General features: G+C 30.8%; 7 protein-coding genes across 13 annotated transcripts in view; 4 read left to right on the top strand and 3 right to left on the bottom strand.

Annotated features, from left to right (window-relative positions):
* Positions 1 to 10,096: 10,096 nt before the first annotated feature.
* Positions 10,097 to 13,672, top strand: LOC107008500 (fatty acyl-CoA reductase 3-like). 2 transcript variants are annotated; one of them, XM_027918165.1, is made up of 11 exons: positions 10,097 to 10,318; positions 10,479 to 10,573; positions 10,671 to 10,774; positions 10,937 to 11,136; positions 11,220 to 11,302; positions 11,403 to 11,595; positions 12,202 to 12,363; positions 12,457 to 12,538; positions 12,667 to 12,936; positions 13,087 to 13,214; positions 13,361 to 13,672. In XM_027918165.1, exons 2-11 carry the CDS (start codon positions 10,495 to 10,497, stop codon positions 13,506 to 13,508), a joined length of 1,449 nt encoding a protein of 482 aa, XP_027773966.1. In that variant the 5' UTR covers positions 10,097 to 10,318; positions 10,479 to 10,494; the 3' UTR covers positions 13,509 to 13,672. The 2 variants fall into 2 exon arrangements, with proteins under 2 accessions (XP_027773966.1, XP_015063052.1); XM_015207566.2 differs by having other exon boundaries at positions 10,102 to 10,318; positions 11,202 to 11,302.
* Positions 13,626 to 14,355, bottom strand: LOC107008507. The gene has a single exon (XM_015207577.2). The coding sequence runs from the start codon at positions 14,260 to 14,262 to the stop codon at positions 13,810 to 13,812; it is 453 nt and encodes a 150-aa protein (XP_015063063.1). The 5' UTR covers positions 14,263 to 14,355; the 3' UTR covers positions 13,626 to 13,809.
* A 5,785-nt stretch (positions 14,356 to 20,140) lies between these two features.
* Positions 20,141 to 24,801, top strand: LOC107005068 (ankyrin repeat domain-containing protein 2B-like). Its single transcript, XM_015203556.2, has 9 exons — positions 20,141 to 20,247; positions 20,484 to 20,514; positions 21,389 to 21,537; positions 21,901 to 22,113; positions 22,215 to 22,363; positions 22,793 to 22,958; positions 23,370 to 23,462; positions 24,175 to 24,314; positions 24,468 to 24,801. Exons 1-9 carry the CDS (start codon positions 20,239 to 20,241, stop codon positions 24,565 to 24,567), a joined length of 1,050 nt encoding a protein of 349 aa, XP_015059042.1. The 5' UTR covers positions 20,141 to 20,238; the 3' UTR covers positions 24,568 to 24,801.
* A 460-nt stretch (positions 24,802 to 25,261) lies between these two features.
* On the top strand, positions 25,262 to 30,445 carry LOC107003780 (uncharacterized protein At1g10890). 4 transcript variants are annotated; one of them, XM_015202060.2, is made up of 5 exons: positions 25,307 to 25,592; positions 25,860 to 27,068; positions 27,188 to 27,400; positions 29,304 to 29,523; positions 29,925 to 30,445. In XM_015202060.2, the coding sequence occupies exons 2-5, from the start codon at positions 27,025 to 27,027 to the stop codon at positions 30,189 to 30,191; spliced, it is 744 nt and encodes a 247-aa protein (XP_015057546.1). In that variant the 5' UTR covers positions 25,307 to 25,592; positions 25,860 to 27,024; the 3' UTR covers positions 30,192 to 30,445. The 4 variants fall into 4 exon arrangements, 3 of the variants coding, with proteins under 3 accessions (XP_015057546.1, XP_015057543.1, XP_015057551.1); XM_015202057.2 differs by having other exon boundaries at positions 25,308 to 25,592; positions 25,860 to 26,052; XM_015202065.2 differs by lacking the exon at positions 25,307 to 25,592 and having other exon boundaries at positions 25,912 to 26,052; positions 26,211 to 27,068.
* A 9,613-nt stretch (positions 30,446 to 40,058) lies between these two features.
* LOC107007845 (phosphatidylinositol 4-phosphate 5-kinase 8) lies at positions 40,059 to 48,601 on the bottom strand. The gene is made up of 11 exons (XM_015206654.2): positions 48,482 to 48,601; positions 48,289 to 48,342; positions 47,468 to 47,556; positions 46,289 to 47,356; positions 46,025 to 46,192; positions 45,672 to 45,837; positions 44,404 to 44,514; positions 44,125 to 44,312; positions 43,234 to 43,391; positions 40,836 to 41,004; positions 40,059 to 40,559 (listed from the first exon to the last, which is right to left on the bottom strand). Exons 3-11 carry the CDS (start codon positions 47,482 to 47,484, stop codon positions 40,280 to 40,282), a joined length of 2,325 nt encoding a protein of 774 aa, XP_015062140.1. The 5' UTR covers positions 47,485 to 47,556; positions 48,289 to 48,342; positions 48,482 to 48,601; the 3' UTR covers positions 40,059 to 40,279.
* Positions 48,602 to 55,943: 7,342 nt separating this feature from the next.
* Positions 55,944 to 59,346, bottom strand: LOC107009217 (RNA demethylase ALKBH9B-like). 2 transcript variants are annotated; one of them, XM_015208517.2, is made up of 6 exons: positions 58,825 to 59,156; positions 57,604 to 58,077; positions 57,357 to 57,442; positions 56,970 to 57,280; positions 56,804 to 56,875; positions 55,944 to 56,396 (listed from the first exon to the last, which is right to left on the bottom strand). In XM_015208517.2, the coding sequence occupies exons 1-6, from the start codon at positions 58,985 to 58,987 to the stop codon at positions 56,159 to 56,161; spliced, it is 1,344 nt and encodes a 447-aa protein (XP_015064003.1). In that variant the 5' UTR covers positions 58,988 to 59,156; the 3' UTR covers positions 55,944 to 56,158. The 2 variants fall into 2 exon arrangements, with proteins under 2 accessions (XP_015064003.1, XP_015064012.1); XM_015208526.2 differs by having other exon boundaries at positions 56,000 to 56,396; positions 57,604 to 58,035; positions 58,825 to 59,346.
* Positions 59,347 to 64,803: 5,457 nt separating this feature from the next.
* LOC107027773 (12S seed storage protein CRD-like) overlaps positions 64,804 to 67,123 on the top strand; it is a 28,008-nt gene continuing 25,688 nt past the window's right edge. Inside the window, exons 1-3 of one of the 2 annotated variants that reach the window (XM_015205192.2) lie at positions 64,813 to 65,077; positions 65,165 to 65,891; positions 65,969 to 66,461. In XM_015205192.2, coding sequence (XP_015060678.1) covers positions 64,876 to 65,077; positions 65,165 to 65,891; positions 65,969 to 66,119 — 1,080 coding nt within the window. In that variant the 5' untranslated portion in view covers positions 64,813 to 64,875 and the 3' untranslated portion in view covers positions 66,120 to 66,461. Of the gene's footprint in view, positions 65,078 to 65,164; positions 65,892 to 65,968; positions 66,462 to 67,123 lie in introns of those variants that run through there. The other variant, XM_027918141.1, reaches the window with a different exon arrangement.

The raw sequence follows: 67,123 nt of genomic DNA, 5'->3' as shown, positions 1-67,123 counted from the left end.
ATAAAAGTGTTAGGATGAAGGAGAACCCGTAGGTGTTCATTTTAAACAAGATAAATACCACTATATGTTTTGCTTCAATATGTTATTCCAATTATGTACATAGAGAATAATTGGCGCCAGACCTTGTTACTGTTGCTCATTTAATTAAAATCGTCTAATTACAATGTATCGTTATTAATTATGTCGTTTAGTTTGAATTTAAGTTATGACAGAATTATTTATTGTAGGATAAGTTATGATGGAATTATAAGTTATGTTGAGAATATTTTTTATTGAATGTTTGGTTTGTTGTATTCAAAATAATTAGCTTTATATAAGTTTTAAGAACAAGTTATTTGTTTACAAAAAGTAGCTTTCATGAATGTGAAAAGTGATGTATAAAAAAGGTTTAAAGGATATTTTTGTCATTTACTTATTTTATTCGGAAATTACTATATCATCCAAGTGGAGGGATAACTCCTCCCGGTACTAGTTATTAATCCCGAGATAAGTTATCCCGGACAGCCAATCAAACAACAAACTAAGTGACACTATAATTTAATCCCATGGCTTTTTTTTATATAATCCTTCACACAAAACGATCCTGGGTTTTAAGTTAATTAATTTAAACCACTATTTCTTGTGTGTTTGTATGTTTTACAATTTTCTCATGTTTTGGTTGGGTCAAATGTTTTGGAAAATTTTTTCAAATCAACTCATTTTCCTCAAATTTAAGGAAAATGATTTCCTTTCAAAACTTAAGGAAAATATTTTTCAAAACTCTCTTCCAACCTACTCCACCCCCACCCCCACCCTACTAGCCCCCCTTATCCCTACAAAAATTTAAGTATATTTCAAAAAATATTTTCAACTTCAAAATTTCATTTATTCACCCTTACCCTCGATTCCCCCCAATCCCTTACCATCCCCCATCAAAAAAAAAAAACAATTTAAGTTTGTTTTTTAAAAATATTTTCAACTTTAAAAATTCATTTTTTCACCCATACCCTCGACCCTCCCCCCCCCAAAAAAAAAGAAATTAATATTGTTTTTTTTTTAAAAAAAAATTCAATTTCAAATTTCGATTTTTTTACTCCTATCCTCGAAACCCCCACCACCATCACCACCACGACGACGAAAAAAAGTTTGTTTTTATTAAAAAAAATTAACTTCAAATTTATTTTTTCTCTAGTAAAAAAATAAAAGATATTTCTTAAAAACATTTTTCACTCAAAACATAACACTAAAATATTTTTTTGAAAAATATTTTCTACTCACCAACCAAATACGAGAAATAAATTAAATATATATTTTTTCTTTACAAAAACATTTTCTAGGAAAATATGTATTTTTCATAGAAAACATTTTCCTTCGCGCCAAACACACCCTTAAAGTAGGTGTTTACTGCACCAAACCGTACGTGATTTAAGTTCAACACTTATTAATTGCATTGGATATTGGACGGTGCTCTAAAGTGGGAAATTAGGAGAAACGATCATATGTTATATTTTTGTTATTCATATTAAGTGAATTTGTTATATTTTATCAGAGGAATCACAGCCTATAGGTCTCCCAAAAATTATGAAAAGCAACCTATTTTCTGCCACCAACATGACCCTAAAGAAAGAAGTTAGCTAGCGTTTTAATATAAGTATTCAAATATTTTTGAAAATTTTGATTTGGGTGCAAAGTTTTAATATGCATTTGATCATAACTTTTGAAAATATATTTTAATTATAAAACATAATTTATACTATCATAAATTTCAAAAATTATCAAAAAAATACTAATAATATAAGTTTAGAACAAAATTATTATTTTTATAATAATTAGGTAATATATTATTCAAAAATTATAATATGATATCTTAATAAAAACGATCAATAACACACAGTTTCCAGTTAGCACATATCTTTTAATTGTATTTTTCCAGAATTTTTACAAACAATTCCTTCACATCAAGCATGCATTTTTTTAAGATTTGGAGTGTTTTACCGATAGAAACGGGTAGATATAAGGATGACAATAGGGCTGGGTGGATGTGTGAGCACCATTGGTATAAGGTTATGTAGGGTGGGAGGGAGCAGGGCGGGTTGAAGTGGATTTTTCATATACTAATGCGGGGCGGAGCGAGTTGCGGCCTACAGATTCATGTGATTATGTTTTATATGGGTTCAAACTTAATTTTAATTTTTTACATCATAAGAGTAACATAACATTATAATCAAGATGATTTCTTTAAAGCTACTATAATAGCAAGATAGTAAATGAAAATGGGTCAGCAGAAAATAATCAATTTCTTAGAGAAAATGGTCAAAAGCCCTCCTAATCAATAGTCGGATTCTCAACTGCACACTTATACTTTAGGGGGGTCCTATTACCCCCTAAATTTTGTAAAACTGAAATTATTACCTCCCTAAATGCTTAGCTGACAAAGTGAGTGTATTTCACTCTCTTTTGAGAGAGTGAGCAACCAAAACAATATTAAAAATTCATTTAAATATCTCTTTTTAGTAAATATATTTATTTTAAATTATTTCTTGCTTTTATTTGTTTTCTTTCTTCTCTATAGCAATATAAATCAAATATCTTCATCTTTCACCATCTCTAAGTCATTGTTGTCATTACCATCTCCACCGAATTTATCATTTGATTTCAAACAAATTTTCAAACTCATGTAAAACTCTTGCAAAACCAATCAACCTAAATCAATTGTAGATAAATTTACATATTCATAACACCTCAAAATACTTTAGATCTGATTTGAGAAAAATCAACCTGAATTTACTTTATATTAAAAATAAAATAACATATTAATATAATATATTAATTTTCTTGATAAATTCTTTGGGTAAGTGCACATTTTCTTACGGATAATTTTCAATGTATATAAAAGTGGACATTTAACAGATAAACACATTGTGACTCCAACCATTTTACGTTCGTATCTTCACCTCATTTGGGAGGCAACACTAGAAATTGCGAAATGGGGCACATCAATTTTTTTCTTTCTTGCCTTTTAAAAACTAGCATCTTGGGGATCTGGTTTTAATTCAAATTCAATTTTTTTTTACTAATAGATCCTTCAATTATCAATCTCAAATCTCAGTCAATCAACTACACCTCAAAAATTGTCACTATCAATCTCGTTAATTCATCATTCGTCGTGAATCGAACTTTTCCTCTTCAAAATTATCGATGATGATGTGGAAGACATCGTAGACTCCTCCTCCTCATCTTTCTCGAGAGCTTCGGTGACCTCTATTAATGACAATAATCTGCCTTGTTTGTCCTCTCTCCCCTATTCGTTCACTTTTTAAAATTTGTTTTTTAGATTTTTATAGCAATGTTCCAATATTCCGATATCATCATTCACCTATCTTCCTCAAAGACTCATTTCATTATTCACCTATCTTCGTCAAAGACCCAATTTTGATGAACTTATGGTGTTCTAGTAATGTTGAAAATGGTGAAAGTGCTTTGGTGATGGAATGTATGGGTGTGAATATAAAATAAAAGGGAAATGGAATATAAATAATGAGAAAAATATATATTTAATGACTCTTCCACGTGTCAAATGTGTGAAACTCACATGCCACCATAGATCTGGTTATGACTTTTTAATGGTTTAATTATTTCATTTTTGAACAGTTCAGGTGGGCGAAAGGACTCCCGAGAAGTTTAAGTGTGTAGTTAAAAATCCGGATATACATTTAGGGGCATTTGACCATTTTCTCCAATTTCTTACATGTTTTACAATGGACCTTTAAAAAATAATGTTTTAATTCATTAACAATTAAATTAATACAACTTAATGAAAAAATAAATTTATTTTTATGAATTTTATTTTTAATATCAAACTTAACCAGAAAAATAAAATATTAAATTTTTTTTTGCAATAAACGAATGCGGGGCGGGCACCGCCCAATTACCGTCCCTAAGTAGATAGAATTAGTCGAGCTACAATGCACAAGCTATACTAATATGATACGCTAGTAATTAATTTTAAAAAATAATAATTGATTTAAATATTTTTATCATAATATTTATATTAATTGATATTTAGTAGTATTAGGTCTTAGGAGATAAATTATTAATGATAGGATAAAATATGAAAAAAAGTAATTATTTTTTCGATAGTTAATAAAAATGAAAACCTATTTTTAAAGGAAAAATTATATATAATAGCAAACTAATAACCTAAAATAAATGGAGTAGCTAGGGTTTGATTTAATTGTGCTCTATAGCAAATGTTTGCAAAAAATTATATGGCGCCTCTCTCTCAAATATCTCGCTCGCCACTCTCCTCCAATCTCTCGCTCGCTTCTTCACTTTTTATACAAACAGAAGTGTATAAAAATTGTTTCTAATTGTATAAAGCAGAGAAAATTGTATAAATACATATATTTTTGTTCCCATCTCTCCCCTCTTCTAGATCTCGCTCGCCACTTTCCCAAATCTCGCTCGCCACCCTCGCCTTTCTCACTTATACAAACAGAAGCGAAATGTATAAATTGTGTTTCTGTTTGTATAAAGCGTGAGAAAATTGTATATACACATGCAAGTACATATATTATCGTCCTATACACTTATAATTATATAATAAAAATACTTTCCTGCCCAGTTTCTTTTGCCTTTCTCTCTTTCTCGTTTTATACAATTTTCAAATTGTATCTAATTTCTCTCTTTCTCGTTTTATACAATTCGATTCAATTGTATATTCCTTGTCAAGTCTCTTTTGTCTTTCTCTCTTTCTCATTTTATACAAATTCAAATTGTATATAATCATTCTGTACACTTATAATAATACAATTCGTTTTATACACTTTGTTTTTATACAGTTCTCTGCCCAAATGTCTTTCTCTTTCTTGTTTTATACACTTCGTTTTATACAATTTGCTTCAACTGTATATGTAAAGCGAATTATACGTTTCTATGTTTGCTATCGAGCGCAATTATGCAAACTTTGCTATAGCATACAAATATGAATTTTTTATTTGCTATATGTAAAAGTTGCCCATTTTTAAATTAGTGAAAAAATAGAAATGAACGGAAAGTGAAAGAGCATGGATAGTAAGTCTAAATATTAATGATGGAAAGATATAATCCAAATCATTTGGGTAATTAGCAGTACTTTTTTTTCCCCCTTATAATATTAGATAAATTGTTGTGTTTTAAATCTTTCAAAATGTATTTCTTTAAGTTCCAGATTATATGAGAAAAAGGACATGTAAAAAATGAATATTATATGAACCCCATAAATAAATAAAGTTATAAAATATATTTATTAATATATCCCACCCACAGAAATACTTTGCATTAATAATAAATATGTACATTATTTAGTATTTCTTTTAAGACATGCAAAGTCAATTGTTAACAAATTATAAATGAACGAGGGAGAAACAATTGTTACGATACAATGATATATATATATATATACACTAGATATTATGTGTCTGCGCTAGCGCAGACCCAACGTATTTTAATTTTTTTTTCTTTCAATTTATGTGACATAAACGAAAATTGAAAAAGTGAACTAAATTTTTTATGTGTTTTCTAAGATATATTTTAAATTGTTAATTTATGTACCTTTTATGTTTTTTTCGAATAATATATGTTACTCCATCTGTTTTATTTTATGTGATACAAGTGATTTTAGGAAAAAGTAAACGAAATTTTTTATATGATTCTCACATATTTTTAGTTGTCATTTTACTATGATTCGTAGTACTTTTTAGTTCTTACTTTATTTTCAAACAATATATGCAACTTTTTTTTTGTTTCGATAAAATTAAGGGAGTCAACCAAATTTCATTATGTTTTTTAATTATGTTTTTCTAAAAATATCTTAAATTGTTATATTGCGTTTTAAGCTTCTTCTTTTTCTTTTTTTTTATGTAATTTTCAAATATGTAACAAATTAGAAATTAAAACGAAGAATTAAAGTTTTCAAATCATTATATTTCTATATTAAAATGTCGAAATCTTTTAAACTCCACATATATGCACAAATTAATAGAAGGAAGCCAAACAATTTTTAAAAAAAATAATTATATATGAAAGCTCATTTCGATAATAACACATATATATTTCATTTTTAATATATGACTCCCTCCTTTTCGATTTATATGAACTTATTTTTTTATTTTATTTCAAAAAGAAAATAACTTCTGAATTTTAATTTTTTTTATACAGCATATTTAAGATCACAAAATTTAAAAATATTTCAATACACAAATTTTAATATACATATAAATTTTAATTTTAATTTTGTTTGGTTCCACCTAATATTATACTTGATATATAATTATTAAGAGCTAAGCGTAATCATTATTTATTTACTTTCATATAACAAATAGATATATATCACAATAACTCATAAAAAATGAAGAAATAACAAAAATAAGGTAATACAAATAATAATAACTAAAGATGTTTCTAGAACTATTCAAGTTTCTTGTTATCATTTTTGATAGATTTTTGCTTGCATTAAGTTAAATTTTTACCTTTGATCATCATTCACTTCATAGATAGAAAGATGTTTCTAGAATTATTTATTCTTGATAGATTTTTATTAGAATGAAATTACATTTTAATTCTTGGTCATCTTTAATACAAATATATCATCCTATTCATTTTTATTTGTAAAGTTATTTTTTAACATCTTTTTCTTTAATTTCAATCTAATATATTATTAATTTTATGACACTAATTTAATTTCAATTATATTAATTAGAGCCAGAATAAAGATTGAAATAATTAATTCATGATAGTTTTATATAAAAAGTAGACTTTTTTTATAAGCATAATGAATATCACAATAACTCACAAAAGAAAAGAAAAAGAAAGTGAAGTAATAACAAAATAAGTTAATGGTAATAACAATGACTTAAGATGTTTCTAGAATTATTTAATTTTTTTGTTATCATTCTTGGTAGATTTTTATTAGCGTTACATTTTTGCCCTTGATCATAATTCACTTCATATATAGAAAGATAATTCTAGAATTATTTATTATCTTTCTTCATAGATTTTTGTTAGCGTGAAATTACGTTTTTGCCCTTGGTCGTCCTCCCACTTCACTCTTCTATATAATAGAATAGAAATTCATAGATTTTTGTTAGCGTGNTATATATTAATATAATTATTCAGATAATAAGACTTTAGACTCTTCTCTAAACACTTATGTGGCTTATAAAAGAGATAAGTGTCAAAAACATACCTAAACTATACATTTTTTTTGAGTTTCATACTAAACTATTGAAAGTTTGAGTTTCATACCTAAACTATCACTTTTTAGTTTGAGAAACGCACCTCTCTCTTTTATACCACTCTCATCATAGTATGTGTAATACACTCTCTCTCTTTTATTTTAAAAAATTTCCACATCACACTCTACATGGACAAAATATTCAACATTGACAAAAAATAAATAAATTATTAGTATTTGTTAAAATTAAAAATTAAAAAACTATTGTAAAAAATAATATTTTCTTTATAAAATAAAATGTAAAATATTTTTCTTTCCCCACATCATTTTTAAAGTTTTTTATTTTGTTTAAATTTCTTTTATAAAAGTATTTCATTTTTTACTTTATCTACTCCCCTCATCAAATACTAATTTAGATATTATTATATTTTCTTAAAAATATAATTCTACCCATCCCACTTAACCCTTCGCTTTTAATTTTCCCCCCCGGTGTTTATGTATACATATCGAAAATATTTTTTACTTAACGCCACAAGACTTTTTATATCTTTTAGTTGTTTATGTTATATTTGGTACAATAGTAGAATTTTTTTTCTAAAAATATATGTAAGTGTATATCTTACACAAAATAAGAAAAATGTAAAAAATAAAATAAAAATTAGGAGCGGAAAATTAAATAGGATGGGGTAGATTTTTTTAAAATAAAATAATATCAATTTCTATCGAGGGGGAGGGGGAGGATCAAATATGAAACTTTTAAAAATATTTTATAAATGATTTTTTTTAAAAAAAGGATGGGGTTGTCGCGGGGGAAGAGGGATACGTGGAGGAGGTGGTGGAGTGAGATAAGAAAAATAATTTAATTTTTTATAGTGATAGATTATGTATGAAACTCACACTTTCAATAGTTTAGGTATGAAACTCAAAAAAAGTGAATAGTTTAGTTGTGTTTTTAACATTAATCTCCTTATAATATGGTAATATTAATAGATCTCGTAACAACTTATTTGAGATGATCAGTAATCAATTGGAAAATTTTTTAGTAGAATTATATATAGAAAGAGATTTACAGTAACTAGAATAACTACTTAAACAATTACACTTAAAAAAAGTTTTAATATACAATTAGTTGGCCATATGATCAAAAAGTTTATTAATAAACATAGAAGTGAAGTTTTACTAGGTAAGTTAAGGTGATTTATTAAGTTAGGCCACTAGCTATGCTAGGAGTGCCCCTGCATTAAGGTTTTAAGTAGCTTATCCAAGAAAGCGCGAATGTAAGTAAGCGCACAATTTCATTATTGAGCTGCTTGGTGGGGATCAACAATTATCGATGCCAAACTTAAACTAGTACTGCCACCCCTAAGGTTTGGTCGAGTTATAAATACTCCTCCATCCAGGAGCGGATCCATCTTTAGTCAAAAGGTGTAAAGTAATATGTCTTCTTTGAAAAATAACATTGTATATAGAGGTAAAATTTAATTTAATAAATATATCTATAAAAGTATTGGACCCAAAGCTGGATGAGGAGGGTATTTTGGAGCCAATAGGTGGATGAGTGGTAGCGTGTACCATTTTCAATACTTCGAGGTATTTTATGCCCTTTTTCGAAATTTAAATTCTACACCAAACTTTTAATTTTTATAAAGCACCCGCTGTAGTAATTGTTTGCGTTGTATTACATAATTTTTTACGTAAATACCAAAATAGTGATAGAATTTTTAGTGAATTTGAAAGTAGTGATACAGTTATTGCTGAAAATAATGAACAATCGGCTTAGAGTAACAAAGCTATGTGCTTAGTCTATTTCATGATGTATGGAGTGATGCTTGTTGCTCTAGTGTCATGGACATTACTTCTTATTTGTTGCATCTTATTTGTTGCAACAAATATCCAATTGACTTGTAATACAAACCTATGGTTAATTTTGATAGTTTTTAAAATTAATAGGTATAAATATCATATTTTTTTAAAAAATGAAATATGTTTTCCAAATATTATGACCAAACACATGGTGAAATTTTATACAAATAATATTTGCAAAAAAAAATTTGAAAATGTATGATGAAACACTAGCGAAATGACTTGCCAAAGTTTTGGTAGAATCTGCCTAAACTAATAATTTTGCATTAATCATAAAAGTGCACTTTATTCATTATTCTGAAAAGGCATGCAAAGTCTCGTGTGGACAGATAAAAATAATGAAGCGTTCTTTTTTTTCTTTCATGATAGCGAGGGAAGCTTATAGTTGCTATTTTTTAGGTGCATATAAAGTAAAATTATTGTTCCTATGAAATAAAAAAGTAATCCACATTATGAAACTCCCAATATGATGAGCTTGACCAAAAAGACAAGCTCCTTATTTTCACCGAATAGAGAATTCAAACATGGATCAGAATTTAGGAGTAACAATCTCTGTCATTGACTTATTACTTATAAGTAACTAAGTAAGGCAACATACATATTTAGTACGAATACTTTAATTAGTATACTCGATAATAAGATTTGACTCGTCCCTAAATAATATTAACTGTTTTTGTAACAATAACCTCAAATTAAAAAAATCTTTTCAAGGTTAAGAAAATGATAAGATCTTTACCTGAGAGGATCAACAATGTCTCAATTAAAAAAAAATTAAATTGATTGGCTATATATGATCAATTGGAAGGAATTTGGTACAGAAGAGATTGCATATAACTTTAAAAAATGGAGTAATTAATTTTGCATCTCTAGAAGACTGAAGAATAAGGTGAAATTTTACTAGATATATTTCACATGTTTTATTAAGATTTAGATTTAGGCCATTAGGGATTAGCTAGCTCCAATATTGAACTGCACCTAACTAAAACTAGTACTGTCACCCCTAAGATTAAAACTAGCACTGTCACTCTAAGATTGTGGTGGAGTGATAAGTATTACGCATTTTTACTCAACTATCTCGGATTTGAGCCTTGTGTATGGCGCGAACCCGGAATAGCCGGCACCAGTACCGGACACCAATGAGTAACAGGGGAAAAAACTAGTACTATCTTAAGATAAGACTTTGGCAATTCATTATAAATAGTTGGACAGGACTACAATTGCTACTGCACAGATAGCCTACATTACTTTCTTGTTGAATATTTGGTATGTAACTTAAAATCCAGGTGATTTTGTGTATGTGCAAATGTAATACTCAGTTTTCCAGTACAATTTCCCTGAAATACATACTTTTCCAGTACAGTACTTGCAACACGATAATATCTAATGTATAAATATTTACATTATTAATTTCCTTCATCTCTAGCTCACATTCTCCATCAATGGAATCGTGCTGCATTGAGCAATTTCTCGAGGGAAAGACCATTTTCATCACTGGTGTAACAGGCTACCTAGCAAAGAGTAATTTCTCTATCTCTATCTCCCCCTTTAGGTTGAACTAATCGTGCTTTGTGAATAATATTAGTATTGCTACTGCTCCCATTGTAAATTCTTACAGTTCTCACTGAGAAGATACTCAGAGTCCAACCAAATGTGAATAAGCTTTACTTGCTAATAAGAGCTCCAGATTCAAATTTAGCGAAACAACGCTTTAACAACGAGGTATATACATACTACTAAACTACTACTCCTATATGATTGTATGCAGCAGCAGTAGAAATAATAGCAGCTAGCACATTAAACTACACGACCGTAGTCATGCATTACCACATGAGAATTCAAGATTATCAGAGTTCACTGCTCCATATGATGTTTTAAGTGCAGGTTATAAAAACTGATCTGTTCGGAGTTCTGAGGGAGAAGTTGGGCACCAACCTACATGGCTTTATCGAAGACAAAGTTTTCCCAGTTGTAGGGGATATAGATTGTGATAGTTTGGGGATAAATTCTGAGCTGAAAGATGAGATGTTCAGAGAAATAGACATAATTGTAAACTCAGCTGCAACAACTAGATTTGATGAAAGGTACATAAAGAATGAAATTATTTTTCTTAAATTAGAACGAAAAACTTTATTCCATATTTTTGCAGATATGATACTGCAATTAGGACCAATGTATTGGGTGCCCTGCATGTTCTCAATTTTTCCAAGCAGTGTTCAAAACTTATGATGCTTCTCCATGTAAGCACAGGTCAGCTCCATCATTTATTATGTGTGTTCTCAACCAAATTTCATTATCATGTGATTTCTTTGGGCGTATTAACTTTAGCATAAGAACTGATTCTTTTCAGCCTATGTTTGTGGGGAAAAGGAAGGATTGATACTAGAGAAGCCATTAAACTACGGTGAGACGCTTAATGGAAGCTCTCACTTAGACATAGACGTGGAGCAAAAGTTGGTAGAGGAGGCTCTAAAGGACCTTCAAGATAGAAATGCCACTGAAAAAGAAGTTAGGCTAGCTATGAGAATTCTAGGTATTGAGAGGTAAAACTATTCATAAAATCTGTTAAAGAATGACAAAAGTCTCACATCGGTGGTTAATGAGATGGGTGAACTCCTTATAAAATTTGCACAATCCTCCTCCCTTTGAGCTAGCTTTTGGGGTGTGAGTTAGATCTAAGACCTAATTTCACATGGTATCAGAGCAGGGCCCGTCTCACACGATGTTGGGATCCCCAAAATCAAAATTGCCCACGTACCAGATGCTAAGCACTGGGCGTGAGGTGGGGTGTTAAAGAATGACAAAAGTCCCACATCGCTGGTTAATGAGATGGGTGGACTCCTTATAAGGCTTGGGCAATCCTCCTCCCTTTGAGTTAGCTTTTGGGGTGTGAGTTAGGCCTAAGACCTAATTTCACATGGTATCAGAGCACGGCCCGTCTCACATTGGTGGTTAATGAGATGGGTGGACTCCTTAGGCTTGGACAATCCTCCTCCCTTTGAGCTAGCTTTTGGGGTGTGAGTTAGGCCTAAGACCTAATTTCACATGGTATCAGAGCAGGGCCCGTCTCACACGATGTTGGGTCTCATCAATCAATATGTCCTATTCATTCAAGACAAGTGTATATATATATATATATGATTCTTCAGGGCAAGGCTACATGGATGGCCAAACACATACTCATTCACAAAATCAATGGGAGAGATGCTTTTGGGACACCTCAAGGAGGATCTCCAACTCATTATTCTCCGGCCAACGATTATATTGAGCACCTACAAGGAGCCATTCCCTGGATGGATTGAAGGAATGAGGTAATAATTATATACCATTTCAGCACAGAAGGGAATTAGAGAAGCGTAATTCTTGCTAGTAAGCCAATATAATCTGTTTCTTCCTTCCCACAGAACCACGGACACGTTCATTGTTGGCTATGGTAAAGGAAAACAGAAAGTTGCAATGGGTGGCAGAGACACCATAACAGATGTGGTATGTGAGTCAGTCATATATATATATAGTGTACCTTATGTCAGCTGGTATAAATCAGTTCATCCACGTACATTTTGAGTTACCAAGTATTTACTAATTCCTAAATGCTATCTTACAATTTTGCCTAGATTCCAGCAGATATGGTTGTGAACTCAGTCATTGCAGCTATGGTAGCCCATCGAAATCCATCGTCCCGAACAACTGTTTACCATATTAGCTCGTCTAGGAGGAATCAAATCAAAATTGATGATTTTATACAAAATGGCGTTGATTACTTCAAGAAGAATCCATGGATAAATGAAAGAGGAAAGCCAGTCAAAGTGAAGCAATTTCACTTACTAGATAGCATGGATAGTCTTCACAAATACATAGCAATCCACTACATGCCATCATTAAAGGTTAGATTTGCATAGTAAAAGAGGGAAAGATCCCGATATGTAGGAGCGATGTATTATAAAAGAATACCGAGGGTGTTTATGAATGCTGACACGCACTTCAGCATTGATGGCCTACCACTAAGCTAAGTTTATAGTTTTAACATGTTTCAGATATTAAAGTGGGCAAACTTTATACTTTGCCGACATTTGCAAGTCCAGCAGACAAACTTACAAAGAAGGATCAATCATGCCATTCGACTAGCTGAACTCTACAAGCCTTACGTGTTCTTCAAAGGAATGTGAGTTTATAATTTGTTCTATGTTAATATTGATTTGGACACCTCGATATAACGTCTGATATACTATACTAGTGGAAACTGATTGATCAAACTTAAATTTGTTCCTAATTGATACTCTAACAACATTCATACTTGATTTATCCCAGTTTCGATGATACGAATGCTGAAATGTTGCGAATGGCAACAAGAGAAAGCAATGCAGATGATACATTCAATTTTGATCCGACAACCATTCAGTGGGATAAATACTTGAAGGAAACTCACATACCCGGATTAGTAAAGTACATTTTCTAAGAAAACAGATTTTTTTTTAATAAAGCAAGTTCTCTAAATCCAAATAAAAAGTTGTGTTGCTGCTTAAATTCCATTATGTTGTTTTCTAATCCGTTCAATAAACTATTCACATTATTATAATTTATACTATGTAATAATATTGAATCAGAAGAATATATAGCTAATTAGAATACAAGAACAACATACCGATTAAAATCCCAGTAGAATGTAGCTAGAGAGGCTGTTTAAATACTTATTATGCATTTTTAATTTAACACAATTCAGCAAGTCAAGTCCAAATTGATAATTAGGGAGAGATCTGTTAAGAAGGATGAACCTTTTTAGAGTGAGAAGAAATTGCTTTAAAAGCAGATTTCATTGAAGCACCAGCAGAGTTAACAGCAGTTTCAATATACTTTTTGGCAGCAATTGTAGCCACTTTCTCCATAACTTTCCCCATATTTCTAGCTCTTTCGGCAACACTCACTAGGCTATCATACTCAGATTTAGCCATCTCATTCATCTCCTCTTCGAATCGGCGAAATTCATCCATGGCTTCTTCCATAGCAGTGTTAAGATGATCCTCTGCTTCTTTCATGAAATTTTCAGCTTCTTCAAGTTCTTTTTCTTGATCCAATTCCATGGCTGCCCAAGCCTTGTAAGCCTCCACTTCAAAGAGCTTCATCAGATCATCTTCTATAGTGTAAGGATCGAAGTTCTTGTCACAAAGAGCTTGCTCCGAAAGAATGGCGAATTGAGCAAAAAGAGACTCCATTATTTTTTTTTTCTTCTAGAATTTGGGGATGGAGAAAAATGATTGAAAAAGTATATTTAAACAGCAACACCTATTTGGTAAAGGAATGTCAGATGAGGGTCACACCAACGGTTAAGTTGAATTTTATATCAGTAGTAACTTTTTCCTCCACGCGAATTCAAATTAATCGGCAATAAACTTAGTAGTACACAACAAAAACGATAGAGTAAGTAGATGTTTGGATATATAATTTTACTCACAAAGTAAAATTAATATTTAAATATTTAATTTTATTTCATAATTTCATATTGTATAATTAAAAAATTTCATTTTACAATTCTAGATTATAATTTCATATTAAATGTTGAAATGATTCTAAATCATAATTTTAAATTGCACAATCAAATTGATCCTAAATATATATATATATATATATGTTAATAACAGGGAGTGGGCCAGAAATTTTGCGTTTTTGTCAAAGCCATCAATCCTCATCCTACAGAGGGGCAATTTTGTGGGTAGTGTGATTTATAATTAATGCTTATTGGAGGTGGCCAATTACATCAAAAAGTTATTGTTTACGTATAAAAAATTGAGATGTAATAAATACTAGTGGCCCTAATCTCTTGTCAGCATTGGGTCACTACTATAATCACACCCTGAATTCAAGTTTCATCGAAATTCATTGACAAAATAATTTCAAAGTAATTGGTACAAGAAAATAAATTAGATCATAATCGAGAGATGTGTTGAAATAAATGAAGAAAATGTGTGAGATAAAGATAAGAAGATTAACTTCATAATGCAAATATTTGTACATTAGATATTCTCAGGTTGCAAGTACTGGAAAATTGAGTATTGCATTTTCACATATACAAAATCACCTGGATTTTTATTTAGGTATCAATATTCAATCCGAAAGTAATGTAGCCTATATGTGCAGTAGCAATTGTTGTCTCGTTAAAATATTTATAGTGAATTCTTTTGATTTTCTATTCGGTGCTTGATATTTATTTTGAAGTCTAAATTTCAAAGGTGATTTCATATTGATCACCACTCAAATTCAAAACCTTTAATTTGATTAACATAAAGAAGTACTTATAAACCATTACTTTACCATAACTTTTTGAGATGACAATAACAGCTAAGGGAAAAGGAAAAATATATTTCTGAGTTATCGTAAATGGTATATAGATAACCTTCGTCATATTTTTGGACATTGATATTTTTGTAGTCCAAAAACTAAAACATATTTGTCTCTCACTCTGACAATAAACCAAATTAATAGGCATAATTAGGTATGAAACTCGCTCTCTCAATAGTTTAGGTATGTAACTAAAAAAAAAAATTTAATATGTTTTTAACACTTGTCTATTTTTTTTTAACCAAAAGGAATAATTGGAAGCTAGATATGTTTGTGATTTTAACCACCGTTAATAGCGTAAAATTTAAGACAATCTCGCTGCACAATCATGTGAGATATAACTAAGAGTTAGTGTTTCAATCAATTTTGAAATAAATTCATCCGTTTTGAAATAACAAATACATGAATGTAAGTTGTAACATTCATTTATTTTAATTCTATGTTATAAACATTTGCAAGAAGTTTTTTTTTTTTTTTATAATTCTACATTATGGATTTTTGAAAGATAATTTTTTTTGTTTCCAATTCATGAACCTAATAAATTCTATTAACTAAAAAAAAAATTCTTGCAAAACTTTTTATTCTATAAATTGAGTTTCTTTTGGTTGAAAAAGATAAACATTCAAACAAAAGTACTTTTCCTTGAAAACACTTGTGAGACATTGATCAAAAGGTGAAATCACCAATTCAAGAATAGAAGAGCAACATTGTTGAATGCTACTTGTTTTGTGGCTTAGTTGAATCTCAAAGATAGAGTTGTTATTTATTCTTCCGATTGCTCGTGGGAGAGACTCCAACTATCTTCAAGAAACGTATTAACGTGCCTCTAAGCCAAGCAAATTTTATTTTGTATTCCTTGTAATTTTATCATTCTTGTTCATTTGTTCTAACAATATATATCCATTTTTCTTTGTTTCTCGCTACCCGGCCAATGGGTTTTTTCTTTTTCTTTTATTTTTTTGGGTAAATTTATTGCTCAGTCTGCTAGAAATGTTTTAAAAAATATTTTTTAAAAAATAAAATAAAAATAATTGCTTATGCAGCGAGTTTGTTATTTTTTTTTTTTAAATCGTTGCACAAACAAATGTTATTGTTATTGTTATAAAATCATTAATATTATCTTATAAGCAATATAAGAGAGAAGAATCAAATCTAATTATGTGTTTGATTATATTATATTATTAATTATAAGTTGTTTGTTAGAGGGTATATTGTATAAAATATATATTATAATAACATTGAGATAAGTAATGCTAAAATTAGTTATGATGAAACTATTTTTTATTTATTATTTAATTTGATACATTACGAATTGTTATGTCTTTAACATCCATGTTTATTCATGCATTAATAATTCATATATTTATTGCAAAGATCATAATTTGCTAGTATATATTAGTTATCCACCTTAAAACACTAAATATATGATGTATAAGGCTCAATATTCTACCAAACAAAAAATAAAACGATACCACATTTACTAATATATATATATTAAACAATGCTAAAGTATATATTACTATGTCTTACTTATAACAATGGCAAAGAAATTATTACTCCATTTTTATTTGTCAATTATAAACTCTGTGATCTTCAAAAATAATAAATAAATTCATACTTATTATTAATGCAAACTAATTAAAATATGACCACATTTAGGGAAAACTATGACTAACAGTTTATTGCAGCAGATTCTACCGAAAGTTTGGCAATTCATTAATTCCATCTCCCACCATATAAGGAAATTTTATCCTAATTAATATTATGTGCAATATTGAAAGAGAAATATACACATGACCAAATCTTTCAATGCAATTAGAGTATATTAATTTAAATTATATACAGTAATAAGTAGTGTAAGCACCTACTAAATAGTTGTCTACATTAATTTTAAATCCATCGGAGAGTCTAGATAAAGATTCGAGCAAGTATAATTAGGTCAAGTAATGTTTAATAGCTTTATAGATTTATGCCATGTGTACTATATAACAATTTATAGTTGAGATCCATTTATATTATATACTCATTATAATAATAAAATAACAAAATTGTCAACTCTTTTTATTTTTGAAAACTATCAAATAAAGCAATTAAGTGTACCCAAGCTATATTTTAAAGAAAAAAATTTTAAGATTGACAATATGCGTACTTCCTGACTTTTTACCCGCCAAACTTCTTCTTGAGTAATTTCACACATGTTTTTCTCCAAATTCTGAAATAATCTCCAAAAATAGATCAAACTTAAAATTATCATTGAGTTCTTAATGATAATTCAACTAAAGAACATGATAATACATTTTTTAAAAAAAACTTATTTGGAGGTTTTCAAATAATTATAAAAATATATTTATTCAGATTCTTCAAAAGTGTCGGATTCTTTAAAATTAATATGATTTAAAAAATCCAATACAAGTACGAGGTTTGACAGGTAAAAAAGTCGAAAAGTCCGCATATTTCCGCTAATCTTATTTTTTTCTTGAAAATATTAGCTATAGTACACTTAGTATTTTATTTGATAGTTTAAATCAATAAAATTAATTAACGATTTTATTTTTATTATTAAAATGAGTATATAATTTAAATGAATCTCAACCATAAATTATTAAATAGTACGCATGACATAAATCTATAAAATTATTAGACATTACTTAACCTAATTATACTTGACCGAATTTTTATTATCTGTATAATGGCAGGTACAATGTAATTAGGCAACTTTAAACAATAGTAAAATGGTTGGCGCCAATTTCTAGCTGTTTGTTATACTCTTATCCAAACACCTATATATTTTCCTTCTCCATATTATATAACTACAACGTCCATCTCTTCATTATTATATCATAAAAAAATAATGAAAGATCTTGACACTAATATAGTCCACTATTGGCTAGTTGGCCACCCAATTATTAGTCAATTTGAGTTTAAGCATGGACAAACTTTTGGTGCCACTTTGTTATTTTCAATATTTTCGATCTTAATTTATTTGTCTTTTACTCTATTATCTCTTCGTTTTCCATCACTCCTTCCCATCGTTTCCACCACCATCCTCCGTTGTATCACCGCCACTCACAGCTTCATCCTTTGTATCCTCTCGCTTATCATGGTCCTTGGATGCGGCGTCTCAGTCATCCACGAGATGGCCGCCAATATCCATGATTGGAATTGGATCATCTGTCATAATAGGTTAAATTACGAAAATGCCCTTCTTCAAGGACCCATTGTTTTTTGGAGCTACGTATTTTATATTTCCAAAATTTTTGAATTTTTAGACACTCTTTTAATCCTACTAAGTAGGTCGAGATCTCGACGACTCTCGTTCCTCCACGTGTACCACCATGCATTGGTGCCACTCTTTTGTTATTTTGGTGTTGCAAGTGGGCAATCCATGTGGCATGTTGGGGTGATCACTAATTCTTCGGTTCATGTACTAATGTATGCTTATTATTTCTTATTTGCTATTGGAAAAAGGCCAAAGTGGAAGAAATTGGTGACTAATGTACAAATTGGTCAGTTCATGTTTTGTTTTGTGTGTTTTGGGGCAGTGATGTATTATCACTTGACAAGTGAGTTTGGGTGCTCTGGAATTGATATTTGGTTCTACACTATCTGTTTCAATGTTTCACTTTTAGCACTTTTTCTCAACTTTTACTTCAAGACCTATGCCAAGAATAATTCCAAGAAAACATCATGAAGAAACTCACCAAATAAAAGTATATATAATTACATATATTGTAACTTGTGAGCTATATAGTGTGGTTGGTTATAAATTAACCAGTGAGTATATTTGTATTGTTTTACTTCTATAAGGATTGGAAATAAATTATTAGTGAAATCTCACATAATATATATATATACATATACAAAGTTGGTTGTATTGACTATTGAGAGTGGAACTTAAAGAAGTGTTATTTGAAAGTCTGAAGTTCAATAAACAAAGATTATAACATATATATATATATATGTGTGAATATGACTATAACAGATTGTATGTCATAAGGAGATTTAATTTCATAAATTATGCAAATTTGGCCCTTGGAATTAACAAATTATTAGATAAGTATCGAATGTTTAATTATTTTTTTAAAAAATTTTACTCTTTAACATTTTCTCTTAAAGTTTTTCATTTTGCTTAGAAGAGATATTCGATTATAGTCTAATAGATTCACAAATTGCGAGAAGAGAAAAAAAAGGACCACCTATGAATATACTAATTAGACACAAATATATCCGTTGGGTATTTGTGATTTAAAGAGTTGAATTGCCGGGTATTTAACTTTAAAAAAGATTATATAAATTGGATCTATTAGGTAAAGTATTTATTCAAATTAGATTAAATCTAATATTTCCTTTATATCGTGATTAGATTCCCAATCCAAACTATTTTACCTGAATACCCCGTTGTTCTAATTTCTAAACCGCTGCTATTTTCTAATGATATCTATATTCTTAAATACTATCGACGAGTAATTGAATAATCTTTTCACTGAAACAGAGTCTGTTTCCTCTATGATTCATCAAAATATACCCAATTTTTTTTGTCAAAGTTAGGGCCTTATATTTTAGGCCCAATATATGAATGTATAGTCTCTGAGGAAAGCCCAAAAATGGAGAATCTAAAGAAAGCATATGGGTGCCATTCATTTTGAAGATTGATGTGGCCCACTCATTATATCACAAAAACAAAAATATAGTATAAGGTTTTCTTGATAATTGAACAAGTCCATCTGTCAATTTTATCATTATCTGTGTCACACACAAAAACCCTTTTGATTTTTCTCTAACCCCAAATCTCCCCATTTACTCAAATACTCTCACCTTTTTTTTTTCTTTCACTTCTCTATCTCTTTGTAGCCATGTCTGAGGTATGTCATCACACTTCAATTTCATTTTGTTTTAATTCAAATCAAATCTTGTTTTCCCTTCTTGATTTAAGATTGGATTTTTTGAATTGGGGGTTTTGAGATTTTTGAGGGTTTCTGGGGATTGCTTTTGTTTTCGTCAAAGAATCTTGTTTCTTGATATTTGTATGTTTTTACCTTTCTGGGTTTTTGTTTTTTCTTGGTTTTTGATTCATATAGCTTTAATTTCATTATTTCAGGGAGAGAAGGTTTTGCCGACTGCATCCAAAGGTATAAGTCATCGCCCTTTTGATTGATTGATTTAATAGTGAATGTTTAACGTGCATAGTAGTTGTATGTGGATTTTAGTATATGAATGAACTTAATACCAAAAAGCTATTCTTGAATGTGAGGAGAGTTGACCTCAGGGATAAGTGTGTGGATGAAAGTGGGGATGATTACATTGACATTAGCTATTTGAGTTATTTAATCGAATTGATTTGAAGTAATTTTCGTCTTGATATATTTAGTAGAATATGCTGAATGAAGAAGCAATCATGTGAAAATTTAGATTTGTTTTGATGCTGTGGAATCAAGCAAAAAGTGTGCAACTTATATTTGATTAAAAGTCACTTAGACAAACAGAGTTGACAGTGCTACAAACTTGGTTGGAAGGCATGTCTCAACCTCTAATAATACTACTCTCTTAATTGGTGCATATTATGTTTTTTTTATCAGTTCATTGGTTGATACATATGACTTAAACAAAAAATGTGAGTATGACCAAATATGATTACGCCTCAGTCCAAACTGATTGAGGTTGACTATAATAGGCATGTGTGCACTTTCGTATATCTATGGGTCAGGATCAGGATGCCAGAATGAATACTTGTAGTTGTCTGAATGTTGGTTGCCTGCTGTCTATCGTTGTTTTGGAACATCGTTTTTTGTAGATTTTATTTATTTTATATTTTCTCATGACTTGGAATTATCACATTGCTAGTATTTTGAGCTTTACAACTTCTTGTACCTCCTACCAATGATGACACTTTTATAGCATCATGAGTGCTCTAGAAAGTTGTCTTGATATGAGTTCTTTCTGCTAGAAAAAGTAATTGCTATGTGGAACACACTTTGAAGAAAGTTCAATTTTTCTTTTTTTCAGATGAGAAGTCTGGGGCAGCTGAGAGTAAAAAATCTCCTGAGTCTTCTACCGTGGAAGCACCATCAGGAGAGGGGAGAACAGCATCTGCTGCGGCTGGAGCTGGAGTCCAAAATCCCTTTGATTTCTCAGCCATGTCTGGACTTCTCAATGTACATACACGTTTCTATGCAGAATAAAAGTTCTGTTATGTTCAAATATTTTAAATAGTAAATATAATTACATATTTAATTTCATTTTGGTCGAATACATGGTATTTGAGATGTGAAAGTACAAGTGGGTTACAAACTACTTAGATGCAAAAACAAAGCTCCCGCACTTGGTGATAACCTATTAAAATTATATCTTAGTAATGCAAAAAAAAAGTTCTATTACCATCAACTTGCAATCAATTATACTTTTAATTTTGCTGCCTTTCTTGTCATTTTATTTTTATTGATTAACAAACTTTGAATTATTTATATAGTGTCTTTTGGTTTATTCTGCACATTTCTTTTATGTTGTGGCTGATGTAGGACCCTAGTATCAAAGAACTAGCGGAGCAGATTGCAAAAGACCCTGCATTTAATCAGATGGCAGAGCAGCTGCAGAAGACCTTTCAAGGTGCAGCAGTGGAAGAAAGTGTTCCCAACTTTGATAGCCAACAATACTACTCTACAATGCAACAGGTTATGCAAAATCCTCAGTTTATGACCATGGCTGAGCGGCTTGGTAATGCATTGATGCAGGTATCTTTTTGCCTCATGTTGTACGAGCCACTGGATTTCTTAATGAGAAATGTTTCTTCTTGAGTGATTGGCACATGATTTGTTTACTTGTTTTACTTCAGGATCCATCCATGTCTGGCATGCTTGAGAGTTTGTCAAACCCTGCTCAGAAGGAGCAACTTGAAGAACGGATGGCGCGCATCAAAGAAGACCCATCACTCAAACCAATCTTGGAAGAGATAGAGAGCGGAGGACCAGCTGCAATGATGAGGTCATATCTCCTATTTGTTCTGATTTAGGTTGCGTTAAGTGACGTTAATTATTCCCTTCTCGCTTCTGGTCAACCAGAACTTAAGTGATATCCTATACTTTATTAAGCATGTGACTTCACTAAGCTAATTTAAATGAATCTAACCATAATTTCAACCTTTAAAGAATATATTCAAAATTTTTATCCTTGTCACATTTTAAAGTTCTAAAATGAACACAGCGCCACAAATACTAATATTGCAGGAAACTTTTTGTCTGTAACAGTAAGGTGATAAATGAACATGTAATAGTTTAATTTACTAAGCTTCTGGCTTGAGGGGAATCTGTGACACTTTTGCTGATATCTGTAGCCTTTTTTCTGGGGTATGTTGCCTTTTCTGTTAGGCGTAACGACTGTAATGGTTGGTTTTCTTTTCCTTCCTTTTTTCAGGTATTGGAACGATCAAGATGTTCTGAAGAAGATTGGTGAAGCAATGGGTTTTGCTGCTGGAGGAGAGGGTGCTACCTCTTCTGGAATACCTGGGCCAGATGAAACAGAAGAGGCAAATGAAGATGAATCTGTTGTTCATCAGTGTGCTAGTGTTGGTGATGCAGAGGTGCCTTTTAAATTCAACTTCCTTTTGCTGTTGGGGCTTAAACGTAGGGATGTGGTAGTTCTATTTTGCGATTTAGTTCAGAAACCTTTAACTTGTTTGAAATCCCTTCCCCTTCTAGTCTGAGATTACCCTTCTGTCAACTCCATGCATGCAAGATGTGTTCCTTAATTACGCTTATGATCCTTTTGATGTGAACATTATAGTTACACTTTGGCAAATAAAACATTATTTTTCTCTTTGCTTTTATTATGAACAATCCTGTTAATTTTTTGTTATATCAGAAAGCAATTTTGTGTCAATATGCCTATGCCTGTATTTTCTTTTACCTTAAAATTGAACTATACCCATGATCACATTCGAGACTTACAGTATTGTCCATCTAAATAAATAATTTCTTTAATTGGAGTTTAGGGCTTGAAGGCAGCACTAGCTGCTGGTGCTGACAAAGATGAAGAAGATTCAGAAGGAAGGACAGCATTGCATTTTGCTTGTGGATATGGCGAGGTAAGAAGTTGATCGATATGATGTTCATATATGACCTTCAGTATATTCATGTATGCCATATGTTTCAGTTTGCTACCTAAATATTTCCAGCTTTCTAGGTGATCCTTTTTGGCTTTCTTATGAAGCTATCAAAGTTCCGAAGCTTTCTTTCAGGAATCAAGTCTTTCTAAAAGCACCAATTACTTCTCCCTTAGAATTTGTGTACTTCGGAACTCTTATATATTTTTTTTCAGCTTGTTTAGCCTTAGCAATTTAAGTCTGAACAGCAGATGTTTTGCCAATTTTAGAATTTCAGCTGTAGAGGTGTGTAGCCACGCTTGATGGTACGGGTTTGGTATAGAGTTATGATACATTGTTTCTTTTCTTTATTAAACTGTTTTGGTAAGCTCTCTTTTTGCTTCAGATTCAGAGCTAGGAAATCATTATATACTTCTTCGGGTTTACTTTTACCTAATTAACAATAAGTATTATATACTTTTCCGGGATGGATTGAGGGGCACAATAACAGTATCATTTTACCAGCAGTCGTCAATCAGGAAAAAAAAAAGGAAATGAAAAGTTTCAACATCCTCGTATAAGGAAATTTCCATATTGTCGAGATAGGAGGTTTAAGGTTGATTAGATGTTATTTGAGAGTATATTACCGTTGAAGTAAAGCCAATGTTTCATCAAATTTCTTCTGAGCTAAAGTGGTTTATTTTATTTCTTTCAGGAGAAGTGTGCTCAGCTCCTTGTTGAAGCTGGGGCAAAGGTTGATGCATTGGACAAGAACAAGAATACTGCTCTTCACTACGCTGCTGGATATGGTAGGAAGGAGTGTGTAGCACTGCTGCTGGAGAACGGAGCCGCTGTGTATGTTTTACTTTTCTACAATCCTGCTGATACTGGTTTTCCCTCACATATCTAATTGTGAATTATTTTCTCGTCCAATATACTAGATTTGATGAAACACTATATGCTTAACACATGCAAGTCGAAGTAAAAGTTATTCCTTTGTTTGTGCAGAACTCTTCAAAACTTGGACGGGAAGACGCCAATTGATGTTGCCAAACTCAACAACCAGCAGGATGTCCTAAAGCTGCTTGAGAAGGATGCATTTCTGTGAACTGGCATAGATGTTTGGTCATGTACAATTGAAACTTTGGATGTCACAGAGTGTGATTCAAGACATCTGTACTTTGAGGATCTTATCCATACTTCTAGTGTTATCTTTGCCAGTGTATAATTTTATTGTTTTTCTAAGATTGTGCCTGTTCGAAGAATTTCCTCTGGATGTTTTGTATTTGTAAACATCTTTGCTACCATGTCAAATTAATCTTCAACAATTTTTTTTTTCCAATCGACATAGTAGTTTTCGTCTCTACCTTTACAACGTAAGGGTAAGGCTACATACATCCACCCGCTTCAAAGAATCAGCCAAGAAAGCTTGTTGTATGGAGTGGGTGTAAAAAGGGGTAGAATCGTAATACATTTTAGCCCTTGACGCTTGAGTTTGAGTTTTGGGTTTTAAAGTTTCAATTTGAACCATTGATCCGTAATAATAATTGAAGAGTTTGATCTAAGTTGATGAGTTCACCATTTTACCGTAATTTTTAGATAACATTTTTAGATTATATAAAATCAATATAAGTGAAGATAGATAAATACACAAATAAAATAAATTTTTAAATATAATTAAAATTTTCTTCTAATTAATATCTCATATGTTCTATATTAGTAAAAAATTATTTACCATGTCCATTCCCCTAAATATAATATTGAAGAGTCCTATGTCTAATGAAAAACGAAAAAAAAAAATTGGTCTGATTTGGGCAAATTTATCTTTTTGGCCATTATTTTCCCCTAATGATTCAATATTGTTTCTTTTTCTATTTATGTTTTTTTGGCCCTTTTTCCGTTGGGTAGAGTCATCGCTCATCTTCCTTAGCAAGCGACTCCATCCATAATCTCTCATCTTTCTGTGTATTTGCTTTGTACAAGAAAACTCCCATTTGTGTGTAGTTCAACCATTCATTCGGCCCTGAAAAACAGAGAAAAGACCCACAAAATATATCTCACTTCCTTCCACTTTTTAGGGTTTATTTTCTCGTTATGCTTCCGGAAAGATCCATTCTTTCTTTGTTATAACAGGTAATTTTCACTATATATATAGCTTCTTCAATTTGATTATTATTTTAGTGGATAAAGTTTGATACTTTAGCTTTTTTTTGTTTGGTATAAGGTTTGAACTTGGTTTGGGCAGATGGGGTTTTGATTCTTGTTAATATTATTTCGTTTTGGTCTAAAGTTAATGCTTGTTTTTGGAATTGTTGTGGTTTGTGAAGCTTATTCTTTGTATTGTTGTTGGTCTAATGGTCTTTGAATTGTTTAGGTGGGTTCTGATTCTTCTTATTGCAGGTGAATTTGTGGCTTTTTAGATATAACTAATTGAGGAAGAGATGGGTAGAGGTAGGGATAGGGATATTTCAAGGTCTAGGTCGAGGTCGCCAGCATATAAGAGGAGATATTCACGGTCACCCTCGCCTGTGGTGCGCAGACATAGCAGAAGAAGCAGGAGAGATAGAAGCAGATCCCCTTATGCTTATAGCAGGTGATACCCATTGGCATAAATTGATTTATGGATTTGACATATATGGATTTTCTCCTTATGTTAATGTCTTTGGTTTGTATGTTTTTTTTTGTATGTACAAGGATTTGTTGTTTTATTATTCTAATAAACCTCACATGTGTTTGCTGATTCACTTACAGTTTGTTCAGGCAATGTGTACGTGTTTGATTCTTGATAACTGTTGGTTTTTGTCTACCGTTTATTGGATGGACTTGCTGCGTTGATCAAAAGGATTTTAGGATTTCGTAATGACAACATTGGTCTAAGATGTGGTGGGATTGATGATTGATTATTTTTGCTTGTATTTTAAAGACTTTAAGAGGAATTTTTAGTGACTGGTGCATTTCTGTAGCACTATGTCACGCCGACTGATAAATAAGTTTCAGAACTTTAACCTTTCTTTTAATAAAATACCTCAATTTTCATTTCATTTGGTCAATTTCCATCACTGGATATCTAAAGCTCTGTTTTAAAGCGGGGAGATTGGGGGTGCAGATGTGTTTTGTGCTTCTGCTGCTATATTGACTTCATTTTGTTCAGATTGGTATTTGCTCATCAAAATCCACTAGTCTTTTATTTTATGAGTTAGTGGATATCTACAAAATCAAGTTATGTACTTGTCGAATTGACTTGTTGCTGCTACTAAGAGTTTTCAATACCTGTCATCACCATAGTTAAAAAAATTTTGGTTGTCGGTGTAATATGCTTTATTGTAAGCTGATTCTTGCGCTGTTCAGCTGCAAATTTTCGTCCTCGGTCGGATTGCAATTCCGACGATATGCATGATCCTAATGAGTAGAGTAATAATAGAAACCTAAATGTAATACCCGGTGCAAACCTATGTTCTTCAGTGAGAAATTAAAAGAAGTAATTGCTTCCCTTCATGGGAAGCAAGCAGGTCATGGGTGCCGGTGAGTGTCCATTGGTTGCTCGATTGTGATATTAGCTGTTCCTATGATAAAAGACGGAGCTCGAGTTTATTCTTTGCAATTCATGAGGTAACTGTACATGCTTTAGTATCTAATTGATTTGGAGGACTGGTTAGTATGTCTGGGGATGTGTATGTTGTCTAGTGCCAATATATGTTGTTGCTTAAATGTTAATCATTTTTATACAGAAAACGAAGTCGTTCATTGTCCCCTAGGCGCCGCAAAAGTCGTTCTCCAGCCACCAGACGTCATAAGAGTCGCTCTCCAAGGAACCATAGGAGACAGAGAAGTAGGAGTACCTCATTGTCTCCTATTGGTAAGTCACCTGGTTCAAGTATTGGATCGAAGGAGCAAAAGGGTATCAGTGAAAAAAATAAACTTGATGAAGAGGAGAAGAAAAGGTACTGCTGTATTTGTAAAGCTTCTCATTTTCTGTAGCTATTTCTGTCTTGTATTTTTCCTTTCCATCTCTTCCTCATCATATCGTAAGCTATGCTGTTGTTTTGAGTATGAATTAGAACTTCTTCTATACACTCTTTCAACTTTTGAGCAGACATCTCTAGTTTCTGTACTGTTTTCCTGAAATGTATTGTGGATAAATGGGAATTTTGTGTAGAAATGTTTACACTGAGGCCACGGGAGAGTTTTTTCCTGATTAGTTATAATGGACTGGCCTTTGGAGACTACAGAACAGAATGTCAGTTCTTTAATTGAAAGATTTTTGTGATGTGCCTGATGATGAGGTAGATGTAGGATCGGATGGTGGGAATTTTGGCGCTTTACTCCATTGCCTGAAAATGAGAAGATTTTTATTGTTCATGGAAGCTCAGCTCTAAAATTAAAATAAACCTAGTCTGCAAGTGTTGAGTGGCAGATAGTTGTAGAGTGTGGTAGACTTGAATTGTTGTTGTGTAATGTGCATCTACTGTTTAATGTAGCATGATATTGTAACACTTGTATACTTTACATTTTTATCTAACCTCCTTATCCTTCTAATTCAACATGAAGGTAGTAATGTTCCTCTCGGAATAAAAGAATTTCATGGACAATACCCCCCAAAAAAGAAGATATACAATTAGCGCTGCTTGCCTGAGCTCTCTAGCTATGCCTAATGGATCTGGGTTTTATTGCACTCTTCTTCTTGCCTTATTATTTGTAATCATAGAAAGTTACCAGTTTCAAAAAAAAAATAAAATTATTTGTAATAATAGGTAAATGGCTATAGGGTTGATGGAGTTGAATCTGTCTATGTTGCAAGTGGATTGCAAGTTTCTATTGTACATGTTATAAGACAGCATAATGCAAAGAATGCAGCTGGATCACCAAGTAGCAAAACAAACAACAGCCAAAGTGCTGCATGTAATTAGTTATGCCTTTTAATTGGTTCAGCTTTTGCTAAATTATTTAAGGCTGATAAAGAAAGAGAGGAAGGCACTACACCTTGATCTTTGTTTGGTTATTCTGCCATGCTGCCCATCAATGGTCTTATCTATCCTTCATTAGATCAACAGATGTGGCAACTGCAAGGACAGATGTTACATGTATTTGCTAAAACATGTTGTTTTCATACCCAGCGTCACGAAAAGTTAATAGGACCGGCATAATCATGAATGTACTTGTTAATAAGGAACATTTGACAAGATTTAATTTGGCCATTATTTAGTGTAGATGGATGATGTCTATTTGCTTCAAATTTGTTGTCAATTTCTAGTTGGCTTGAACAAGTTTCTTTAGTTCTGTTATGCTCTAATCTGAATCTTGAACAGTTTCTTGTTACTCAAGCATTGGGCTCAGGCTTCTTTTTGTCACCATTTCTGACTATTTTAGCTGACATGTTGGCAATTTTGGTCATCTATTTAAGAAGTAGAAACTTTTCTGTTTAAAGTTCCTACTTTTGCTGTAAAGTATCTAGTATTTTGGTGATTAGCTTTAAAAATTGCTACAGGTTATTTGACATTCTTCTCCACAGGCTTATTTGGAGGAAGTTACTGCTATATTCCACTAATTAATTTTGATGATCAATTGGGTGCTTCGTTTATCTACTGTTCACCAGTTTTGATTCTCATTTGTTTGGACAGAATTCAGGTAGAGGTATGCTATAAAGCATTAACATGTATATTTAGTGCATATATCAACATGGAGGTCAGTGTGTTGTTCCTTTAGTTATATACTAAGGAGGAAAAAGGGCAATACTTCGCAAGTTAGTTCTTTCTTTATTTACGAATCTGGGGAACATAAAAGGAGTCCGTGCTCTCTGTATCAATGTTTACCCGTCTCTAATTTTTACTCCTCTTTCTCTCTCAGGCGTCAAGAGGAAGCAGAACTGAGATTAATAGAAGAAGAAACTGCAAAAAGAGTTGAAGATGCAATTAAGAGAAAAGTTGATGAAAGCTTGAACAAGGAGGAGATCAAGATTGAAATTCGAAGGCGATTAGAAGATGGTAGAAAGAAACTTGTGAATGAAGTTGCTGCTCAACTTGAAAAAGAGAAGGAATCTGCTCTTATTGAGTCGAAACAAAAAGAGGCAAGTAATTTTTGCTTAATAATATGCTGTTACCCCATGTCTTGGTCTTTTTCTTTTATATTAGCTGTGAGCATGTTTTTTGTACTCTGGATAATAAATTTCATGTTCTTCTAGTCAATAGTTTATGTAGCAAGTTTGTGCTTCCGAGATGGTGTCCAGATGTTCATCCTATTTAAAAAGAAAATACTGCACTTACTGTGATTGTTCTTTATTCCATCTATTATGAGCCTGCTATGAGGTTACACATTAAAAAAAAAAAAATTAAAACACCAACAGGACAAAGAGGGGGCAGGGGCTGGGGTTTTTAGTTTTCTTGAAGTTATACTGGTCCTGCTTGGCCACCACATTCTTCATTGATATTAAAGTTGTATCGACAGTGAAAAGGTTAATTATTCATGTAGGAACAAGCTCGAAAAGAGAAAGAAGAGTTGGAAAGAATGCTTGAAGAGAAGAGGCGAAAGGTGGAAGAAGCTCAGAGAAGAGAAGCTATGGAGCAGCAAATGAAGGAAGAAGAGCGTTATAGAGAACTGGAAGAGCTCCAAAGACAGAAAGAAGAGGCTTTGCGAAGGAAAAAACAACAAGAGGAGGAAGAGCGTGCAAAGCAAATGAAAGTGTTGGGCAAGAACAAATCCAGGCCTAAGTTGTCGTTTGCATTGGGTTTGAAATGACAAATGACTTGCCTTGTCATTTTTATTACGGTCATGATCTTGCTGATCACCAAAAGGCAATTGGTTTTAATTTTGTTGGATACTTCCTTTTGCCCTTTCTTTATGTTGCTCCATTTTTTGTGTAATCTTAAGTACTTGCTGAGTATATTTCCTTGGTCGTATGCACTGTTTTCAACTGATGTAATTTAGGGCCAACCATTACTAGCAAGTTGTGATATTGTTGTTGTTACCAATTGGGCTGGTTGTCTGCGTTTCGTTTGTTCTCTTTCTTTCCTTATTGACACAGAAAATCTGAAATGAGAAGAAAACATATCCAGTGATATTTCACAATAATGTATGGTGTACGATTCGTTGTGGATAATATGAGGTGTTGTGTGCGAAGAGATTAGGTACACGCTGCCCGAAATGATTTGAATCGATATATGGGCTAGTGTTCCACCCTGCCCAAAAAATAGTTGGGCTTGGAGTTTTAGGCTGTATTCATTTCTCTGCGTGATACTTGTTCCAAATCCACACAAGAGCTGAATTTCAACGAGTTAAAATATAATAAGTAGAGATATTTTACATAGAGGTACAATGTTTGGGGTGAAATTATCTGTTTTAGTATAAATAGAGATATCAACAACCAGTAAAACATATAATTGACATACAAAAATATACAATTACGTTGTTATCTGTCTTTAATATATCGAACATATATAGAACTTTACACCCGACATACAAAAATCAAAATACATAAATTTATTGTTCATCTTCCTCTTCAAGTTTCAATATGAAATTGAAATTTTCAATCGTTTGCAACTGCACCCAATCTAAACATATTGTAACAATTTTGCATAATTTGATTTTGAAATTCAAATATTTGAAACTTTTTCGTAAAGTTTTTTTTTAATAAATAAATGAAATTTACGACTTTGGAGTGTATATGATGAGAGAGAAAAAGAACAAGAAGATTATAATCTAAAATGAGGAAGACTACAATCGAATCCCTCACCATTTATTATTTTACTACAATAAACAAAGAGAAACATTATTTTATTTTGTAATGAAATGTAAGTAGCTGAAATAGAGTTATAATTAGAACATAAAAATAGCTTTTTATTCATGGAATGAGACAGCACAATGGGTCTTGTCAACCAAGACACACATGCACAACAGCTCCAGAAGAACATTAAATCTCTCGGTCTAAATTTATGTGATACTTTTCATTTTTTAAGAGTCAAACAATTTAAGTTTGACGGGAAAATTTGTGCATGAAATCTTTAATTTTTCTGAAATGAAATCTATATATTTGTATACGTAAAAGTACTATAAGTCAACAAATGATATTTCAAAATGTCTAAAAGATGTATGAAAAATTTACGTTCAAAATTAGACTCGTTTGAACTTCGAAATCCAAAAAATATCAATAAAATGAGGCGGAGAAAGTACTATTATTTTAGGATTGAATCATAGTACCATTGTCGAAAATACTCCTGCCAACCCTAATATTGACTCGAGTCAAAGCGAGTTTGCATATTAAGTAAATCAAATGTTTTATATGTACAAATTCCATTTGATCGGATCTTTAAGATAATAGGGTTTTTATCTCTTTTCAGAATAATCATTTTGGCTAAAATTTAAAACTTTTAAATAATTGTTAAAAAGTTCCACATCAGTAGATGTATAGAAAATTGATTCCCTTATATAAACTCGAACAAATCTCCTCTCATAAGTTAGCTCATGAAAAAAAATTAGATCCAAATGTCATATCGCAAACAACTAAATTATTAGTAAAATCCACATACATCCTACCGTTTTTAAATGTCTGAGTATAGTTATTATATTTCAAAAATGTTATTAAATGTATAGTTTGTGGGTAGTGAGCTGTCATTTTTTTATATAAAAAAAAAAAAGGTCTGGCAAAAAGAGAGCGACACCTCTTATCATTAACTCATTATTACTCTTTTTTCCCACCACCGTTCTTATCATTGGGACCCACAATTTTAAGAGTGGGACCCACTAATTTTAACTAGTCTCTGAATTTTAAGCGAAAGGTAGTTGGTGTGGGTACAACCTGTATTTAATTCAGATTCGGGTCAACTCAACTCAATCCGGGTCACCATAATGGCGCGTGACCATTACTGTTGCGACTGGGATTTAATTTCATGGGTTTTAATAGAATCCTAATTGGATTCTGGAGTTCCGGGTCCTCCGCTACCGCTGACAAAACCCGAATCATTTTTATTTTGTTGGGAGTCAAAAAAAAACAAAGTTTACCTTTTTTTTTTTTTTGGTTTTAATTAATAAAAAAATAAATAAAATGTATTGGAGGATGGAGATTGCTTGTTATTGTGGAATTGCTTACGTATTGACACTTTCTAATTAAAGAATTGTATTATGCTTTCTTTTACATAGTGAAAAGGAAATATCATTGTATTTTGAGCTTCCCTATTCTCCAAAAAAATATATTGTTTTTTTTTGTCTTTATTTTAGAATAATTCAGCAAAAATAAAAATATTTAAAAGGAAGAAGGGAAAAATGCATTGTGACATAACAATTTATTTGACGATTTGTTTCCCTTGTGAGTTCAAGTTAAGAAGAGAAAAAAAAAAAATTAAAGCTCGAACGAGGGTTAAATTAAAAAAAAAAAAGAAAGGGGTTTTGTTCTTGTTTTAAGTTGTTGCGTATACAAAGTATTATAGCTAAAACTTTCATTGTAAGGTTTAGGGTTAATGAGAGTTGTTGACCCTATTAAAAAATAACGGGGTACAATTAAATTTATTTTTGACGAATATTTTCTGTGATAATATTTTATTAGCTATAACAATAATCATATTATTCGTGGTTACATTACGAATTAAAATATATTGATCGAGACAAATAATATTGTTAGAGAGGTTTGACTGGATTTATATTGGATCTAGGGAGTTGAAACAAAATCTGTTGCAGTCTAAAATATCACCGAACGACTTACTTTAATTTTGACTCATTAAGAAGTTAATTATGGAAAAGAGAAATAAATGATTCGTTCTACAAAATTTGTGGGAAAGAATACAAGCTTATACTCTTTATATATTTATTTTTGGAGTCTCAATTTATGTGATGAAATTCACTTTAATTCCATCCTAAAAAAGGCATATTTTTTAATAAATAATTTGATTTAATTTATAACCTTTTATTTCACACTTAAATAAAACAATTTATAATAAACTATTTTTGATTTATTTCAAATATAAGTTTTAAATGTTTTTTAAAATAAATTTAAAGTCGAAATAAATTTTGTCATATAAATTACGATAGAGAAAATGTAACCACCTGCCTAGATTTCAGAAGATGACAATGTCATGACTCATGCACATATTCATAGAACAGTTTTATGGAGTCAGGAGATTAAGCTGCTGAAAATAAATTAATGTTTACAAAAAAAATTTGGTGAAAACTTGACCCATCATTTATATATATTTTTATTATATAGTAGTAATTTCAAAGTCTATAATTCTGAAACCAGCATTCTCTCATATTGTTACTATTGAACCTAGGTTTTGCAAATTAGGAATTAATGGGTACGAGTTAACTATTTATTACAAATTTAGTAATTTTTACATGGACTTGCGTACTTAATGTAGAGGCCTATATAAGAGGGATACTTGGTTTCACGTGAATTTATGCTTCTTTTCCAAAATTGTTATATTTTTAAATTTTTGTTGAACATAGATGTGTGAACTCATACACGAAATATTATATATTTTGACGATGATCGGATGCACCTTTTAGTGAGATTAGAAATTTGAATTTATATCAATCTTGTTTTTTTTTCTTTCTAAAATCGGATAACACCTTTATAAGTGGTTATTGATAGCACTTTTGACTTTTTAATTAATTAAGCATTTCAATTTTAGATCTATAATTTTAAAATTTTAATTGTTTCCAATGATAAGAATCTAAATGTCAGACTGAGTAGATCCACTTTTTCATAATAGTGCATCCATCATCTCCAAATTCTGAATACGCATCTGACTTTATGTCATCGAAAATGATGAGTTCTATTGAGCTCAGGGCACAGCTAGGGGGGCGGAAGGAGGTTTACCAAGCTAAGTCCTCTTTAGGAAAATTAGTGTGTAGAAAGTCTTTATCTGCATTAGTTAAATGTCATTATATTCAATCTCTAAAAACTTTAGGAACATATACAAAAAATGATAGTTGCAACTAAAAATGTATATTTAACAACAATTAAACTATTGCTGCTAAATATCATTTTCTGACATAGTGATTCTACCTCCACCACATGATTGAACCCACGGCAAATATGCTATATCCGCCTTGAAAGGACAGATTTAGGTCTAATTTTGATACCACGTGAATTCACGATCTCTATATTAAATTAGGTATTTATGTATATATCTTTTAAGAATAATGCACTTAATTGGCTGAATATTAAATTATTTACTCATATAAATTAGGATCTATTTCATTTAATACTCTTTTTTATTAATCCGTGCACCGATATTTTAAAAACTTTACCTCTGACTAGGGGTGTCAAATGGATGGATAGGATTGAAATTGAAAGTATTAAAATGGGTTGAATAGAAATCGTGTTGGGTCTTGACCCGCTCAAATTTACTTTGGGTTCAAATGGGTTGAGTTCAAATGGGCTAAAAAATGGGTTGGGTCTTGACCCGCCTAATTTGACCCGATTAATCTCAATAATTTAACATATTGATATTTAACTTTTATAATCACAATTTGAACTTACCCTCAAGAAATTTTTGTTAAAAAAATAACAAATGGATAGATAGATCCTAAAAGATGTTAAATAGATAATAATTCATACTTTCAATATAGAAACATATTTTAATAAAAAGTTTTAAAACGAGTTGAAATTAGAGATTGAATTGAGGTCAATTGAGAATTCTCTTCGAATGTGTTAAGTTTAAATGGGTTGAGATTAAACCTAATTCAAATTATCTTAAGTTTAACCCTTAAAATTCTGAATAAATTACCTATATTTGAATTCATTTTTGACACCCATGCTTCTCAATATTACGAGTTTGAATTTACCAATTTTATTACATTGGAGCCACCTAACTAAAATTTCCTTATTTTCATTGTTCATGTGACAAAAGATAATGATAAATAAATGTGGTGGGGTAATGGTATATAGAAAAATACAAAAAATAGAGCCAAAAAAAGGTGTGATGTTTTCTACAAAATAGAGTGGCAAATGAATTAATTAGAACCAACACCCACCTATGTATTTTCTTCGATTTATTTTATTTGTTATATTTTTTGTTTCACATGTCACATTAATTTATTTCCTTTATTATAATAAGTAATAAAAATAAAAATAAATAAATATTTATAGTCAATTTTGACATTCTTTTTATTTATCATATTTTTTCTTCATATTAAAATATTAATTTTCACTAATTATATCTAGATTCTCTAAATTAACAGCTACTCATGACTATTTTAGTAAGCACGACAATTAAAATAGACCGGTAGAAATATGAGTAGTAGTTATTTAGTTTCCTTGTGTTAATTAGGAGCGTTACAAACACGAACTACCAACAAGCGTATAGCAATAAAATCTACCTATAATAAATTTTTTTAAAAAAAATTGGAAAGTGAGGTGTCATGAGGCTGTATCTCCCCCTATAAATTAGCATATTTGGGGTTCCTTCTCAGTAGGGTTTTTGAGTACCTAATCATCATCTCTCTTTTTCTTTCTTTCTCAAAGCCTCTCAAAAGGCTCTGAAAAAAAAAATAGGGTTAGGGTTTATAGTGTTATGTATGATGATTATATATATGTGTGTGGTGCGTTTGAGGGGGATGTTGTCTGGCTCGACACAATTACTCTCTTGTATGTATTTAGTTATTCGTTATCAAGATTGATGTTGATAACGAATAAATTAAACACATATATACAAGATGTAAAAAGGGAGTAAAGGCGTCGGACCAGGCTTCATTCCTCTCAAATAATATTCTACTTCTACACAAAAACACTTGTAATTTTTTTGTTTTAACTTTTTCTTTTTTTAATTATGGTTTTTGTAATGTTTGTTCACCTAAAAAAAATTAATCTTGTTAATGGGGTTGTTGTCTAGATTTTTTTTTTTGCAGGTGTGTTTGGTCGATTTTTCTCTACCAAGCTAGGGTTTTCTTCCAAGAAGAAACATGAAAGTTATATACCCTTGTAATTGTTTTTTTTTTTTTGTACTAGATTAAATTTTCATTACCTTAAAATTAAGTCACTGATGTTAATGTTAGAGAAGGTGCTGTTTGTTTTCCAGGGAGGGTTAGACATAGAGATTATGTATTTTTGTGAAAATTATGGTGACAAATTTACTCTTTTAGTAATTAATTATTAGATCTTTTTATGTAATCGGCAGTGATGCTAATTAGTGACTCTGTAACTGTATTCATATATCTTTTTTTTTGTTTGCTCTTGTTATATATATGTAGTATTGCTCACATGAGTCATGCAAATCTTGTTTTATATATACTCTTGTTTTATATATAGACTCAAAATATTTAGTTTAAATTTTGTTTTGTATAACATGGTTTATCAATCGTCTTTGACTTTTAACTTGTTTAAATTGAAACCTAGTTAATTTATAATATTTCCTCATTTTCAATTCATTACTACTTCGACGGTCAAATAATATAATTTATTACCACAATATTTAAAAAATATGTCAAATTTTTATTAATTTTATTAAAGTGATACTTATTTTGAAATGGGTGAATATCGAATAATATTTTAACATGGAAAGTAACTTAATTGTATTTAATTATTTATAAGTATAAGCCTTATGGTATAAAACCCTCTAAATAAACTGCTAGCATCTAGAATTTAAACTCACTAGCAGATTTCACCAACAATCTAAATATGTGGGAGTTTTTCTTTTAACCTTATAGGAGACTTGCTTTAAAAAAAGATTAAAAAATTTTGTCTGGCAGTTTATTAAACTTGAATTTATTACTACTAATGAATTTTTCTGATAAAAAATAACTTATAGTTATGGTATAAGTGATCTGGTCGTATAAAATTCTTTTTACACACTAGCATTTAAACCTTAATAGATGTTGCCAATTTGATCTGATTTGAACATTTATACTCTGTTCGTTTCAATTATTTTGTCTAATTTTTAACTCCCCATAAAGTTAAAGAAATTTAAGAAAAATTTTAATATCGTGACTTTAAACAAAACTAAGAATTAAAAGAGTTGTCAAAAAAGGAATTCTTTTTGAATCAGATTAAAGGAAAATACGATAAATAAATTGAATGATACTTCGTCCCAATATGGATATGGAACAGTTGATATTTTGAAATCAACCAAGTTAAATTTATTTATGTCTTTCAAATTTCTAGTTTTTAATTAGTGTGATGTATGAAATATTTACGTAGTTTTCATTTATATCAATTTTATTTCATATTATATCCGAATCTACGGTCAAAATTAAAACATTTGAAATCTCGAAATTCTAATAGTGTGAAGACAAAAGAGTGGTATTTTAAATGAGAAAACAAATCAAGTAGTATATATATATTTGTTTTGTTCAACCTCTTCTACTTGTTGTTTATGGATGGGTTTGTGTTGTATATATCTATAGATAGATAATATATGTCAGAGAGGAAAAATAGATTGATTTAATAAATTACGTATGAGGTTTAAAAGTTTGCTAGTGAAACAAGTAGCTGCTGAGAACAGAGTTATAGGAGGCTACTCTAGCTAGGCATGTTTTGTTTTTGTTCAAACAAACTTTACATAAAAACCTAATCTGTTCAAACACAGAATTTCGAATTTCTCCATCTTTCTTTACTTTAATAATACCAACAAAACTCCTTACCAACATGTTAAATCAACGTAAATTCAGAAATAATAATCGTTTTAGAAATTAAAAACAAGAAATGGTATTAGTAATGGTTTCCAACTACACTAATACTCTAAACATCTAATAAATAGGGTAATTTAGTAGTAAAGCATAAACTTATCCATATTTCATTTTTATATTTGTCCCTATTTACTTATTCATTTTAATAAATCAAGAAAGGATAACAATATTTTTCCTAATATGCCCTTATTTAATTTTAGAAAACTTCTAGTATCACTAAGTTATAATGCTTGGAATCAGAAAATACATTTATTATGCTTGAGTAGTTGACATAATCTTTTAAGTTAAGGGTAAAACTATAACTTACCTATGATAATCATTGGTGCCTCAATATATGTGTCACTTCTAAAGTGGACAACTAAATAGGGACAGAGAGAGTATCAATTATTTTTCTTCTAAAAGACGACACTTATTTTTGTGAATTTTATAAAAGATCAACTCTTTGTGAATTTGCACTTAACTTGAAATCAGGTACAACTATATACTCTATGTCAACATTCCGCCACTAAAGGACGTGGCATAGTGAATGAGGATGCTCTTGCTCATATCTTAATGTTACGTATAAAAAAAAATACACCTAAATGTAACCCTACCAACGCGAATCTTAAATAATCGGACTCCAATATAATATCGAACACCGAGTAAAAAGTAGTAATTCCATCGTCCGAAGAAAATAGTATGATTTCTGATAAAACGACATTTACTTTGGAACGAATAGGAGAGAGTATTGAATATTGTTGGGAAAAGGAGCGTTTGTGAATTGACTGAAGGTGGAGAGCGCTGCGTTGGTAATAAATGGATAGAAGTTGATCCAAATGCGTGATCAGCTTTAATGCTTAACTTATTTATTGCATCACTATTTTTAATATTATGACTAGCCTTTTGCCATGTTACGAGGATCAAGTACTACTATGTCTCTGTCTGAATGAATGAAATATTTTTATTTTTTTAAAAAAATTACAATTTTGTGTGTGTGTGAAATGAGGTGGGGGTGTTTGTGTAACTGAAAAAAAATCAGTAACTGTCTTAATTTAATGGCTTAATATGGTTGTTGGATTTGGAAGCATTGAAGATGATGATGTATATTTTAAGGAGAAGTCTCTCTTTTTGAGTTTTTGAAAACACAAAAAGATTCCGCTTTAGGTTTTTTGAGAACAACGTATACATAACATGCTTTTACTAATGTCCAACCATATATATACTCAAAACTCTGAAACCAACATTAATTTATTCATATGAATAAATTATATCTTTTTCACTTCACTCGTAAGATTACAATGAATATTAGTAACTGTTTTGTTGAATCATATCATGAATAATGACATGATTCAAGAAATTTACTTCTTTCCATGTCTAATCATATGTAGCACATAATCTACTACCCTCCATCAAAAGTATGACCACTAATTAAGCGAATTGAGAAATATATACTTCTAATACATCGAACTTAGTCCTTTAAAATATATAGTGCTAAAATGTGTTTGTTTTACATAATACTTAACTTCATTATAATCCATTCAGATTACAACCATGAACTTCTATTTTATTTTTAAAAAAAATTCCTAAGCTGTTCCATTTTGTATCAGACTAAATACAAAAGTTTAAGAAAAGAACACCATCACATGAGCCTATAAAAGCACACCGAAGATTTTGTAATCTTCCGTATGGCATGACATGTTTATAAGAGCATGTCACTAAAGATATAATAAAGAAAGTTAGAACTTATTATCAGCTACCAAATGTGAATAGTGCCAATTTTTCAATGTGGCCAAGAAGAGGAGATATTGTCACATGTAGGCGTCAGAAATAACTACTACCAAATCAAATAATGATAATATTTGGAATAATGTCTAGTGATCTTGTCAAGTTTTGAACTTTTGGTCATTGGTTCACCTTATTTATCGGCGTCGCGACATCTTTCAGTTAAAAAAGAAGAGAAAAAATGAATATAATTTTAAAGAAATGAGTAAGGTCAAAGAAGATTTGAAATAAGAAGCTTAAACCAAAGATCTTTAAGATAAATTAAAACTGGAGACCCTTTCGGCTACAAAACTGTTGTATTGAGTCAACTGTACAAATAAACTAAATGGTACATTAACAACGGAACACTCGAGTGGTGATAAAATTGCTCTTCAATGAATCATGAAAGGTTTTTTTTTCCATCCAGCTGGACAGAGGGAAAATATTTGCAAGATAAATATTAAGACTTTTCATGGTTCAACAGGGAACACTTTCTCCAAGAAACTGAGGAAACGTTTCGAATAAATCTTGGGTTCAATTGCAGAGATTGACATGGGATCAAATTTCAACGATTTGCAGGTGTGCTCCAGTTTCTTTTTCATGTTGTACTCTTGCAGTATATCGATTATTCCGAGATATAGAACAACATCATATACCTCAAAGAGTTCAACTTGGACTGAAGCTGCCTCATCCTGCATCACTTTTTGGTTTGCTTGGGCTGGCATGTTTACACCTAATTGTACCCTTAATCTGAAAAAAAACTGAATGCTGTTAAGACATTGGGTGAATTTATGCTGGAAAGCAAATAACATGATAATGGTTCCTCAGTTTCCTGAATCTGTTTGGGTCCTCTCATTCGTTTTATCTATTACAGCGCCTCTCACAAAATCCTACTACTTTAAATCGTGTTTTAGTTAGATGGGCTGTGACACTCCCCTAATTTTGAGAAGACTAGTGATTAATGCATAATGACGGAAAAGTATCCATGTCAGTCCTAAATAAAGGATAAGAAGCAGATGAGATTACCTTCCAGTACCAGGCAAAAGAAGATCAACCTCCTGGTCACCAACGGACATGGCTCTCAGAGTACTCCCTCTTATATGAGGACCTGGTGTAACATTGACAGAACTGGGTTCATGCGTTACTAAAAGCAAACCTCTTGGTGGAATTGAGAGCTCCCCTTGAGATATCCCACCTAAATGCATTGGAATAAGAAGTCAATAAGCACCACTTTAACTAGAAAAAATGTGTCATTGAGCATGAAGAACGAAGATTTCAGAAGAAAGTTAGTCACCATTTTCACGATCCCCCAGCCTATCAAGATAAATGAGTACAGAAATGAGAAATGACATACACAGAAAGAGGATAAATGGGTACTGACCCAGAAAATAAGGTAACAACAACTCATACAGGCTTATAACTATCATTGGATTAAGAACCAGAAAGTAAAGAGGAACAGGCACAAGAAAGCCGAAAGGTGCTGCATAACATGGACTTACTGGGAACCAAGAAAAAAAATTACAGAAAAGGGGTAGAGTTCCAAAAATAACTATTCTCAGGTCGAAAATAATAGTGCCAGATAAGAAATCTGCTACAATCCTGTAAAAGGCTGGAGGGCCCAACAGAATAACCGAATCATGCCAAGAAACCTCAAGTCAAGACATGAGCACCTTAAAACGCACCATGGATATGCCATGGCATCATATGGTAACGGTTCCTATTGCATGATATTAATTAGAGTAGCAGGACTTCAGCACCTAGACCATTCAAGGGACTTTTACTAATCAAATTACCATGGTAGAAAATCATAAATAATGACGTAGATACTTTCTTTTAGTGAATTAACTTGCAGATTTTCCCAGTGGAAACAATCATGGTAGAGAATCATAAACAATGTAAAATAAGACGGGAGAGAAAAATTATCAAAGGAGAAGCAACCAATGTTCCTATAAAGAAGTTCCAGGTGCGCTCACCAAACAGAAGCTGAACTGTAAGAGCAAGCTAGATTCCCATTGCAAAGAGAAATATCAAAAATCTGGAGTAATAGATGAAATTCAGAATACTCTGGAATGTTTGCTTGGAACATTTCCTACTAATTTGCACACTTCCAGATGAGATATAAATGAGAGTAGAACAGTCATATGTATTTGCTAATTCATTTTCCCTTGAGGTACGGCCCTTCCCGGGACCCTGCATGAACGCGGTATGGTTCATGAACCGGGCTATTGTTTTGATAAATAAAGAACAGCCCAACATATTTATTTGGCAATTCATATTCACTAAAGCCACAGTTCATAACCATGCATGCTTCAAATTGAGAAGCTAAGGTAGTATGATGAGTTATGACAGCTTCATGCTGTCAGCAGACCAAAATGCAGAAAAATTCAGGATCGTGGTCAATTCAGAAAATTTCTCCTATAGATAATCTGTACTACTACATCAAGTGAGGCAACAGACTACTTGTGTCATTCCCTATGGAACATGCACCTTTCCAATTCAAGTTTCTAAAACAAAAGAAAAGCCAACCAACTCTTGGTTTTTTCACACTAGTTGTTGCTTGTATCCTCTGGGTTCTGGTTTCCTCAAATTGTACAAGTAGACTCACTTTTTATGAGAATTTCTAACTACCTATTAAAGCGATAAAGAGAAGATTTTTAATTTTCAAATGGCACATCTATCCATACATCAAAATCACTAACTAAGAAAAACATGCTAGCTTTCTATCAAGAGCATTTCTATCAAGAGCACTTCTTCTTTGACAACAATCTCTCATGGTGCTTGGTAGTGTGTATCTAAATATTTGTCCAACATAGGAACACAAGAATTATATTTTGATGCCAGACAGAAAATTAATGAAGTCGATCATCAAGGAAAAAACAGGGAGTACGTCCATCTATAGCAATTACCTCCCAAGGTAGGGGTAAGATCTACGTACACTCTACCTCCACCGACCCCACTTATGAGATTACACCGGGTATGTTGTTGTTGTTGTTGTCCATTTATAATAAGGACCTTCAGATGTTTTAAGTAGCATGATTGACGGTATGTTGCTAATTTAGAATACAAGAAGTGAAGCAACCTAAAAAACACCAGAAGCACAACTATTCCCAATGAGAGGGTCCATTTACAAAATAACAGAAGTCTATTTGCAGCAACCTGGGACATGCTCGTTGAGTTGGATGGTGGGAACCATCCATAAGAAAGGGATATATGGGCGAAAGAAACATAGAGAGACAACCATTTTGATGATTAGAAAATCGCTGTTGTGATAATCTTATGATGTATTAACCTTATTCCCTTATAATAGCAATTAATCACTAAGAAAGAGAAAGAAACACACTGGAAAATCAACAATAATGTTCAGCTGAGATAACACCTTAACGAAGATTAGACGAAGAAATAAACTTTGCAAGACAGGTTTTACCTTCAACGTGATCAGGATCAGTTTCGACTTTGTGCAGAGAATCAGGTGGCTCTAAAAGAGACATTAGATTCTCAGGAGCTCTAAAATGTAATCCCAGTAGAAGGCTATAGTCTATAATGTTCTGAGATTCCAAAAATCTGCAGTCTAAAGATAATTGTCTGCAAATAGGAAAAAAAGGAGAGCTTTCGTTGGTTGATCAAAAAAAGAAAAGAATTGGGGGAACAACAAAAAAATTTAAACCAAGGACAACTTGTAAGCAACGAACCTTCTACAACCAACAAAACAGGAATTAATCAGGAAAAGAAATGCATAGTCCTGCATAAATTTATTAATGGCATTCGTGATAGCCATAACAGGGGAGGGAAAAAGAGATAAGAAAAGATAAATTACATCCGTAAAAGACATCTGCTGGGAACAAAAAGAATGTTCTATTTTTCTTTTACAGAACTAATAATAGAAATGGTCTTTTGAGAACACCACATCTCTCAGTTACCTATAGAAATTCAATCAAACAGTAATTTAATCGATTACTGCCTCAATCCCAAATTAAGCTACATATTTGGGTCTAAAATGTTATGAATAACACTAAAAATGATTCATCTTAATTTGACCTATTTATGGGTCGACTCTGAACCTACTATAATCTTCCTTCTTAACCCGGACTCAGCGGACTATTCTTCGTGAACTAACTGGAGTTTAACTACAGATATCCAATTTGCGAAAAATAATCAAAAGTCCACCCTCCTCGACATACTAATTTTGATTTACAGTAGTACTAAATTATTGCCCCATCTAACCATCTTCAAAAACTTCAGCAGTTAACCATCACATACAAGACTCCAGTGAATAAGAATTTTTAACTCCAAATTGAAGGGGAACACCAAGACTTACTTGAATAGTGCCTCACGTAATAACTTGTCCATATGAAATTCATATGTTAAATCGAGGTCTTTTAATGTAGTCGTCTCATCAACCCGATCCTTCTTCGTAAGTCTCCCATGAGAAGAACCTTTTAAATCATACCGGCGATGTATTCTCAATTCAGTACAAAACATATTCCCCATGACTACAAAGCGGACCTGAGAATGAAATAAGTAAATACTCGACCTGAATGCTATGACGAAAGTGCATAATAGCAAAGTACAGTAGGACTTACGCCTGACCACTAACCTTTTTTCCACGTTTCAATGATATCCTGTGCACCCCAAAAACTTTTGTTATGAGTGTGTTGTCATGTTCCTTTACATGTTTATAGTAATCAGGAAGCATCTTGAGCAGAGCCTACATGATGTTAAGATGATCCATTTCAATAACCTTTCAGTTCACTCACAGTTTATAATTGTTTCCAGAAAGACAAATGGCACCATATTCATGATTACTTAGCTCATTTTATCAAATTAATTATAAGTACATCTTATGCACATTGGTGACAATAAAGCACACAATATTAACCAGAAACAGCAGTACTTTTTGGTGAGAAAACAACACTATTCAGAATGTTTTTATTTCACCACCCATATGACCTATCATACCATAGAATATGGAATTTGCTAGAAGAACATCAATAATTCTTTTATTTGTTAATTGATTTTAAATGAGGAAACATATATCAGATACAAACAACTTTTACTTCCTAGTAACCTTTTCGTAAAATGAAGTTACTTGTCCCAGTAACAAAGATAAACTGACTTGCAGAAACTGAGTTTAGGGTCAGAGTATCCACATTCTTTTTAATTCCGCATAAGCTTTGTTGCTTATCAATAAGAGAAAAGGAGAGAAAAACCCAGACTTATGCTATGTTTGTTTGACGTGCTAAAATAGAAGTGGAAGGTTTGGGTTACCTTCCAGAAGAGCTTTTTAAATTTTCCCAAGACCGATAATATGGAAGGATCACCTTTATCCTTTCCTGAGACCACTAGTAGATAATCATACTACCTAGGACAAGAACCAGATAGTTTCTTCTTCATTCCCCCTAGCCTTTCTCTCCCAAGATCTAAACATAGTTCTATAGAAACCCCCAGAAAATGAGCAGGCTAGTTCTCTCTCTCTCTCTTCCAAGTTTGGTAAAGAAGTTTTCAGGAATTAAGATGAAGGAGGTATATGGAGATAGGTGAAGAAATAGAAGAAACGGACACACATGTAATTTAAAATGGGGATCATGATTTTGGTTTGACATTAAGAGTTGCATCTGATTTCAAATGTAAGGGCAATCTATGTTGCTCGGACTGTTCAAAAAGGTCAATGGGTGCGTGTCGGATTCTCCAAAATTAGTGTATTTTTGGAGAATCCGACACGGGTGCGGCATCGAAAGTGAAGAGTCCGCGCAACTTAGAGGGCAATACCTTGCTGAATATTGAGTAAGAAAGAAGATATGAAAATGTAGGAAGTTGGAACAGCAAGCGAAGGAAAAAAGCTAAAATGATTTAGTATGTGCGAACCTTGAGCTCAGACTTCTTTAAAGTCTTGATCACAAATCTATCATCACGAGAAAGATAAAAAAGGCTGCCACTCTTTCCAGGAGATGAAAGCTCTCTCAGACCATCATCACCACAGATGGACATCATATAATCTGCAGCATCCAGCTTGAACAACTCTCTCAAATATCTGAACATGACATTTCACAGTCACAGAAGTCTGTCAAAACCTACAGTAACTCATCTACAGTAAATTTTTATATTTTACAGGTCTACTCCAAAACAGTAGTTTGCTCCCACTCAGAAAGTCTCCATAGTGGGGGAGTGTATAAAAAGGAAACTACCAAGTAGCAGATATAAAATAAATTTGCAAGTACCTGAAAACCATAGGGCAATAATCCTTCCAATAAAAATCAAGAGAATGATGTGAAGGTGTAAATTGAGAGCCCTTCCTGGGAAAGTACATTTTGATTCTTGCCTGATCTCCAAAGTCTGATTGCCTCACTTCACGGATAGGCACAGGAGTGATCTTACCAACAGAATACCTGTAATTTCAAATACAAAATAAACAAATAGTTCTATGGTACCAAGTGGGTTTTACCACTCATTATCAATAATATAAGACCATGACGTATGCTTACCTGATGCCAAGTTGCAAATTAAGCATTAGATAGTAGCTCTTACGGCCTTCAAGAAAGTCCACACATGACTTCCTCTTTACTTCTTTCGCGTGAAATTTACACCGTTGTTTACTTTTGCGAGATAGTTTACTAATATTTACAATCCTTTCTTTGATTAGGACTCCTTGCGTGTATTCCCTTTCATAAGCTACAGACCCCATTTCCAGAAATTCAGTCCTGTCATCAAGAGAGCTTTGAGATAATACACTTGATGAATCACAGGTCATCATGTCTCTGCTGGAATCACCGAGGGCAATGTCTTCTCCCAGTGATGTAGTCCTCTGCGATATGCTTCCTGAACTTCTGAGTAAGCTAGAGGAAATTCTCTCTGAAAAACTACGCTTCACTTTAGGTTTCACAGACTCTGAATTAGAGGATGAAATGTGTGAGAGCCGCCTTCTCCTCTTCTCATCAGACCTATCACTGTACTTCCTCAGAAAGCGATGCTTACTTCCAGCAGGATAAAACATTCCATGTCCATCTTTTAGCCCTCTAGTCCACACCCCAAAGTAGTAACTTCCATCAGCAAATCGGTAACAGCCTGACCCGTGTCTTAAACCATTCAACCAACATCCATCAAAAAGATCTCCATCGAACCATTTCATAACACCTCTACCACACATTTTTCCATCTTTCCAGTTCCCAATATACATGTTGCCATTACTCCATGCATATCGGCCGCTGCCTTCACGTACTCCCTCTTTCCAACAACCATCATAAATATCAGAATTTTGATACTGCTTTCTTCCTATTCCATGTTGGGTATTCATCCTCCAAACACCTCTGTATATTGAGCCATCAGATCCACTAAATACTCCAAAACCATGGAGGTAACCTCCAGAGAAATCACCCTCGTATGAAGCTCCAGAAGGCCAAACAAACCGTCCTTCTCCAGACATTTTTCCTTCTTCCCAACAACCATCATAAACAGATCCATCTGACCAAGTGTATTTACCTTTCCCATGAGGAAACACCCCTTTGAAACTACCCACATAAGCATCCCCATTGGAGAGGATCATTTCAGTGATGCTGCATATAGAATTAAGAAATTAAGTACTCAATAAAAAGATATGTCATGCTAAAAGAACCAGTAGTACTTGCTTATAAATGGACGGCTTAAGGGCTCCAATGTGTCAGTACCTTCCACTATCCTCCATGGCCAGTAGTAATCACCGTAACTTGTTCAAAGTTCCTTAGTAATAGTCAATGAACCCATCTAAGGTGCCTTTCTGAAAGTGAAATAATCTGGTGAGCAACTTCAATGATTCTTATACCTCTTTAAGCACATTGTCATGGGACAAGAACAATAGCATTAGAGACATCCCTTCCAAGTAGCATATGTGCACCTATACCCCTAACCACTTTAGATCTAGTTAATAGCACTTGTTATTCAGTAGATTTTTTTTAAAAAATCCGTACTATGATACTAAGGATTCCATGAAAACCATATTGTTGATCATTGTCCAGACACTTCAAGAACCACAAAATATCATTTAGAGGATAAACTACAAAATAATTCTGAAATGGCAATAAAGTATTCGAAATAGGAGATTGTCATACCAGGATTAAAATTGCCTTAAACACCAGGCTACACTTCAGAATAACCTAACAACAGACTACTATTATTCAATCAACTTGTACACAACTCATTCTGTAGAAATTAGAACCGAACAGAAGAATTTTAACAGCATTACACCCATAATCTTCTCTCTATTATCTTAACAGTTGACATCAACTTAATATCTCTGCTCAATGAGCATCCGAGATGCACACAAACATTCAATTAATCCAACGAAGTCATCAACAATAAACTCAAATGAAAAAAACTACATAATTACTCAACAACATAACACATCAAGTTCACATCATATGAGATCGCAAAATAACTCTTTATTTGAATCAAACACTGTTAACAATAGTAGAACTACACGAAATTGAGCATTAAAAAACGATGAACTCACCTTTAGACTGCACCGGCAACACCAAACAATCGCTGCATACCTAAACTTCCTCAGCTACCAAAATTTCAACCAAAAAAAGTTCAAATCAATAGGTATACTGGAAAAGCGAATTCGAATTGACAGTTCAGCTTCTTCCTTGAAAACAACTACCAAAAGTTCACCAACTTTTTCTTACTACTATGACGTTACCTACCAGAAAACAAAAGCTATTTGTATGAAGCTTTTCTGCAAATAACCTCAAGAGATTTCTCTTTGTACTTTTTTTTTTTTGTTTTGGGATTCTCAGTTGAAGGGACAGTAGCTTGAAAAAGAGATAACCCAAAAGATATTTATACTGAGGTGTAAAATGGGTTGCGTGTCGTCCGTGCAAGCGACGCCTCCACGTATTTCGATCCTAGTGGTGGAATATGATAAGTAGTATGGGGTTGTGTTGTAGCTGATTTTTAACGTTAAACTGCTTCTCACGTAAAGTATTTCATTTTATTTATTTATTTTAATAATAATAATTAAGCAATTTATTTTCTACGTATCATTAATAAGATTAGTTCATAAATATATTTCTAATTAAAATCTGTTGTGGTAGGAAAAAAGGGTAAAACTTTTAAATTATTTTTTAAAAAAAGGATTTGATTCCTCCGTCTGAACGAACAGCGCAGATGACTTGGAAATATGGAATCTTTGTTTGCTCTATGTTGGGGTTCACACTAATTCACGTGGAAAATTTTAATTACCTGATTTCTCCAATAACTTTTTATATTACTTAGCATCAAAGAAAAATATGGAGTACTAGTATTATTAAAATTGTTGAATGATTTTTTTTCTGTTATTTGTAATCATATTTTAATTCTAAAAGACTGTATTATACAGTTTTTTAAATAAATGTATTTTAAGATTTTGATTATTTAAATTTATAATTTATGTGATCGTCTTTTTTTTAGTAAGGTGTGAATCGGAATTAATATATTTATGCATAAACTATGATATAGTACTAAAATAATTTATTTTAACGAATATTATCTTTCATTGAAAAGATATCATGATCTTCATTTCGAATATTGACTCTTTGAAATTCGTACTATGGTGCTTCTTCTTTTTTATCATCTTTATTTATTTATTTAATTTGTCAGGTTGGTTTAATAAGAGGTTTGATATTTTATTATGTTTTCTTAATTTTGAATTTGTCAAGTAAAAACCTCTTGATATGGCTCTGGTGGTTCTTTTGGCTTGGGAGGACTTAATAAAGAGTCCTGAGTTTTTATCGGTATTAGTTGTCATTAGATTTAATATCATTAAAGATTGTACGACATATATAAATAGTGTTAATTATAATAAAACATATATATCTAACGGCAATTAGGTTATTATCGTTAATTAATTGTCGCTAAAAATTAATTTTGACATAGATCGAAACACATCAATTGAACTTCTTTCCTTCGTTAAAAATTACATTATGTAAAAAAAAATTTAGCATAATAATTTCTGAATGAGATCATCGGTTTTATGTGTCAAATAATTTTAAAGCAAATAAAAGAAACATGAAATTTAATATCATAAGGTGTTCTTTTTCCCCCTCTTTTGGTTAATGAAAGAGCGTCTACATCAAGGAAGAGATAGTGACAGTTCTTTTACACGTTTTAAAAGGGTAATTTAATAGCAACATGTTTAATAGGTAACAATTTTATATTTTTCATTTTTCTCTCTTTTGCTTTGGTTGGGTTATATATATATATAAAAAGAAATATAAATTTGTTAGGTTCCTCTCTCTTTCAACAAATATTTTAGGTTTTGTTATGACAAAAATCTATTGGTCAGCACATCTTCAATCAAAACTAAAGGGGTGCAGCTAGCTGGAATTTGCCCAAAAAAAAATCTACTAGTAATATATATCAATAATTCAATATGCTGTAAAAGCTTTTATTATTATTGTTATTATTATTTATTTATTATTATTATTATTGTGAAATGATACCTTTATTAGTTCCATCAGACAAAATAGACTCATAAAATTTTGGTGGAGAATGCATGTGAATCTAAAATCTCCTATGTTTTAGCTCAAGTACTCAATGACATTAAGATTTATCTAAGACTTTTCAAACATGAAATGAAGACAAAAAAATAATCTTTGATTTTCCTTTTTTGTACTAGTTGGGGGTTTAATTAGTTAATGTTTCTATTTTTACTAACCTGATTTCTAATTGATCAAACGTAATTAATTTCATTGATGTCAAATATTTAGCTTGAAATGATCAAATCTAATCGTAAATATATAGTAGAAATGCACATATATATATATATATACAGAGAGAGAGATGAACTCACCTCCAAATTAACATTGAATGATCGATCGTGATTCCAAAAAATCGAGAGCTACCAAAATTTAATTTGAAACAAAAAGAAGTTTACTGCTTAACTAGAGAGAAATTTAAACATTTTCTGCAAATGAGGATGAAGAAATATTTGGATTTTGATGAGTTGACGGACACTGACTTAATCGAAAGGTATTTATACATACTGACTTACGTGTGAATTGGGCGGTTTTGTAGGCCATCGTTAAACTGCTTGCCACGTAAAGTATCAAATACCTAAATTTATGATTTTTACTTAATTAATTATTTTATGATAGAGAGTTTATTAGATATGTCATGGTCTAGTTTTATCTTACGAGGGTATAAAATTATACGTTTCAGTGTAAAAATTAATTATTAGGATAGAAGCTTAGTAGGTGGTGGATGGTTGTCTTACTTTTTAATAGATATAGTTATATAGGTTTGGTGGTTAAGTATTCGCCTTACTTTTGTAGTTGTCTTAGCTTGTTTTTCATTTCTATCGTCGTTATTGACTTGTTGTTTATCGAGTTTTGATTATTTAATTATTTTATTATTTTTGTCGTTGTCATTTTTCTTTTTATACTTATTTTGGTTCGTTATAATCAAATCAAGGATCCTTCAAAAATAAACTCTCTAATCTTACAAGATAAGAATAAAGTCTAACATATATTTACCCTCCCTAAATTAATTTTTTATGGAATTTCATCAGGTATATTATTATCGTTGTTTGAGATATAATATGATTACTCTTTCTTCCTGAAGGAACAGCTCACATGACTTGGAAGTTGGTATTATGGAATCTCTGGTTGCTCTATGTTGAGGTTCACACGAATTTTAATTTAATAACACCATTCTTTTTCGAATACTCTTTTTTTTTTTTTAAGTGTTAAATGAACCTTTTTTCTTACTCATATTTTAAATTAGTTTTACTTATTTTATACTCTAAAATACTGTAAATATATAGTAGCTTTTTATGCATTAAATTGTATAATATATTAAGAATTTCATGTTTAAATTTACATAATTTTTTTTTAGGTATATTGATATCCTTGAACTCCGTTTCTTTCTTTTTGGACGAAGGAGGAAAAGGGATTTAATTTATTGATGCACAAACTATGATAATAGATATAGTAAAATAATTCATTCTACCGAATATTATCTTTCACTATAAAGATATTGGAATATTGCTTCTTTGAAATTCGTGTTATGATGCTTCTTTCTTCTTCTTTTTTTTCGGGTTTGTAGGTGGTGTTTGTAACAAATTTTAAATATATAGAAAATAAATAAAGCATACAAATAAAATATAAAGAAATATGATTTTATTCATCAGCGTATTTTTCGAATTAGGATGATTTACAATATGAATAATTATCAATTTGAGGATTATTTGAGATCTTAATTTGAGTTAAACACAATTTGTAGAGTCTCAACTCGAATTAAACGCGTAGAGTCCCACAAAATTTCAATGTCTAACAGGTATATTAAAGTTTAATATTTCTATTCCTTGGTTGCATAATCAACTTTATGACTTTGTTTTCCCAGGAGAATATTTCTTAATTATTTTTTTTTCATATTTTGATTGTTTTTTTACTAAAAAAAAATTAATAGGAGGAAAATGACTTTTTCTAGTGTAATTAAAAGAAAGTAATTTTTTGTAAGTGTCTACCTCGTGTTTTCTCTGCCTCTGGGTGAAATTAAAAGAAAGTAATTTATTTGGCCTTTTTTCTCTTTTTGGGTTATTGGAAGTGTCAATATCAACTAAAGATATAAATAGTGACAACTCTTTTTCACGTTAAAAGGTTAGTTTATATGTAACAACATGACCAGTTACCAATTATCCCACCAGAGATATAAGATACTCATTTTAGATCGATATATCTAAAATATATTAATCGAAAATTACATAACTTAAAAGCCAGTCTAAAGATAAAAAAATTTACTTAAGCCATATAACGGGTCTCAGGATCCTATCATGGTTTAACGTGGGACAATATTCTCATTATGATACATGAACTCTTCTTTTTGGGGGTAAAAATGTGTCTTAATGACCACTTCAATTAAGATGAAAACAATTGATATAAATGTTTCTGGCTCCTTCGAGGGACAATACATGAGATGAACAGTCTGTTGTTCAACTTTATATTTCTAAAATACCTAAAATATTTGTTCAACTAGTATTTTTAAAATACCTAAAATAATAATTTTGAAGAAATTGATAAGAAATAGTAATAAAGTTTAAAGAGTATTTTTAAAATCAAAAAATCAAAACAAGTACAAATAGTAGAATGAGAAACAAATTAAAAATAATTTTCAAAATATTTTTCTTGAAGAAAATGGAGTTCACTAATGCACAATATGTCATTAAAAGTATCCAAGGTTAATGGAATATATCTTTTCTGAATAGAGTAATATTACTCATTGGTGTATTGATACATATGCCCACGTGTCAACGAATCACTCAACAGCAGTAAAGTACACTTAGAATACTAGATTTAGTAGTAGAAGAAGTCCAGAAAATTCATGTTCAAAAAATGAGAGAAAATCTCTCTATATATAGACAACAAATTAATGATAGTATGAACAATTTTATTGTGTATTATCGAAAAAGTCGCAACCCTTTAAAAAGTTACAACCATTCTAAAGATCATAATTTTTAATAAAAATCGTAACTTTTCATTAAAGTCATAATTTTTTATCATGAAAATCACAACTCTCTTCATTTTTCGTTCGCGCCTTTTAAAACTCAACAATCTCTTATATTCTAACTCAAAGATTATTAAGTGAATCCTCGTACTTCTCAAATATGAAATGGAGATGGAGAAAAGAACTGTGCTTCTTTTGTTCCTTTTGGCAGTAGTTGGGTGAGGAGGGGCCTAGTTAGTCTATTTGATCAGTGAAGAAAACTTTAGATATTTTGGGATTTTTTTAGATTTGATCTATCAATATTTGATATTTGTTGGTTGAGTAATATGTATTTACATTATATATATAATGTAAAAGGATATTTATTGTTCTCTCAATCTAAACGACAGATTTCTGATTAAAGAATGATCTTATCTTATCTTTTAGTGGTTGGAATATATCAATCAATTATACACATTTTTTATTGATTTTTTTGTGAATTGTGATTCCCATATTGACAATTACATACTACATAGTGTTAACTATTAACTAACAATCAACCTTTTGGAATTAGATTCTAAATGGTAAAGCAGGAAAGATGATGAGACAATTATCATAGTGTAAACTCTTGTCTTTTACCATCCATTTACTTGACAATTTATTCCATTTGCATTGGAAGTTGGAACAAAAAAGAAAAAAGACTAAAAGAGATTTTGCAAATTCAATAATTAAATACATGTACTATCACAAGCGAATTTTGATTAATGAGAAGAAATAATTAATTTCTTGTGTTCAATAATCCAAAGAGAGAAAAAAAAACTATCTTAAAATATTTGATTTATATATAACCTAAATGAATATTATGATTTATGGGGGTAGCTATGTGGGTGGGGTGGTGACGATAAGGGTTAATGAGTTGTATTGAAGGGTGAAGGAAACGTATACAATTAATATTGTGAAACTTATTTTCTTTATTGTCATTAAAGAATCGTTTTTTTATAATTTTAAAAAATTAATTATTTTTAAAAAAGTATTTTTTCAAAATTTTGAGCAACCAAACATATAAAGAAAATTAAAATATTTTTGGTTTTCACCCCTCAGAAGATCCAAGAGCATGCCGACATAATTGATGTGAATAATTATATATTCAATTATTCACTAGAGGCATAAAGTTACCTTTCGATTATAAGTGTTCAAGGAATATTGAACAATTAAGAAAGTAGTAAAAGAAAAGGAAAGACCTCATACACCACGCAAGCCACCATTAAATTTAAACCTCTAAAATTAACTTATTTTGAAAAGCGTTTTTTTTTAATAAAAGGATGAAAAACAAATTACTCCGTATTTGACTAATAAAATAAAAAACGCAATTTTGAACAACAATTAATATATAGCCTAATTTTCAAAAAAGTACACCCTCAATATATTGTCTCAAAAGTATTTTTTGTTTTTGAAGAAAAACTAGGATACCTTTGAAAAATAGTTTCTCTTTTATAAATTTGGCCAAACACTTTATAAAAAAGATAGGGCAACTTTCACATATAGCAAACAAAAAATTCATATTTGTATGCTATAGCAAACTTTGCATAATTGCGCTCCATAGCAAACATAAAAACTGTATAATTCGCTATACATATACAAGTGTATAATTCGCTGGCCTATTTCGCTGCAATTGTATAATTCGCTATCCTACTTTCACTGCAATTGTATAATGCACAATTGTATAATTCACTGCCTATTTCGCTGCAATATTAAGTGTATAGCAAGAAGATATATGTTTTTCTTTCGCTTTATACAAAAACAGAAACACAATATATAAACTTCTGTTGTATAAAGCTAGAGAAAACTGTATTTCACTGAAATTGTATAATTCGCAATTGTATAATTCGTTGGCCTTTTCCTCTGCAATATTTGAAGTAAAATATTTGTAAATTGTATAATTAAGTGTATAACACGAAGATATACATTTTTGCATGTGTATATACAATTTTCTCTCGCTTTATACAAAACAGAAACAGAATTATACACTTCTGTGTATAAAGCGAGAGAGGCGAGCGAGAATGGAGAGTGGCGAGCGAGATTTTTGGGAGAGAGACGCTGGCAATTTTAGCTAATGTTTGCTATGGAGCACAATTAAATCAAACCCTAGCTATTCCATTTAATTTAGGTTATTAGTTTGCTATTATATACAATTTTCCCAAAAAGATAATATATAAACATAGCTTTAACGAATAATTATGCACTCTAACTTTAAATATGCATAAATAGACACTTAAATTTGTATAAGATTGAATAAGTAGACGCAAGTGTCATAACATGGCATAACACACGTAGTATGTCATATAGAATACAAAATTATCACGTAGAACGAATATATCTATTTGCTCAATTTTATACAATTTAAGTGTCTACTTATGTACAACCAAAATTAAAGGTCATAGTTATTAATCGATGTCAAATTAAGAATTGTATTTATGTATTATGTCTTTATAAAATAAGCACTTTCTAATTTCATTTTTTTTTGACAAAAAAAGTCAACGTCCTCAAAGCTTGATCAAGATATTGTAAGCCTAATACATAGGTCAAAGCATCCGTTGATTGAGGAGCTTTTAAAACAAATATGCATAACTGATAAAAAAAAATTCATATACTTAAATTACAATTTCAACCTAAACTTTTGTATTGATTTTGAAAAAGCATAAGCACTTTCTTAAACTTGTATAAATTTGATGTTAAACTCCAATGTTGTTGAAGAACATGAATGTGAAATGAAGTTAAGTTAAATAGCACATTTATGTATTACATCTTTTGTAAATTATTGTCACGAATTTCTTCGATTGATTTTGGTCAAAATACCCAGCCTATGGTACAGGTGCGGCACATGAGGCCGCACAACTTACATTAACTATAAGTTACACAAATTATCTGCGACTTCTACGGCTAGAAGAAGTAGACTTTCCCAGAGGAGGGAAATCATCTTCATTGGAAAAAACCTTATTTTCACTATTCGGAAGCTTGTCAAATTTACCATGGTAACGATTTCTTGAGCTGTCTGATGATGGAGGAGGAATAAGACGCTCGATTCCTACAAGCTCTGGATCAGGAGTATAACGATATGGCAATTTGCTGACATCCATCTTACGGAAAGTAATGGAAATTCTGCAACAACAAAAAACAATGGTGATATGAGTGAGATAAACAAGATTATTGTATACTCCTTCCGTTTCACAAAGAATGATCTGGTTTGACTTGACACGGAGTTCAAGAATGAGTATAAAGAAGACTTTTGAATTTTGTGATGCTAAATTAAAATTAAGATCAAATTGTCATTTGATCTTGTGGTCTTAAACATGCCACCTTGAAAGTTGAAATTAAAATGTTACCAAAAAAAGAAAGAGGTCATTCTTTTTTAAACAGACTAAAAAGGAAAGGAAGTCGTTCTTTTTGAAACGGATGAAGTAGATGCTATCAGAAAACATGTCTGGAAGTAGCTGAATATATGTCTAGAACTAATATTAATGAATATTTTTGTGTCATACATAGAAGAAAGAAAATAGGAAAACAACCTTTTAGCTGGAACACTAGGCACACAATGTTTAGCAACATCAGCTCCATTACCATTGAGAATGAGCACTGACCTGTATCAGATTTAAAAAGGGGGAAATGAATACGTATTGCGTATGTACGAAGGCAGTGCAGAGATCGAATTGTGTATGGTATTAGTAAACGTACCCGAGAGGAAGAGGCAAGGAGAAAGGACCAGAGAACTCTCCAGGATTAATAATCTTTAAGGTTGTGCCGAAGAGTATCTTACATTCTGCCAAGAAAGATACTGTGCAGAAAGGTCGAACAAAGTCGTGATGGTCAATATGAGGAGGAATGCAATCACCCTCGTCATAAATATTCACGATGCAACTATCGGGTACACATGACGTAGGCAAAACATGCCATCTAACCATTCTATTAATCATTTTCTTGAATAAAGGAGGCAATGGATCCACTTCTTCATCTCTAACAATGCCCGGCGGATTACCATTTTTGTCCTGTAAAGAACTGTCAGTGGATAAAATGTCGAAAATAAAACTGAAAAAGATTAGCCATTAATTAGAGATCTCTTACCACAGCATAATTATAACAACAACCAAATTGTAAAGTGACGCGCCCCTTTCCTCGCATCCATTTTCTTGGTTCAGAATATGTTCGCGCTGCAAAATATCAACCAGAAAAAAAGAAAGAAATTGAAACACTGAAAGCAATAACGCAGATACATTCTTCGTGTTTCATAGCTATTACTCTGGCTGGACACAGAAATAAATAACCATACTGATTAACAGATTTCAAAAAAACAGAACTGAATGAAAATTACCTCTAAGTTGTCGCTTTTGTCCCATTCTCTGGAGAGAGTAAACAAGTTCGACTATCTCCTTTTGCTCATCAGGATTGAAAACGTTAGTGTGAAGCTCAAGCCCTTTAAGCACATTTATTTGCTTTTCATTAACATTCTCATAGTGAACAAAATCCTTTCGCCTTCCAACTTGGCTAAATCTAATAAACTCTTTCTGATCCTCCACTAAATCATCGCCTACGACTGATCTACTAGGTCCATCATTTAGTTTAATCTCAAAATTTGGAAGGTCGGACACTGGTTGTTTGTTAATCACCGGTTTAGACAAGGCACTAACAAATCGTTTCGACCTTCCTGAGTTGGTTGAGTCGCCAGCTTGTGGAGAGGGTGTATAAGCATCAGCATCAGCATTCAGCTTTCTCTTAGGTGAAATTGCATCATCAGATGAACTTTCTGCAACATTAATATTTGATAATGTCATTTCATCTACCCTTCCTATAAAGTTAAAAACAAAATTATGAGATATTTTGAATAATAGTAATCCTAAGCACTAAAAGATAAATCACAATGACAGCCCTATTTTACCAACAAAAATATAACTGAAAAATAGAGTTTGATTCCCTCCTGCGTTTTACCTTGCCGTTGCCCTAGCTCAATGTATTAAAAAAAAAATATTTTTTCAGAAATTTAATTTTTATTCGTGAACTAGAGAGTGAGCTTATTTCTTGGATTTCTCCGGTCTCTTCTTTCTCAAAAAGTCAGTATCTATACTCTTTTCTTTTTGGATGACAAAAAGGAAACTGCAGCCGCTACCCTTTGGTGCGCACAGGGTAAAACCTCCGCTCCTATGCAATAGCTAGGAAATCACATAGGAGAGCTCGACCCAAAAGGCAAAACCCTACTCCGTATCGATACTTAAAAATCTAAATATTCAGAAATTCAATCCCGAACTCAAAAGTGGGTATCTTTCTCCAATATCTCTATCTGAAAAAATCCGTATCTACACTTTAAAATCGAATAATCCATAAATTCAATCCCGATTCAGGAACTCTCAGGAATGAGTTTTGTATCTAAAAAAATCCTCATATATACTAATTTCAACTCAAATTATTCACAAATTCAATTTCTATTCAGGACACCTACAACGAATTCGATTTCTTCGTATATGTTTACTTCAAAATTACCGTGAAATTAAATACGCAAACACTAATGGAAGAAAAAAATTAATTGAAATTAGCTTACTTTGAATAAAGTTGAGATTGCTGACACGAGACTCAATAACTTCTTCACAGTAAGAACAAAGGCCTTCAGACAAAACTTGAAGAAGTTGTTCATGTGATAATTTCTTCAACATAGCTTTGAAATCCCGCGGCTCCGGCGACCATCGACTATAATCTCCGGCCATAAATTAAACCTAATTTTAATTTCTCCGATCAACAATTAAGGAATCTGTGAGTTTTCATGAGAAAATCTTAGTCTTTGCCTCTTTTGGACAGGAAAACCTGAAACCTAAAGGGACTAGATTTTACTCTACTTGTTAACTTTCTGGGCTTCTTACATTAACAAATTATGTACAGCCCAACTGTAACATTATCTATTTCTAAATTAAAAAAAACAAATGTCTAAATGTGTTGATATAATTTTGTTTCAGATAACAAATTGATAAATAATATAAATTTTATTAGTATAGAAGTAAAAAGTACAATCTTTCTTTTAGTGATTATGTAATATTATTATTTATTTTTTATAAATCATACTTGAATCGAAAATTGAATATTCGTTTCAGTTTAGATTATATATAAATTAGGGTGTACAATATCGAACATTAAATTGAATCAAATCGTAATTCGAAAAAAAAAATTTGACTATTAATTTAATTTGATTTGATTTGGTATTTAAAAAAATGACTATATTTGGATTGGTTTGGTTATAATTAAAAAAAATCAACTCGAGATCAAATTAACCCTACGTATATTATATAGATTATTTTAAAATTATATTTATATATAAAATATGTATTTTGATATAACTTTTAAAATAATTCTTATACTATTTCATAGTTTTTATCTTTTAATATATTATTTCAAGTTTAAAATTTAAAATTATGAATGGTCCGGTAAAGATTCGAATCCATAGATGTAAGTAATTATAATAAAACTTAAATCAAAATCAAATTAATATTAACGAAAAAAGAATATAATTTAACACTAAAAATAAAAATAATATTGAATATTTATTTTTTTTATTTTTACATTCATTTAGATAATTAAAATACGTAATCTAATGTTATTTTTCATTAAAATTTAATCATGTAACTGTTACTTATGTTAGCATGATTTAATACTTTTATATTATGATTATTTTCATTGTTACTTACTAATTTGCAATATTTATTTTACGCGATTTCACAATTATTATTTTTATTGAATTTTTCAGTGTCATTAATCATATCACATTTTATCTTATTTTCTTAAGAAACATCTTAGATAGTCGTATTTTGATAGAACTAAAAAAAATTAAAGTACAAAAAAATTATATATTTGTATGAATACTTAAGCGGAAAAACCCGAAAGAAACACGAAAATTCGAAAACCCTGAATTATCCAGAAAAAAACCCGAGATTTTGAAAAAAATGAACTTTATTGATTTGATATGATTTATAAATTAAAAATTCAATAAAATAATTTAATTTTATAATTGAAAAATCCGAAACACAACCATGTACACACATGGATGGAACCAGGGCCGGAACTACAGAGTTAAATAGGGGTTCGGACGAACCAACTAGCTTTTATGTAAATCCTATATACGTACCAAAAAAACATGTACAAATATATCTAAATAGTGTGTGTGAACCCATACCAAACAAAGTCAAGTGGTTCAGTGGTAAGTGACAAACGCCCGCCTAATTTATTTGGACGGGGGTTTCAAATCCCATCGGCAACTATTCAATTTTTTAAGTTCAACTTCTGAATTTTTTTTATTTTCAATATAAAATGTGCTTTGTGCCTATCTTTTACCTTCCTTTAATTCAATTTTTTCTATAATTTTTTTTTTCAAACAATAAAATAGAAAATTAATGATTAAAAATAAAGAAAGAAGTTGTGTCATACTCTAAAACATCTAACTATTAATTTCAAAATAGATAATTGTAAATAATAAAAATATAGTGTTATACTCTAAAAATATGTCTCACTAAAGTATTAAATCCAAAATTTAAATTTTTTAGAAGTTACGGTTCTAATTTTTACTGTCGACTTCATTGATATTGCTTGTTGTTAAAGTGCAGACCTTATCCCAGGTAAGTGCTATCTACTCCTCAATCCTTCTCAGCTCTCCCTTTTTTTTTTAAAAAAAAAAATTATTTGTCTTTACATTATATAACAATTTATTAAAAAAAAAAAATTTAATCCTTGATTTTAAGGCTGTTCTACGTATTAATAATTTATTATATTAATTTAGTTATTGTTTGCTTCTCGAAACTTCAAACTTTCAAGGAAGTAATCTAATGTGATAACTACTACCTTAATGCTTTGTTAGAAACATTTTTTTTTTAATCTTTATGATATTTGATCAAAGGCCATATTATTCTTGTTGATATGTCCTAATAATTGATGGATACATAAAATAGAATGAAAAAGTGATATAAATGTGAAATAATTCTTAAGTTGGAGAGCGTTAACATGCTTGCTTAGGATCAATTTACAAAGTGACACTCTAAAAATGTTAATGTTTTGCGGACTTTACCTATATTTTAAACTTACTTTTAATTATTTAATTAAATTTTATTTAATTATAATATTTATATTAAAACAATGTCTCTACGTATCATCTAAGTTGACATATTAAGACACAATAAAAGTAGGAGTAATATTTTCTTCTTCTACATAGTTCTAGCAAACACACATTTTAATGGATTTGGACGAGTCATGATACCAAATTAGTAAAGAGAAAAAAGAAATGCTTACTAACAAAATGGGAAAAGTGTAGGTGAACGCAACTTCCCAATATGTATGGCTGTAAAGAGAATATGATAATGAAATAAACAGTGAATAGCTACCATTTACGTGTCAACATTAAATTTTTAAAAAAATTAAAATTGAAATTAAATGTTTAAAATATTTTTTGACTATTTGTATAATTACATTATTTTATTAAAAATAAAAATAAAATTTTACATTAAGCATATATAAAAATAAAACTATTTTTTGAGACAAAATTTATATAAAAGGTATGATATATTTTGAAACAAATAAAATATTTATTAGAGCTTTACGCCATATTAATCGATATAGAGTGTGTTGGTAATAATTTCATAGACTGCTTTGTAACATACTAAGGCCTCATTTGTTTGCACTTAATGGATGTGAATCTTAATGATTCAGATTCAGTCCATTAAGTACGTTTGGTTTTTAGGTTTGAATCTGAATCATTCAAATTCAGCCCATTAAGTTCATTTGTTTTATTTTTTAAAAACCTCTTAATGAGTCTAAATAGGTCTGAACGAATCAGATTTGGAAGAGACTCTTAACAGCATTCAGATTCATTTGATAAGTTATCAAAAAATAAATCATAGCTTCTCTGCTTTGAGCGTGCCTCTTTATCTCATAACTAAAAACTTTCTTTTTTTCTTTTCACAATCAAACACCATTTTTTCCCAATAGTAAGTTTTCATAAATCTTTTCAAGTAATTTTTTTATATTAATAATTTTCTTGTATTGACGCGTATCAAGAACACTGGTTGCAATAATATTTTTGATGTATTATTGTTTATCAAGGTTTTGAATTAAAAAATAGTACTCCAAATCATTATTATTAAAAAAATTTTTTAATCAAAAGTCATATATTTTGTTGAAATGAAAATTTTATAATATTTTATTAATATAATGTTCAATTTCACTTCCATTCAAAACAAACAACATTAATTATTTAGTGTTCAGATTTAAAGATGACATCTTAATTTTCAAATGTATATTCAGATCAAAACACCCAAATCTTGATGAAAATTTTAATATTCAGAATCTTAATGGAAATAAATAAAGCCTAACACTCACATAAACTTTTTAAAAAATATATTTTATGATATTATATTTATCTCTCTCTTTTTTTAATCTATTATTATTAATCCAAAAGGTTGTAGACAACAACTTTACCCTTCAAAAATGCTAACCTGTTCTAATTAATTACTCTACATATTTATCACAATATTTAACAGATATAAATAAATAATTACCTAACCAGTACACCAATGATAGCAGATCCTAAATTGAAAACACACTTAAACTATTTTTTTTTTTAAAAAAAATTATATCTAAATTATAAAGCGTGAGTTGAATAAAAAATAATTTAATAAAATAAATATTATACCCATTAATAGACATAACTTTTGCTAAAATAGCATTTGTTTTGAGATACAGAAAATATCATATTGAGTATGTGCCGTACAACAACAATTACTTGTATCATGATGGAGATGGAATTGATGGGTAATATATGATTTCTCAATCATAAAACGATATAACAAAATTATTTTCCTTTAGTTTATCACAGGAAGTCAGTTTATATATTCTTGCCCATGCTAGTTTTTTTCTTTATTATTTGCTTCGGTAATTTATGATTTTCGAAAGTGTTTGAAAGAAAATAATTCAAAATAAATTAGAAAGTGTTTGATAAGATTAAAAATAACTTAATATAAATTTTAAACGACTTAAAAATAAGTTAAAATCAAAAATAGATATCCGCTTACTTTTTTTTCGACTAAAAAATTATTTTATTTTGACTTTTTAAAATTTATTTTTTTAAGTAAATCCAAACACATTTCAAGAGTTATTGGTAAATTTAGTATAGTTTTTACGTCACAGTAATAACTTTTCTGGGGCTTTTGTTCTTTCCCTTTATTGCCCAGTGGCAATGTAATACTATTTATGTTCACTTTTATTTGTCAAAATAAAATCACACGTAACTCTTAAGAAAAAAAAGTAATTAAGAGGTAAATTTTTATAACATTATTGAAATCGGTCCTCATTAATTGACTATTAAATTCTATACATTAAATATTGAAAAACCTACTTGAATTAGTATCTTTTCTTAAATAATTACTGATTTTAGCGATATTTTTTTATTTATTATCATTTATAATAATATTATATTAAATCTGTAATATGTATTAAAAGTGAATTATATATGTAATAATATAATTATTTTTATATTATGCTTGTTTGGTAAGAAATTGACACATTATATTATTACTGTAATAAAATGTGTGATAAATATATTAATCAGTAATAAAACTTGTATTATATGCGCATAATAAATTGTTATTTGTGTTATGTATTGAAACTGTATTAAAAGTGATCGAGTGAAAAAAAATATTATTAATATAAATGATAAATATATTATTCACATATAATACAAGTTTTATTGGTGGATAATACATTTATCACATATTTTAATATATTTTTAAAAATAGTTATAATACATACATATAACATAATTAATTTACTTTCAATATATATTACAGATTTAACATAATATTGCTATAAATGATAATAAATAAATAAAATATCACTATGGGTTCTAATGCATTGGTCCATCATATTGGAGAAAAAAGGTACGTGCCAATCTTTTCTAACTTGCGATAAAGAGTACTCTTCGAAACGAACAAAGAAGAATTTGACAAATAAATTGAGATGGGACAATAATAATTCTATTATAATTGCTTGGCCAAAAAAAAAATGGAGCTCCTTTAATGATAATGACACAACATTTCAAAAGAAAATCCAACAATTATAACCAACGTATAATTATTAATTAGATTTATGGTATTAGTTTGCAGTATTATAATTTTTATTAGATTTTGGAATGCAGTTACATAAATTAAAATTAAGTATAATTTATGCTTCTGTTCATCTCTCTCCTATTTTATTCACCACACTTCTTGTACCTGGTATTCTAGATTTATGTATCTAGTGTGATTTGCATATATATATGAATCTCGTTCTCTCTCTCACTCGCTTCTTTTCTTTTCTTAGTGTATCTCGTAATAAAAATATATGTATACTTGATTTGAAATATGATGTGAAATTAGTAAGAGAATACGTAATTGTTTGGAATTGAAATTATCAGAAAGAATCAATTAATACGATGGGAATGTTTGCGTAATTAGTTAGGATCCTGCTGCCTTTCTATAAGTAGAAACGAGATACCTGAAGAATGTATTAGCCTAGCTAGGAAAATATTATCATTATATAGTTTTGAGTTCCGTTTTGCAGAAAAAAAATAAAAAGTATATCGATGGATATAATATTGTCATCGAAAAAAGCCGATAAAACGATAGTGGAAGTTGAAGGAGTTGGTGGATACTACACATGGTCAAGTAGCCAATTTCCAGTTCTTAGTCAGAAAAAAGTAGCTGCTGGTTTAATACTTCTTCAGCCTCGTGGCTTTGCTTTACCTCACTATACCGACTCCTCTAAAATTGCTTATGTTTGTGAAGGTACATTGGACATATATGTAGATAATATTGGTTTTTTAATTTATTTATGCAAAATTTAAAACATGTTATAATATTTTTTTATAACAGGTGAATGCATTGCTGGACTGATCTCACCAGAAGATTCAAAAGAAGAAGTTGTAAAAATTCAAAAAGGGGATACTATACCAGTTACCTTGGGAACAGTGTCATGGTGGTACAATGCTGGTGATTCTAAACTCGCTATAATTTTATTGGGAGAATCGTCTGATGAATACACACCTGGAGAATACTGTTTTTTCTTTTTAACTGGAGCTGCTGGTATACTAAATGGATTCCCTAATGAAATAATTGCTAAATCTTTTCACATGACCGAAACTGAATCTGAAAAATTCATGAAAGATCAAAGTAGTTTAAATATTTTAATTAAGGTAAATGAAGGTATACCAATTCCAAGCCCATCCCACGACGCGAAATGCAAGTTGGTTTTCAACTTGGATGGTGCAAAACCTTGTGTTGAGGCAAAAAATGGTGGAGTTTTATCTTCGGTAAGTGGTAAGAACATAGCGTTGCTTGGAGATGCTGGATTAAGCGCGAATCGCGTAGTCTTGGAATGTGGTGCTGTACTTGGTCCGATATTTACAGCAGATTCGTCCGTTCAATTGAGTTATATTACCAAAGGAAGTGGACGTGTTGTAATTGTGGGACTTTTTGGTAAGGTTGTGTTGGATACTAAAGTGGAAGAAGGAGAACTGTTTTTTGTACCAAAATTCTTTCCGTTTGTTGTGGAAGCTGATGAAGGAGGAATGGAGTTCTTCTCCGTGAAAACATCGTCAAAGTAAGTTACTCCTATCATGTATTAACTTAGCTAATCAAATGTGACTATGTAATTAATGTTTAATTATATATTTGTAGGCAAGTATATGGAGAACTATCGGGTGGGAAAAAATCAATTTGGGAAGCAGCATCTCCATCAATTGTAGAGGCGTTCCTAAATATGACTCCAGATTTTACAAAGTCTTTCAAGTCCAAGATTGCTAAGGGCTCACTGATTACCCCACCTTAGATTAAACTGTTTGAGTTTAAGAATATATATATATAGATAATATGCTTGAAAATAAAAGATGGATGATGAAATGTGTGTTTGTTTTAGCATTTCCTGAATTATATATATGTCTTCTTAAGAAAAAAAGGAAAAATGTCAAATATGATTTTTCAAATATAGCTGTAATTTAAGGGATTTTACATGTATTTGTCGTGAAATAAATGTATATCTACCGTATGTAAAATGTATATGTGACTGTATGTCTTATGTATATCATTGGACTTGCATTCATTTTTTTACATGTCAGTTTTCTGGCATTAAATCAAAGTATGGGGGTACTAAAGTTCACTTCCGTTTTTCCTCTCTTCCATTTGCCATAAATTTCATAAATACTTTTTCTGTCTGTTTATTTATTTATTAAATATTTTCAATATAATTTTTTTTTTAATTTGTTATTTTTGACAAATCAAAGAAGAATTATTTTTATTCTATTGTATCTTCAATTTATTAACACCGAGTTAATGTTTTAAAAAATATAGTGAATAAATATGTGTAATACTCAATAAAAATATAATAATAAACTCATTATACCAATTATTATTTGCTCAAGAGGTGCCACGTCAAATAGGGTTGGAGGGAGTACATACTTCATCCTTTTTACAAATTAATTAATCAAAGAGTTTCTCTCCATGAGTATCTATTGTTAGAAAGCACTTTTTTATAAAATAAAATAATGTAAATTAAGGGTGTGTTTGGTATGGAGGAAAATGTTTTCCTAGAAAATGTTTTCCTGGAAAACAAGTAGATTTTAGACTTATTTTCTCATGTTTGGTAGGTGAATAGAAAATATTTTCCGAAAATGATTTTTAGTGTTTGATTTATGAATGAAAAATGTTCTTGAGAGACATTTTTTATTTTTACTAGAGTAAAAAATAATTATGACATTGAAAATATTTTTTAAAATCAAAATTATTATTTTTTAGGGGTGGGGTGGGGGTAGTGGGTTAATTTTTTGGGGAGGGGTT

This window comes from Solanum pennellii, chromosome 1 (assembly GCF_001406875.1).
Source record: "Solanum pennellii chromosome 1, SPENNV200".
NCBI lineage: Eukaryota > Viridiplantae > Streptophyta > Magnoliopsida > Solanales > Solanaceae > Solanum > Solanum pennellii.
This window is presented reverse-complemented; position numbering and strand designations above follow the sequence as displayed.

Excerpts from the sequence above, each read along its gene's own strand:
- LOC107008507 (XM_015207577.2), bottom strand. The coding sequence starts at position 14,262 with ATGGAGTCTCTTTTTGCTCAATTCGCCATTCTTTCGGAGCAAGCTCTT.
- LOC107005068 (XM_015203556.2), top strand. Across the intron at positions 22,114-22,214 it reads TTGGTAATGCATTGATGCAG|GATCCATCCATGTCTGGCAT; the intron begins GTATCTTTTTGC and ends GTTTTACTTCAG. Across the intron at positions 23,463-24,174 it reads TTGCTTGTGGATATGGCGAG|GAGAAGTGTGCTCAGCTCCT; the intron begins GTAAGAAGTTGA and ends TATTTCTTTCAG.
- LOC107003780 (XM_015202057.2), top strand. The coding sequence starts at position 25,901 with ATGGGTAGAGGTAGGGATAGGGATATTTCAAGGTCTAGGTCGAGGTCG. Across the intron at positions 27,401-29,303 it reads GATGAAGAGGAGAAGAAAAG|GCGTCAAGAGGAAGCAGAAC; the intron begins GTACTGCTGTAT and ends TTTCTCTCTCAG. Across the intron at positions 29,524-29,924 it reads TTGAGTCGAAACAAAAAGAG|GAACAAGCTCGAAAAGAGAA; the intron begins GCAAGTAATTTT and ends TTATTCATGTAG.
- LOC107008500 (XM_015207566.2), top strand. The coding sequence starts at position 10,495 with ATGGAATCGTGCTGCATTGAGCAATTTCTCGAGGGAAAGACCATTTTC. Across the intron at positions 10,574-10,670 it reads AACAGGCTACCTAGCAAAGA|TTCTCACTGAGAAGATACTC; the intron begins GTAATTTCTCTA and ends AAATTCTTACAG. Across the intron at positions 12,364-12,456 it reads GGATGGATTGAAGGAATGAG|AACCACGGACACGTTCATTG; the intron begins GTAATAATTATA and ends TCCTTCCCACAG.
- LOC107009217 (XM_015208517.2), bottom strand. The coding sequence starts at position 58,987 with ATGGCCGGAGATTATAGTCGATGGTCGCCGGAGCCGCGGGATTTCAAA. Across the intron at positions 57,443-57,603 it reads ACAAAAGCGACAACTTAGAG|CGCGAACATATTCTGAACCA; the intron begins GTAATTTTCATT and ends GATATTTTGCAG. Across the intron at positions 57,281-57,356 it reads GTTGTTATAATTATGCTGTG|GACAAAAATGGTAATCCGCC; the intron begins GTAAGAGATCTC and ends AGTTCTTTACAG.
- LOC107007845 (XM_015206654.2), bottom strand. Across the intron at positions 43,392-44,124 it reads TTACGTGAGGCACTATTCAA|ACAATTATCTTTAGACTGCA; the intron begins GTAAGTCTTGGT and ends TCCTATTTGCAG. Across the intron at positions 40,560-40,835 it reads CTTTTGCCTGGTACTGGAAG|ATTAAGGGTACAATTAGGTG; the intron begins GTAATCTCATCT and ends GTTTTTTTTCAG.